Source organism: Danaus plexippus, chromosome 20 (genome assembly GCF_018135715.1).
Source record: "Danaus plexippus chromosome 20, MEX_DaPlex, whole genome shotgun sequence".
Classification (NCBI taxonomy): domain Eukaryota; kingdom Metazoa; phylum Arthropoda; class Insecta; order Lepidoptera; family Nymphalidae; genus Danaus; species Danaus plexippus.
This window is the reverse complement of record NC_083550.1, coordinates 3,084,104-3,156,192: the sequence shown is the minus strand read 5'-3', so window position 1 is coordinate 3,156,192 and position 72,089 is coordinate 3,084,104. Positions and strand designations below refer to the sequence as shown.

The window sequence follows — 72,089 nt, the reverse complement described above, 5'->3', positions numbered from 1 at the left end:
TCGGTTTGTGGTATTACATTCAACTCATCAAATGTGCATATATTTTATGCATTTTTTCAACATATTGAAAACATAATAAACATTTTAAATGATAGTAATTAAATTTTATTTCATTTTCTACTAGCAAGAAACGTTTTTTCGCCTTAATATATCGTTTAAGTCTAAATTTCGATGAGTAGCAGGTTGTCCTAACCTCAACTTTACAAATCAATCATTGATGTATCTGGCCGCTAGATTTTGTAGGAATGTGGATGAATTTCATTTATTTAGGATACTTATCTTAACACTTATCGTACAAGAAGTTTAAATACGACCAAATAAATATTGCCATGTTATGCAATATTCGTTGGAGGTGATATGTAAACAATATTATATATATATACATATATATATATATATATATATATATATATATATATATATATATATATATATATATATATATATATATATGTCGGAGCGTCAGAATTAATTATGATTTTATTTCCATTTTATTTTACAAATTATTACGAATTAGCTGGCAACGTCAAGCAGTTAGCTTGAGTGAGGTCACCCCGGTGTCGGTTTTGACGTTGGACAACTGACAGAGAAAAAAGGGAATGTCACCGACATTTTTGGAGTGGATGAACTCGCTGCGTTACCAACTAAATCTTGTTCCATCGTTCACTATGTCTGATAATGAGCTATCTTCTGATCCTCCGTTATCAGAAGTGGGATGTAACCGGAACGCCCCACGTGCTGGAAATACATCCGAAAGCGAAAAGTTATTGTTGTTACTGGAGCAGCAAAATAGAAACTTTCTGGCCATGCTAGAGGCCGTGAAGCATTCGCGATCTCCGAACGAACTTCGTCTTCCTGATTTTGATCCGGACCGACACAATGTGGACGGACGTGCTTAGATTGCAACAGCGGACACGTGCATTACTGACGGATGCCAACATGGCGCCCCGTTAATTATTGCGTTGAGTCGTGCAATGAAAGGAGACGAATCCACATGACTGTCGACTGTATCATTTCCAGGGATGACTGAGAAAATTTCAAGAAGCTTTTCAATGCAAGGTACGCAAGTCCTGAGACTGTGGCATCTTACCTTATTAATATGGCTGGAAGCAAAACAAAGAAAATGAATGTCTTGCTGCATATGGTGCTTCTTTGATGACCTTTATTATATCAAGGTGGAAAACTTGACGATAGAACAGATCGCGGTAGCCACAGTTCTGGCACATATTTCGCAGTTCGCGCCTCGTATTCAACGATTATCCTGCAACTGCAAAAATGACTGCAACAAGAGCTTACAGCGGAGTCGTTTTAAAGAGAAGAGCTCCACCTAACAGTGACGTGCCAGATTTTAAGAGGATTCGCCCAGCTACAAGCCATGCAAGCATCAAGTGCTTTCACTGTGGGAAACTGGGCCATAAGTCTACTCAGTCCTTCTCGAGGAGGAATTTGAAGCCAAATGGAGACAATAACCAAACTCGCTTCAACAACTATAAGAAGCCTGCTGCAGAATACCTCTCCATCACTTGTTACTCCTGTCAAGGGCAAGGCCACTACTCATTCAGCTGCCCGAAGTGGAGGAGCAAGGGCGGAGGCAACGGTAGCAGCTTAGCTTCAACTATAGAGAAGCGGGTGGACCTGAGCAATATAGATGCGCCTACTGGATATATGTACCATAATCTCTTTAATTAAAGAATCTGTGTCTAGCAAATTTAGTGGTAGAAGATTGACTAGTATTATTAATATGACAGGCATAGGGCAAACATCTGTTAAATCAATGTTACAGATTTTGACTATTATTAAGATTGACGACATTACTTTAGAAATCCTATTTCATGTTTTACCCGACTATTGCCTTCAATATGACATAATGGTAGGACTTGAAAAATTATCTCAAAGCCTAACTGTCCACATGACTCGTAACTGTTGAGTGTAGAGAAAACTTGTATTATCGAATCGTGTAGTGTTAGCGAGAATGAACAACTTTAATTTAATACTGATGTACCTTTAGAACATAGAGCAGAATTAATTGACATCTTGAAGTCTTTCGAAAAGTCGTTTATTACTGGTGTACCTATGACCCACGCCAACACCGACCCTATGACCATCAGGCTCATTGACCCCCACAAAACAGTAAGTTGTCGCCCTTATCGTTTAAGTCCTCAGGAGCGAAAAATTGTTAGGGAAAACGTTAACCAATTAATTTGTTTTAATTAATTAATTGTTAGGGAAAAAGTTAACCAAATATTATTCGTCCTAGTTTTTCACCTTTCACCAGTATCCTTGGTCTCCTATTTTAGGCAGCTTGTTGCGGGATTCTCACGGACAATGGCACCGTTATACGCGTTGACTTCGAGCTCTAATAGTAAACTAGATTGGAAGTCTGAGTATGAGGTGGTAAGGCAATAAATTATTTCCAAGCCACCACGGGAGCCGGTTTTTATGATCTACGATCCAGATCTACAGATCGAGTTGCATACTGATGCAAGTGCGGTTGGATACGTTTCGGTGCTTATGCAGAAAAAGCAGGTAAGCTGCATGCAGTTGCTTATTTTAGTAAGCGTACTACAGCAGCAGAGTCGAAATACCATTCATACGAGTTGGAGACTCTACCGGTTGTAAACGCGGTTAAGCATTTGCGCTACTATCTACATGGTCGCAAGTTTATCGTACTAACCGACTCCAACTCCCTTCAGTGAACTTGCAAAAGGCTGGATTTGACGCTTCGAGTTCAGAGATGGTGGACATTTCTCCAGGACTTTGACTTTGATGTAATTCACATTGATGGTAAGCGTATGGCACCTGCGGACTTCTTTTCACGAAACCCTCTTCCAGTCAAAGAAGCTCACATGCACCATTCACAGGTACAGTCAAAACAAATTACTATTACTGAGTTCACTAGTAATTGGCTGTTAGCAGAACAACAGCGTGGCGAAGAAATTAGTAAGTTGGTGAATGATCTTAAAGCTAAGAAGTTGCCTGACGATATTGCAAAGACTCACGAGTTCAGATCGGGTGTCTTGTATCGCAAAATACAGCGTCGGGGTAAGTCCCGTTTCTTACCTATGAGGTGGTCAGTCATTAATGGTGTGCATGAGGGATTGGTGCATTTGGGATGGGAGAAGACCTTAGAGAAAGTGTACGAACTTTACTGGTTCTATAAGATGACCAAGTACGTGAGAAAGTTCTGTGACAATTGCATCACATACAGAATTTCAAAGTCGCAATCTGGCAAAACACAGGCCAAGCTTCACTCCATCCCAAAGATAGCGATCCCTTGGCATACTTTACACATAGATGCCACTGGGAAGCTTAGCGAAAAAAGTGATAGTAAGGAGTAGGTTTTTTGTAGTTATCGATGCTTTCACTAAGTTTGTTTTGCTCCACCATACCTTACACATCGATGCGACTAGTAGTATAAAAGCAGTTAAAGCTAGAATCTCTTTCTTTGGTGCGCCTACACGAATCGTTGCAGACCAGGGCAGATGCTTTGCCAGCAAAGATTTTAAAGAGTACTGCGATTCTGCTAACATTAAACTACACCTTATTGCCGCTATTAGTTCTCGGGCAAACGGGCAGGTCGAACGTACAATGAGCACTCTTAAGGGGATGCTTACTGCCGCCGAGACTAGTAAACGGTCGTGGCAGGAAGCTTTGCCAGATGTACAACTAGCACTAAACTGTTCACAACACAGAGTCACGGGGTTAAGTCCTCTGGAATTGCTTATTGTCAAGGTTGTTAGGCCAGTAGACATTTTGTTAGCTAGTGATGTAGAGCCCGAAGTCGATCTGATTGTTGTACGAGATCAGACAATAGAGAACATAACTAGAAATGCCCAGTATGATAAGATACGGTTTGATGATAGACTCCGTAGGATGCCTGGACCAGACTATGACGACTATGACTCTGACGATGACTTTGCTGTGCTATCTACTAGTTCTTGTTAAAACTGTAAAATTAGTGATATGTTATAATGTCGGATGCCGGGATGGTTGTCCAGGGCATGTTCGGACACCAGCACGGTTATCCATGTGTTGTCGGATGCTGTAAGGTTGTCCATGGCTTGTTCGGACGCCGTTCAGTTATCCTGGTATAATAACTTTATGTGAGGTTGTCCATGGCTTGTTCGGACGCCGACCTGATTATCCTGATGTTGTCGGATGCTGTAAGGATGTCCATGGCTTGTTCGGACTCCGTTCAGTTATCCAGGTATAATAACTTTATATGAGGTTGTCCATGGCTTGTTCGGACGCCGACCTGATTATCCTGATGTTGTCGGATGCTGTAAGGATGTCCATGGCTTGTTCGGACTCCGTTCAGTTATCCAGGTATAATAACTTTATATGAGGTTGTCCATGGCTTGTTCGGACGCCGACCTGATTATCCTGATGTTGTCGGATGCTGTAAGGATGTCCATGGCTTGTTCGGACTCCGTTCAGTTATCCAGGTATAATAACTTTATATGAGGTTGTCCATGGCTTGTTCGGACGCCGAATTGAGTACCCGCGTATATTATAATCGAAAATGATGTTCCTTATTTGATTATTAGTATTCTGAATCATAGTTTACTTAAGTTAAATTTGATTGCTAATTTATGGTTGTACCTTGGTTGTTGTAATAATTTTGCTTTATAAAAGAGGATTAGTTGTTTTCTGTTTGCCATAAAATAATTAAGACTATTCCGAGTTCTTTATTTGTGCCAGGTTGGCCGAGTGGAAAATTTTATCTACTGCAGAACCTTTTCTATTTTCAAGTACATCACACGAGGACGTGTGAGATGTCACGATGGCCGTGTCGGAGCGTCAGAATTAATTATGATTTTATTTCCATTTTATTTTACAAATTATTACGAATTAGCTGGCAACGTCAAGCAGTTAGCTTGAGTGAGGTCACCCCGGTGTCGGTTTTGACGTTGGACAACTGACAGAGAAAAAAGGGAATGTCACCGACATTTTTGGAGTGGATGAACTCGCTGCGTTACCAACTAAATCTTGTTCCATCGTTCACTATGTCTGATAATGAGCTATCTTCTGATCCTCCGTTATATATATATATATACATAGTAGTTTTTGTGGTCACTTCGACCGCTTAAACATCAGTATGGGGTTCAGAGAGAAATGTATAAAGTGTATTAAAATAATACATACGGTGACCTACGTTGTAGCATTTTCATTTTAATTAACCTACATACCGACTGCAACGACAGATGTCGGGCTGATTTAGGAATCTGAATCATAAGGGGCGCCACAGCAAGGCATACCGAAAAATACATTCAATTCGGTCCAGCCGTTTAGGAGGCATTCAGTGACATACGCACGTGCAATAAAATTAAATATACAAAAAAAATCTTTTAAAAACAAAACACCTCATTATTCAAGATTTTCATTCTATCAATGTAAAATATAAATCTTAAACATCGTATGGATCACTAAAATAAATTTGGGGAACCTTCCAAAAAACATATTACAAACATATATCACTCTAAACCCGAATGCGGCTGTCGAAAACTTTTGTAGATAGAAACATTATTTTAATGGATAAAACGGAACTCGTTACACATATAACACTCTGTTTGTTTTTCTCTATAATGTTATCCGTAAACATGAAAGATTTTTCACAGCCCTAGCTATATCTAGCAAAGACTATTGGAAGTAAGAGGAAATTTGACGTAGGTGCTCCGGTATCAATACCAAACAAAGTACAGCTTAATGTATACTTATCGTTAATCTTCTTTCTGCTATGACTATACCAGAAAAATAGAAAAAGATGGCCTAGGAGATCTATAGATACAGTTTTGTGATTTGAAATAGAAACACATTTTATTATCACATAACCGTTTAAAATCACGTTTTCTAAAAGTGTAGCCATTACTAAAATATCATTGTCACACTTTAAAATTTAATTCATTATAAGGCAACAACTATTTGTTACAAACTAGAACTATAATAAATGCAAGAATGGATTGCATTACGAGAAAGTTTTACAACATGACATAGAATTAAAGTGGCAAGGGAACGCTTTCAAAACTAATTAGTGTTTGGAATTAATATAAGCTTTCTAAAGGTGTCATCGTTAAAGTTTTATTATCACTCCGTATTCAAGTATCATTTAAATTTAGAATAAAATTTCAGACGAAAGAGACAGATATACTGTTAACAGATTTGAAATAAGTTCTATTTCTATTAAAAAGGTTTTATAATAGGAGAACGCTGTAGCGAAATAAATTATGACAAACATTATATCTGTTATAAAATTAAGTACGAAGTGCGGAAATATATTTTTTTATTAAAGTAATTTCATAGGAAATTCTTTTTTATGATGTGGGTATTTATCCTACCAATATTTTATAGGGCCATATGGTTTTACGATGCGGGCCAGATTTCGCACTGAATGGTATTAAATATAACATATTAACTTTTACATTAGCCTCTTGGTTTTTAGTGCCGGAAGGTTATTGAAATTTCTACAGTAAGAATAATACGGTGATCTGTGTACTTTTAAATTTCACCTTTTGAATCACATCACGTTAACTGAAAAAGGCCTCGTTTTTTTCCATATATGAATATGTAAAAAACATTTATTATATTGAAAAATTTTATTTCGTTTTTGTTTCAATATACATTGTATGAAAGGCCGAGAGATAAAACAAATTATCTCCAACTGTCAACACTCTTGAAAAGTCACGTATCAACGTATGGCTGACGTTAAAAATTTTATCCAAAAATTTCGAGAATTAAATCCCCAGTGAATTTTAAATATAAAACTTATGTTGCGATCTTAGCCTAATTAGATTACACTCAAAAATTCAAAACTTGTCACTCGTATGCATTTTTAAAGAATTTTTCTCTTAATGAAAATGTCATTAAATGTTATATAAAATGTTTTTCAACCATTTGGAAATTTAAAACACAACGTAATTATGAGCCAAACGGAATATATTACGTGACTCATTCGGTGACAGAAGTCGTCGGAGCACGCTGTGTAGACTTGTAGGTGCGTCTGTAGGGAATGAATATTGATCCGAACACGGTTCCAAGCTAAAATAATAATGAACAAATAATATTACTTAGGTGTATTTAATAGAAAAGTACTAATTTATAAGGTTATATCAGAATAAAAATTGGATTTTGGATAGACTCGCAATTACTTTTCGAGTATTCAGATATCTATAACTAGAGAAAGTAAATTTTAATTTGAGTATTCATAATTCATTCATATCTCAATATCACATATCTAACCTTTTTTTTATATAATAAATTTAAAAAGAAACGAAGTTTTCAAAAAAGGTTTATTTAAGAAATAATAATAGCATCTTTTTTTTTTTTGTTATTCTTTATTTTTAAATCACAACAACACATCTGAAGACGTGTGACATTCGTAATAGGTACATTATAATAATTAATTGACGTCTACTGAATAAATTATTGAAATGTATAAATGTGCTTGATTGAAATAAAAATAGTGCTATCCATTTATTAATATTAACCTAATATTTATATGGAAAGAAAGAAAAAATGCTACCGAATTTACATATAGTTGGTAGACTAAAAGTTTTGTACATATTTTCATCGAACAATAATAAAACAATATTTTATTTATATTAAATAAGAGATAATTTATAGTAAAACTTCAATATACTACATCCAACACATGTATAGTATTTTTGAAAAAGTTTTTGTGTAATAAAAAAAAACTTTACCACTATGAATGTAGAATTATAATGAAACTTAAATTGTTTTCAATCTAAAGTCTAAATATTTCTCATATCTCGTGATCAATTGACAAATATCTAATTACATTTCTAAGACAATTAAATATTAAAACGGATGTCACTATCAAATATCTCGTAGACGTTAATATTTTTAATTTTTATATTGTATAGAAGTGTTGGCTTACTTGCTAATATTTTGGCAATGACGAGATTTAAATTGGAAATTTGTTCCCTTTATTTATATACACGCATTATATATCAATGTAAACACTATAATTATTTAATTCTTTAATGGTTTTATTATAATCTGTAGAGGAATTACATTTTTAGGTACCTACAGGTTTTGCAGATACATCAATGCGTATACCAAATATATATTTAATATTAATGGCGGCGCATTATTTTCTTGGGCTGGTAAAAATGAGCTCGGGGCAGCTGGCGCTGATACCGGAGTCTTGCTGTCTTCCAAGCCACTACCTTCGCCGTCGTCTTCATCATCAGGTGGAACGGTCGCTTGCTTTAGACTCTCAGCACGAGGTTTAATTTCCTCAACATCGATCGACTCTAAATCAATAGCAGTTGATTGGGACGACAAAAATGAAGGCTTAACAATCGCTTCGCCGGGAGAGGTTATCATATCATACAGTTTCGCTTTAGTCACGTTTGCAAACAGTGACGATTTTAGGAACGCTTCAGTGAGCTCATCGCTAGCGTTAGACTGAATATTCGTTGAAAAATTTAACAGCTCGTTCCGTAGTTGAGTGGAATACGGCAAATTGCAAAGGGGCTTAGTGCATGTACAGATCAACTCCAGGGCGGACTTCAAATTAAATCTTAATAAGCAAGGAGACTCGCTTGCCGCTGCACACGTTACAGTCGATATAAAATCTGTAAAACAATTTCATATTCTGTATAAGAAAGTACATAAAGTTAGCAGTGCAAGTATTGTGGCAGTATAGTAGGTTGTAAGAGAATTTTATTACTTGGGACAAAAGATAAAACGAAGTTCCTTACTCCGTAATCGCCGCGTCCCTAAAATAAAACCATCAGGACTGAGATTGGGCCATCTAAAAACCGGCGTCAAATCGATGACATATATATATTTTTTTATTTTCGATCTTCTATTTTATAAAGTGTTCAAGAACTCAAACGATTATTAAATGCCGTATTTTTCTAGCCTTCAGAACAATCGATTGAAATTTATTGGCTCTCATTTTGGCTTTCATTGGGAAAGTCTGCGGCTATTTCCACATTAATCTTAGCAGACGCAGACGTGCTCGACATAACTCTTAGCTTTTGTTATAATATCTTTTAAGAGATTAAATTTTGAAGACGTGCTTAAAATTCTACAACACATTTCATACTTAGCTATTATTTAATTAAAATTTATTATATTCCATATATGAAATTGATCTCCGAGGATGTGTATGTTACTATAAGAACAACTGTTTATAATTTCCGGGAGAAAAAAATATCTTTATATAAGAAATGATTGATAAATATCTATCAAAACATTCTAAGTAATGCATTGATGTCCGCCAGACATAACACTTACATAGATATCTCTACACTGAGAACCAACAGATTTGATGACCGATCAAAACAAATAATCAATAAACGGTCATAATCCATTACCAACAAGGAAATACGGCTTATAATAACATCACACAAATATAAATCTTATGTAGCACGAGTTAAGATTAATTTTTCATTGGCCCTGTTTGCGCTTTGTAGTGTGGATACAAGTTGTTGATTAATTGTCTACTAACTACATCATACTCACTGGGTGCTATAGCCACAGTCGCACAGTAAGGCTCTCCTATCGGACACAGAACAGTTATTTGATCTCCCGGCTCGCAGTTGTTCGTAGCATTCACAAAGCAGTGGTGACATCTTCGTGGAGATATACCTATAACATTACACAGTTTTAATCTAGGCGCCATGACGTAAATCATAACTTATAATACATAGAAAAGGACTGTTTATTAACAAAATATAAAGCATGATTAAGTCAAGTTATCAAAAAAAAACTGAAGCTTTTTCATATTTTTTAAATTAATTTATAAATATCATTTATCTCGATAAGAATTATTGGCTGCTTGATTTAATATAGAAATGTTTATAACAGGCGAAAATATATTTATTAAATAACAATATAGAAATAAAAATGTTAAAGAAATAAGATAATTTAATTTATTTAAAATAAGGGTACGTTGTAATGGATGTTATGAATACGGCTCCAATCTCAAGTTTACACAAACAATAAGTCTTAAATGTAGTATAATTCAAACGATAAAGTTTTGCTTGCTGTAGATATCTTCGACCGCAGAGTCATAACTCAACAAAGGCTTAACTGGAGCCAATCAACACAACAAACAACTTCTTGTTTATACACACCGCTCTACTTCCTGTCTGAGGCTTTAAACATGCCCCTGGTTCAATTTATGAATTTTCTATAATAGTTTTGTATTGAACGGAAACCGAAGCCATGTAATTTATTATCACTGAAATGCAGCCAAGTATAAAACGTTATAGTGATGTGTATGGTCGAAAAGAAGTTTACTGTATATTTGTTATTTGTATATGGAGGTATTAAAATACATATTTACAGAATGAAAAGGTTCGTTTTTGATGTATATTGTAAAAACATTATCAGGTCACTACCTTGAGATCAAAGAAAGGACTCCTGGGTATAAAATATTATCTTCATCCAAATTCGTATCCATGTTTTTTGGACGCCACTCCGGGACCAAAACCCGAACTTTTATACCAGAATCAACATACTCTACAAACGACCCTTCAACCTTCATTATACTAACATAAGGAACCACGAAATTAAATGCACACCCTACAATAAAACCCTTTAATAATGTCAAATAATAATGGCGCATATAATTTGTTAATTTTAATTTTTTTCATTGTTCTTATAGAAAGCATTCGAACAGTCCTCATTATCTGTATAGAATAATATTAAATTCTCATATTAAACTAACTTTCGCATTTTAATTAAGCCTTATTAACGGTTTAAGCCTTATTAAATTTCTAACAGTGAGAACAATCTTGCACAGAACGTACAAACTAAATTCTAATCTGAGATTATGCGAGTGTTAACCCACCATCTTCAATAATTCCTTTAAAAAAAACCATAATCCATTAGCATACTCTCTCATACCGTTAAATCAGAATCTAAATCCAAAAGTAATATTTGCTAACACATCCTTTTGCACCCTTAAGGGTGTAATTCAATATAAATTTACCACAAAAGGTCGTAGAAAAACCGCTTATAGGGCGATGCAGTATTTCCAATTTTAGAAAATCGATGTTTATGGTTGATTTGCTATTGATACGGTATAATATAATATTCTCATGAAACATAATTACTATTACACTATTTTATTACGAGATAACAGTTATGGAGGATCTATATTCATTAATTTTAATTATAAATCTAGTAATAGCGACTTTATCCGTATTAATAAAAATTAAATTCCTCTTTGTGATCACAAGAGAACTTTTAATTTTCTTGTTATATTTTTATATTAGTACGAAATTAATTACGTCTTATTTCAGTATCGTTCATCCGGGGAAATCATTACATTAGAATGCGTGTGTGTTTTTTTTTTAATTATACTTTAAATATGCGATAAAAGTTTATACCACAGCATACAGATAAAATAATGTCACAGATAAACTGAATGTCAAAACAATTGCTCTTAATATAAAATGTCACAAGTACTTTTATTCTGAAAAAATAATAATCACGACAAACAGTATGAGTTTAGAATAATTGATCTTCAAACGGAGTAAAGTTGGGAGAGAACATTAGTTCCATATTAACCAAAGACAAATAATAAACCGTCGTTACGAGTTTATCATGAAGCACAGACATTCGTAACATCACTTGAATTACTTTTCAGACATGTTTGATGATTATAAGTAAATTTCATAATGTTTTTATGTTACGCCATTGGTTTTGTTGTAAAGAGGCACAATCTTGAGTTTTGAAGAGTTCTCATTGAATAATATAAGAAGCTCTGTCCTCATTCGAATGAGGTCAATTGAGTCCCTTGTGATTTAAGTATACTATATCAATTTACAAACGCTATTTGATCAAATTCTGCTTGAATTAATATAAGATTCTGTGTATTAGATTTCAATATGAACATGTTATTTTATGTTCCACGTGTTCATGAATCGTGTCAACATCATTCGCATTAATTTCCTCATATAAAATTCCACTTAAATACTATCACATGTAAATTGTCTCACATAAACTATCGGTCGAATAATTGCTTTAAAACAAACGTTAATTTTTATTACAATTATATAACAGAGCAATCTTAGGTATTTCTTTAAAGATAATAAAGAATAATCAACAATTCTGTTCATATATGCATATGCATGCATATATATATACACTTCCATACCAGTATTGAAATCAAACGTCTTTACCACGACAGAAAATCTATCATCACTTCATTTCATTCATTGAACAATATCATTCCAAAAAGCTCCAATATAATTAAATATTCCTGTCAAATATTAGCTTCTTTGGCATAACAATATTAAGCCACCTCCATCCTTTATTATTCTTTTCTATCCTTTACAAAATTTTATACACGTCAAGAATATCAAATAACAAAATCATATAAAATGCAAAGCCCTTCATAGAATTCTACAATGGTGTTTCAATTTTAAAAATATTTATATTTTTGAATTTCGAATCTAAAACAAACATTTACAATAAACATTTCAAGCATCTGGAATTAACGAAGGATTATCTAGACGTATTTCTTTACGAAAATAGAAAAGTTTTCCATGACAATAATTACTATATAGTCATTTTGAAACAAATAATAACAGTGTTTCCACTTTTGTATACACGTGTAATTGTATTTTTTTTTTTAAATGAATATTTTAAAACAAAACTTTTGATATAACATAGCATATTATAGTTAAGAAATGGCAACATTATATTTCGTATTACCTTTCGTATATTAAAATATAGGTTTTATTTGTTTTATTTTCTACATAGTGTCAAAATATCTATTGTCCGATGGAGTGTTACCAGTTTCAATAAATAATAATTATCATTTTTAAAATACAAAAAAAAACATTCTATCAGAACGCGATTTTAATTTACGAAACATTTATCAGATTATTCAACCATAATTCAAATATATTAAAAAAATTTAATAATGATAAAATGTATATACCATAAACCATTAAAATTTTAATACATACAATAATAAAAAACATTAATTAAATTCAAGTCAATAATATATAAAAGAAATAGCTACGAGAAACAAAGAGGCTTTGAACCTTTACTTTGTGTGATTGTAATTTTTTTTAACTATGTATCAATTATTTAGTTGAATAAAACTTCAATGATGAAATTTTACTATAGAAAACAGGTTAATATTAAACTTACCCGTTGTTTGCAATGTGCCGGTGTGTACATCGGCCGCAAACAATGCTACCATGCACACAATCCACTTGAGAGCACACATCCCCGTTTTTCACACTGAACCTATTCTTAATTTCGTTACCAAGTTTTTATTTTGATATTCTCTTAAACAAACGTGAGTAATTTTCACATCGACGCGCTCTACGAAAACGCTAAGTGCCAACATTTACTTAATAGCTTCATTATTTAAAAAAATTGGAACATTATACCAAAAAGGTTTTACTTATATATTTATATATAAATATATGTATATTATTAACAATAATATAAATATATTTTTGTGATATTATTTTTTTTTAATTTTTACCTATACACTACCCAACGGTTTTATAATTTTAAATGTTATTCAATAATAAAATTAAAAATACATTTAAATATTATATGATGAAGACAAAAAAATTAATTTATTGTTTAATTATAACAATATATATGAATATGCTAATTTAATTATATTCGTCTTCTTTTGTAATGTTGCTCGTTTATTAAAACCGAAACAATTCATCCCTGAGCCGCGTTAAGTCGATACTCGTTATGAATTCTAACAATGGCACGTCATGAAATACGGGGCTTCCAAAAAAAATAATTACAGTACCTATTGTTATTAAATATGATTAATTAACAATAAAAAAAAATAAAACTCTTTTAACCGTTTAATTATTCACGAACAAAAACTCTGGTCTGTATTAATAGTTTACGTATCGTCAAATATGTACGAATTACGATACGCTACGACGTAACCGAGAGTAGCGCAGCTGCTACGATCCGTAGAGGACTGCCGTAGCCGACGGGATGCTGAACCCCGGGTACTGATTCAGTTAAGAATATCTTTTAACACAAACTCATTGCTACATTTACATTACCGTTTTTATTCGCGGTGAATATTTTATAATAGTATGAAACCATCCATGTATAACGTTATTAAAGTTTGTTTACTTAAATTCGATGTATCTTTTGTTTTCGATTTATATAACATTAATATCAACAAGATGCATTCGATTTACCAGTAATTTCATGGATTCATTAGTTATTATTGCATTAATCATACATATATTTTTTGTTCTAAATTTAAATTTCAATCAAATCAACCAATCACAGACATTTATAAAACATTAAGGGTTGGAACATAATTTTATCAGATATTTATTATAGAATTGGCCTTCAATATATATAATAAATTTAAAAATATTTCATAATTAGTTAGATGAACGTATAATACTAGAACGTCCGCAATGCGGGTAGAAGTAATAATTATGATATCAATAAATACATCTAATAGGAATAACTCAATTTAATATGAATAGATCTTTTAGAAAATGTTAGAAATGGAAGCGTGTTGCGGGGAGGGGCGAGAGGGGAGGACACATTAATTGGCAATTTCCGTATCCAAATGCCGATTCCCGCATTATTCATACTAGATATTTGATAATGACGTCCATTTGCTCCCCAGCCATTAATGATTTGCCGTTCGGTATCTCAGCGTTAACGATTTGCACACACGCCTCAGAGGATTCCATAGTTTTTATGTTGCTAGTTAGAAACGATCTAATGGAACATATATTTATTTGATGTATGTATGAGGATAAAGTATTTGATGTTAAATGGGTATAATTTATCGGGGTGGCTGAAGTCAGGAAAGTTTTGGCTGTTTTGCTATAAATATGTTGTTACATATATGATGCACGTGTTTTTATGTATAGTGCTGTACAATTCCGACAATCGTACGACTTAAGGAATAGTCCAATATAAAAAACAACATACTCCCGACGTTTCGGTTACTTTGCAGCAACCGTGATCAGGGGCAGACGAGGTGTCTTCTGTAGGTACATGTAGTTGATAAAAAAATAAAAAATAAAATATGCGTAGTATCCGAAAATTCGCTGGTGGGATGTAGGGTACTCTTGGATAGCGGACAATACTCGCCTCGTTATGATAGCGTTTTAGAAATCATACGTGAAGCGGTTAGTCTCTCGGTAGCAAAGGCGCAAAAAGAAATAACCACGAACCAGATCAATAGGTTTTGTGAGAGAAGGCACTAGGGCTACAAAATCAAACGTCAAGCCTTACTCTATCATTAAATCGCTATCGGCTTCGGATTGGGCTATAAAGATGGATACGTATGAGAAGCAATATAAAATCCCAGAGGATATTTGTGCGACGGCGTCCAGATCGGACATATTTTTATATTCGTGAATTTTAAAGCGCGTTGTGATAATAGAGCGCACGGTTCCTTGGGATACCAACATTCCCAAAGACCATGCCATCAAGGTCAACAAGTATTATGAACTCACTAAAAATAGGTTCGTTGTAAATCTGTAGGCGGTAAAAGTAGGAGCGAAAGGTATAACAGCCAAATCTCTCTACAACTTACTAAAAGACTTGGGCCTGTCAAGAACTAACATCAGTTCATTCTTGGAACGTGCATCGAAGGCAGCCCTAGTAGGTTCATTTCAAATTTGGTTAGGTAGAGAGAGGAGCTTAGAGAGTGGAGGTGAGCGTTTAACGCGCGTTAGATATGGGCCCCTTAAACCTACACCTGGGTGGCAAGACCCAGGTACTGTTAAAGAATTCACCCGCACGATAAATCCATTGAATGCTAAGAGGTTTCGTCTCTCTGAGAGGTTTCATTTCTTCATTTAAATGAATACTCGCGAAAGTCTTAGATCTCATTATTTTTACACTTATCCTACAAACTAGACTGGAAGTAAAATTTCTAAGAGTCGATCATTCGTATTAAAAAAATACATTTTTTTTTATGCTATGGCTTCATTCGCACTCGAATCGTATAATATTTTGTCAATGTCAAAAATCCTATTTAAATGTAACTTTCTTCGGTCGATATATGACATTAAAGGGTTTACCTTTAAAGATTATATCTGAGATCCTATGATAAATAGTTTACAATTTTACCATCAATAAAAATTAAAAAAATATATATTTTACATTCAGCTTAACTAATAATTTACATTTATATTGAACTTGACAAAAATTTAATATAATGTTATTTCCCAAAAACCTTTCAATAAAAATAAAGAAAGCAAATCATTTAAGAAATTATACGACTTCTATACAACACAATTCTACGAAATAAAGTTGAAAAGGGGACTTTCAATTCGAATTACAAAAGCCTGATTGTGAGAGCAATAGAAGGAAAATGAGGCGGTGAGTTTAAAATGTAATAGAGTAGTAATCAGAGAGGGAGCAGTTTAATCAGGCGACGTTTGGTAAAGAAATGAGATTACAAGATAAAGTCGTAATATATACCGTTTATAACCGGTTCTGGATTTTGATTCTCGCGTGTTTAATGAGTAATATACCTACTTTTTAACTTCTTAGTTAAATTTCAGAAGACATTTTCAATACTTGTGTGCTTTATCGTAAAATACAATCAGCGCATACCACAAGTTTGAAATGTCACACTAATTACATACAGTTACAAGTTTTTCATTCATATATCTACGTTACGTAAAACTCCTAACTGTACGTGTAAATTTTAACGATGCCAACTTGCGGTAAAAGTACCTACGGATTTCTATTGTTCTTCTTCTGTGTGTAGTATAGCTTCTGTACAAATTTTATTATGATCCGATTCTTATGTACACTACGTGAGATTAGTTCGACCAACGGAACCTTTTAAACTACATCAACATTATAATATATGACACAATACATTTTTATCATTATATATGTATTCAATTAATTTTATGTCTATAAAACTAATAACTTGACTTATTGTGATCAAAAATATTGTTTTTTATTTATCTTGAACTGTTGAGAAGTTGAGATTTTACTTACATACATCCACTTGAACGTATTATGAGAACCAGAGTACTATTAATTAGTATTTCCAGTTATTATTCAAATCATTAGTTCTTGGATGTTATTTTGATGTCAAGTTTCAGTGCTTCTAGGAAATTAAAAGAATACACTGTTTGGAATTACAAAATTATATAAAAAAATATTTCCGTACAAACATGGACCCAGGTCCTTTTCCATTAGATAAACAAGTAAACCTTTCAGCCCGTTCATTAGTAATTCTTCCTTTTTTTAGAAACTTATGAATTTTAATGAAAGCAAATCAACCCTTCCCTTTGTAAAATTCAGTCTTTATACAGTAGGTATGCTAAATGACGTAAATATTTTACTATTATTTTTTGTAAAAATGTTTAATATATATATATAGAAAATTGTATTAAGATAGTTGTAGCTAAATTTGCAGAAATTAATCACACTAACTGGTTTTGAGTGGTTAGAATATTAGGGTTGCCAATAGCTATATATAGGTATGCAAATATCAACAGATTAACACCAAGAGATTATTAAACCCATTGGTATCTAAATATATATATACCTGAATTGTGTTATGTGTAGATAAAGGTTGACAATTTCGCAAGACAGATTTTGCTTATCAGTATTTTAGCGAATAAGAGAAATAAATTAAGTGTAAGTAGGTAATATCATAAATAATAAACTTTCCAGCTAATAAAGTATATTTGTTTTTCAATCAGATAATTACAGGATTTTTTTACCTTATGTCATATATCTTAAAGCAAGACTCTAAAACACTAAATCTATAAATGAAACTTTAAATAATTAAGCGATTAAAGTGCTGAAAAAAAGCGATTAATATTTAAAGATTTTCTTCTCTGATACCCCCTTCCCTGCATTCATATAACCCTATTTTCAGACTGAACTCGCACTTAGAAAGTTTATATGCTTTTTATTGTTTGACTTAAATGTCTTTGTCAGAAAATCGTACTAAGGAAACATACCTAACTGAATCTAACACAATGCCGCTATAATATTGTCATCAAGTTGTATTTGTTACATTTTGATGTCACACACAATATAAACGTGTATTAGCATCCCTCCCATAAACCCGTTACACAAACATAATACAGATTATTAATGCTTACAATTAGTAATATTTGTTTTGTTTTATTGGTAAGTGTCAGTAATAATTTAACAATACAATAATGAATCCAAATATTTTTTGCGTGTTTATGATTTTAATATTTCAAATATATTATTATTATAATAATCTTTTTTGTAGATGCTTATTTAAATTTAAAATAATTTTATTTGGTTTATCGAATATTATTTTATATCAGATATTTTTTATTGAATTTTATAATACTTTTTATTGACTCTAAACTGTTTTTAGAAAAGAACAGACACAAAACATTATACCGAGCTGAAAATTTTACTGGCCGCTCATAGAAATCTCTTTATCCGATAGAAAATGGTTCTTTTTATGACGCCATAAAAGAGTTATTGCTTGGACGATAACAGGCAATTTATAACACTTGCCGCTATGAAGCTTCACAGCTAGGAGTACTTCTCTAACATATTTTTACACTTCAATATAAATAATGACCTTACTTATCTTGTTTAACTGTACAACAGGATCCTGCAATTTAAACGACTGACCTAATTCACAGTCTATAGAATATATAGTCTGTGACTATACCCTGCATTTTGTTGTAAATGATTTATTGTATTAGTATCATTAAGAAATATTATGTATTTCCTTCTACCGTTATGAGAACTGTACCCTGTTTTTTCTTCTATTCTATAATTTTTATAGAAAATTATTTAAAGGCAACTCCACTTATAATAATAATATTTTCTGATTAAATGTTTAAAATAATTTAAAAAATAATACAATTAGGTATTTACTTTTTTTGTCAACAATAATATTATAAATTGACCAAAATTTTGATAATTTTCAACATCTCATAAATGGATATAAAAAAATTAAATTATTTAACTGTTTGTTACATCCTATTACCTCAAGTTTTAACAAAACAAAACTAAAACTTTGACAAGATATCCTACAATTGATAAATTAATTTAATGTAGCAAACTTGATGGATATTCTCATCTCAATAATTTTTGATGATACATAGTTACATTGACACTAGCAGACCTGATATTAAGTGCACACAACATATTAATTTTATGATAAGCAAACAAAATTCCAATCCACTGTGAAGTAGTATGAAGCTGACGCCTTCATAAAAATAATTAAATTAGAGGTATTACAAATAAAATTCAAGTTTTAAAAATATATCATATATATTTAAGAAATCATTAATATATATCTGCTGGAGGCGGTCTTCCAAACAATAACTTCCAAGATACCGGTTGCTTTAACTGTGCAAAAAGATCTTTATCTTCTGGAAATATATCATGAACTTTATTCAAATACCCAATCATTTCATAGGCATCCGGTAAATTATCACCTTCCGAGCAGTATTTATACAATATTAAGCATGGTAATGACTTCTCTTGACAAATTTTGTGCAACAAACATGCGAATCCACCTCCAAATATCTTTATTTCATTATTCACAGAATCATGTTCTGTCAATTTTAATTCTGTTATTTTATTCCTATATGGAGAATTTTCAGTTGCAACATATCGAAACGAGGAGCTTGACACAAGTTTCTTCTCATGTGCAAAACTACTGGTTAAAATAATAACATCTCTTATGCCTTTTGATCTAAATGTATCAACAATATTTGAAAGGAAGCTTCTTGCGTATTTATATATAAGGGGAGATCTTATTTGTACAACAACCAATCTCTTGCTTTCTGATTTATACACTTCACAGGCCGATGATAGAATGTTGGATTTTAGGTCATAGGGATCATATCCAACGACCGGAATTTGAGCTAGACTGTGAACCGAGGCAATTTTTACCATTTTTAAAGATGATATCAACAGATCGCACGCAAGTTGGCCGACATTACCAACAGCGACACTTGGTATCACCAGTGTATAATCCTCTAAAGCTTCATCAACAAATAGCTTCCACAAATTATTAGCTTCCATTTTAATTAATCTTCTGAATACAAAATACAATATGCATTGCTAACCATTTGAATTTTTGCTGACTGTAAAAAACGTCAATGTCAAGTTTCAAAACATGTTTTCTAATAGTATATGTAAGTTCCTAGCTGATTTTTGTCTAAATGTTGTATGATGAAAAATCGTATCAGTATTTTTTATTTATTAGCACTTTTGTACTAAAGACTGTAGGAAAATGTTTCTTTAATTAATCAATAGTATTTGTTTAATTACTTGTCTTTTATGTAAATATATATTATTGATCATTGACAAAATATTTATTAGACCTAATAATTAACTTTTACTTAATAAACATAACAAATACAAAAAAGTTTCAATTTTAAAATTAACAATTCATTCACAAATGTACCTAAATGATCGATTTTTTGCCGGCAGATCGTGACATGACATTGACATAAAATCAAGAATATATATTTCTTTTGGTCGTATGTGATGGCGTTGTTAACTTTAGTTCAAAATTCTCATTTCTTTGCGAAGGATATGTCTTCTTAATATATTAAAATACAAAAAACTAGTTATTCGTATTTCTTAATTGATTATGAATGAGACTGAGAGGGTAGATCCGCAATTGGAAAATTTTATCCATAACGAGACACAGAAACAACGGTTTCAGGTAAAAAACTATGTATTTATTTCTAATTTCGTCTCTAGCTTCTAGATTTCTTGTGGTTTTCCTTGTCAGATAAATATGTGTACACATGTTTTACGTGCTGTCAGTATTTTCCAGAATATTTTTATTAAGCTCTCTTGACCTTTGGCCTACGACTTGACTTCATCGTTGAATGTGGTGTTTACTTTACTACTTAACATGAAATTATCTGTTTAAGGTCCTTGTACACTGTTTAACTGATACCTGCTGGGATTCATGTATGGGTTGGCCATCAAATCGCCTTGATTCAAAGACTGAAGTATGCATTACAAACTGTGTTGAGAGATTTCTAGACGCTACTACTTTCATAACAAGACGTCTTATGAATACAACGAAATATCGATCAGAGTCACCATTAGAATTTGAATAGTTAATTAAAATGTTCTCTACTATTAAACACTTTCTTTATCGTCATAGAAGGAAATTCGTAGTAACAGGTGCAGTGTTCGGTTCCTTATATTTATTACTCGGCTATGCACAAAAAAGACTGAGGGAATGGCAAGAGAAAGAAGCAAAAAAGTTCTTTGACATGACCCGTAAAAAACAGCATTTTGAAAGCACAGAGAGGACATGTAATCAAACTATACTTTCACTGTCTAAAATAGTTTCAGAAAGCATTGTTGGAATCATTGACACTGAAGATGTAGTTCAGAAACTACATAACAAACCTGAAAACAAAAAAACATTATGGGAGGAGCTCAAGATAATGATTTTCACAAGAATTTGTGTGCTTGTTTATGCTCTATCCATACTAAATGTCACTCTTAGAGTACAATTAAATGTTATAGGGGGATATCTTTATAAGGATTCTGTGCAGGAAGAGGAACCTCTTATAGATAGTGAATTACAAGCAAAATATCTGTCTTTATGCCACCATTTTGTTGGATCTGGAGTAGAAGACTTGGTCCGACAAATAGAAAAGGCTGTCAAGAAAGTTGTAGAATCCATTCCTTTGACCAAGAAAATAACCCTCCAAGAAGTAGAACAAGTGTTTTGGTCTGTGCAAACTATACTGTGCACGGATACTAACGGTGATCCTGTTAAAAAGATGGTTCATTACTTGGTCGACCACACAGTCATTAATGAAGCCAAGTTTGACACTATTGTTAAGGAAACAATGGATATTTTGGAAAGCGATGAAGTCATTTCAGTTGCTATGTCAACTGTCAGTAGGAGTTTCTCGTCTGTGGTAGACGAGGTCGCTAATATATTCTCCTCGAAATGGATCCCCACAAAGAAAAATCATTTGGAAGTCGTGGAGAATCATGTCGTAACTAATGGAGCGCTTAAATTGGACAGTTCAGAACCATTTGTGGATGTGAATAAAATTGAAATGAGTTTTGTGTTGTTATTGGCACATATGAATAAACTTATCACGGAAAATAATTGTAAAGGCAACATAAACATTCCAGATCTAATAACCCAGCAGCTGACATTGAATGAAAAGTTAAAACTGTTGGGCGCTAACATTTACGAAGTTTTTAGCAGCCCGTAGACGTGGCATGGAAATAATTCTCAAATAACATTTCTTTGTGATAATCTAAATTATTGCAGGCTATGACAATTATCAGTTGAAGACTATGTGGGTTGGTTACGTTTAAATATTTCATTATTTGTTTGGGTGATTAATAAATAGTTATTAAAATGTTTGTTTTATTACTATATGTTAAATCATAAAATAATTATATGTATTTCTCACTGATAATGTGAAAATTTAAATAATATACCCTTTCCACATGAATCTACTTTTTTATATAGGATCATTTTTCAAGGGAGTATTAAAAAAAAAATTTCATGTAGTTGTAAATACATTATGTTATATAAATGTTCACAGTTTATACGTACAATAGCTCAATATTTCTACCACCTAAATCCCATCTATTGAAGCATAGCAACACAATGCATAAATTATATCAACTTTCTCAAGAAAAACTCGCTTTCTCTTCCAAGGAAGAAGAAATTACTAAATAGTAATATAGCCTACAACACTTGCTTCACATCTACTTAATTGCATGAACATTATAAGTAGGAGCATTATATGTGAAAATGATTAACTACATATTTTTGTCTATACTTGAACTTCTCTATCTCTGAAAGAGACAAGAAACTAATTTGATATTCCAAATCTAACTCAACTTACACAGAGAATTATTCTACATGTTTAATATATACTTTTACAACAATAATGTAGATACTTAATAGCAAAATTGTACCTTTGTATAATATTAATTAATTTTGTTTATTATTATCATAGATTTGTAAAATTTGCTTAATACAGTTTTTACAAGAAAACAAAACCTTTTTTACTGTGTAAAATATTAAACACAAAACATCTTTAAGTATATTGATTCGGAAACTTCTTACATTTGAAAATACCTTTTGCGGAAATTACGATTGCATCACACATACATATTAAAAATAAATGAAACAGGAAATACTGATATGAAACGATTTTATTTCAACATTTCCTTAATCAATATTACATCTTTCTGATAGCATAGAAAACAAATAAATTTACATTTACAATTATGTATGTAAATAAATTAAATTTACATTTGTTTTACATAATAGTTATCGTTGCTTATTTAAATCTAAGCTCAGGGTACTTTTACTTCATTTATCTTTATTAAAATCAAAGGACAATCTTGTCACAAAAAAATTTAAATTAAAATTATAATAAGCAGACGAGGTGTACAGATGATGTATATATATGTATAATACACATATGTACTTAAAAATAAGTTTCAATAAGAATTAGAAATTACTAGGATATAATGAAGATATAGAAGAGAGGAAATATTAAAAAATAAACTTAGCGAAAAGGAACTGAATCTTAAGTTGGTTTAAAAAGTATTTATGGATAATATATGTTAACAATTCTACTATAAAAATAATCTTACATGACCAAAAATATAAAATATTATTTTGACAAGTATTTAATTTGGATTAAATAAAACTTTTTAAATCTTCAGTATTTATATATACTTTTTGTTTATTTGTTACTGTATCTGAATATATATTTGTACTCTTTAACATGTTATACTACATAACCGTACTCATCGTAACCGCAAATATCTTCCGAACAGTTAATTCTACTAGAGGTAATATAGATAATAAATAGCAAACTTCTAAAGGAGGCTGTTCAACTGCGGTTGGATTTTGTAATTCAATTATATTACTTTTACTTATGAACTGGAATAGCTATGCTCTTTTGACTGTTTCTAGGGTTATGGCGCTACTACTTGACTTGTTCCCTTAAATAAGGTCAAGAAATTCGATAGGTGAAGTATAGTGAAAGCTTTTGAGAAATAGGTATGTTTACCACGAATTTGCATCGTCAAGTTATAATACATTTTAAAACATGATATTTCCAACATAGGTTAAGATATAAATAAAAACGTTGAAATAGTCTGTAGGTATTTAGTTTAATAAAATAAATCTCATAATAAGGACACATTTTGTTACAAAATTCGTTTTCTACTCTGGTGGATTGAGTAAATTATGTTTTGAAAAGAGCAACTGCAGACAAGTTACTGTCGATATCTAAGGATAAAAATTCATCGTAAAAGAACCTAAAAGTTATTTGTGAACAGGATTCAAAGAAATCTTTTTAAGAACGGTGTGTACCGGATCTTTTTGACCTTACTGAAAATATAGATTTGAAAAAATATGTTTCGCATAAAAAAATCGTCACAATAGATGATTTTAAATATAATGTTTAATAAAAGCTCTTAAAGTTAATACACCTAGAGACTAAATCTCTTAAAGGTAAATATAGTTTATATTTACTTAGCATATAACCGAGTGTATCTGTGTGAACTTGATTGACTCTAGCTGCAAGAGCAGTTTTTTTGTAACACTCGTACAAGCCGCGTTCTGAATACGCCGGGTCCGAGCGTTTTCTGTATGTAAAAACTATCAACAATTTACAATGTATCAAGAAGCTTTCCCGGATCTTAGTGAATGACGCAAAATAATTTTTACTTGGGACAAAAGACTAAAAGGGGTATATATTTTAAAAAGGGTACAAGAGTTTTGTTATATTTTATCCAATTATTTATTATATAATTATAATATAAGAGATCATTAATTCTCGTACAGTACATATCTACTTAATATTATTAATATATTCTAGACAGGTCATTCGACAAAATTTTGCGTAACGAGTGTAAATATCTCAATTAGCAATCCAGTATCCTACTGCTTGGCTTTTTCAATCTATAGGTGAAGCCTTGTATTGTAATACATGTTTATTAAAAACCAATACACATAAAAAATAGTGTCAAACAAAAGACGGTCTTATCGCCTGGTGGCTTTTACGACCAGACAAATTCTGAACTAATGAAGAATTTTTGGATGAAGTAGATAACTATAGGTAGGAGGTAAAACATGAAAGAAATATATATACAATGTAATTATGATAAAAACTTGAGAAAAAGTAATTTATATTATTGAGTATAGCAATAAATACTTCTTTTGTGTTTTCAGATTGTACGATTTTTGTATTACAATAATATCTGATTCTAGTAAGTAATGACATCTGAACAATGTTTTTCTGTGTTAACTGAGCATAACTAACAAAGTTGTTTTAGATGGAACAGGTCATTCCCAATTTCCGTACACCTAACATCAGACACTTTTCTGACACAAAACCCCGCACAAGTGTGAACAGTACAGACATTATAGTTTATATATATGACATAGTCTATGCATACCATTACACATCAATGAGAAATGTGATTGCAGTTATTTACCTTCATAAATATGTCTGATTGCATCAGAAAGGTGATAAGAGTTGAACTAGAGATGGAGACTACTCATCACCCCGGCTATGAATCATGGTCAAAAATCTGAATTAAAAAAATATAACACGCAGACCGCAATTATACGTTATAGTAGGCACAGCAGACCGTTTCACGTCTGATGCGTTTATAAAATGGATGCATCATGTCAATATTTAAAAAAAAAAAAAAAAAAATTGTGTGTACGTTTACTTCATAACTATGCATTATCTATGACAAGAAATACATGTCCCTGCCAGGGAGGTAAAGATTTTTGATCCTGGAAGAGATAAAGCGATTGGGATTTTAAAAAGACCGAAATCTCGAGGTGATTCTATTTTTGGATTTGGATATTTGATCAAATAACATTTGAAACAAAAAATTATAATGAAGACAATATTGTCTTACATAGATACTATGGCAAGGTAAAGAAAATATTTTATAAATAAAAATTACTGCATTGAATCTTGTTATTTAATCTTGTTATCTAGCTTTATTACCGAACTGAACAAAAAGTACGTAAAACAGAAATTATACATTTTATTGAACAAACGATAGAATATTATACAAAACTAAATTTAATAAAGTCACCTATTTTAACCTGGTCAACGAATTCCTGATAGACAAAGTGTCATAGAATATATGTTGGCTTACCTTGGATGACATTCTGAGTTCTAGGTTGTCATGACTTAAGACACTGTGTGGGCCTTTACGCGGAATGTCTCCAGGGCACTTTTCATTAGGGCAGAAAAAAATAAGGACAATTGAAAAACGCGTTAAGGAAAAAGATTACTTATAACATTCAGCTCTTAAATTTAACAACTACAATAGTCTGTTATGACCGAAACTGTAACTTAATAAGATGTTTTGTTATTTTAATTTTTTTATAAAATAAATGAGTTCTTTTAAATACAAACATCCACATTTTAAATACTCTCATACTATTTGAAGTTAGTCATAGGTCGGGTTACACAATACCTTCATATTTTAAGGTATAGATATAACTCAGTGTATTTAGACTTGATGCTTTTATTAATTATTTAGTAATAAGAATTCTTATTTTAAAAGATTGATCTGACAGTATATTTTTATAGTAGACAAAGTTCTACATTGCTAGATATACTTATCCAAATGTTTTTTTTTATGTTATTTAAAAATATAAACAATCTCGCATTATTTCAAACCATAATTTGGCAAATGTTGTGTTGTCAAGTTTATTCGTTAATTTTTGTGATAACAAAGTTTAGTCTAGATATATTATTTTACTCAGTGATAACACCTACAACTTTTTATTTTTCCCTATTGTAAAATAATATATGATACCTGCATGTAGTTTCACACATTTAGATGTGATGATGGGCTTGTAAATTTATTTAAACTTTCGTAAACTAGCAATACTTCCTAGTAAGTGCGTTTGTATATTTAGATCTTTTAATTTATGAAACAGTTACCATCAACAGGTTAAGGTACGTCTTTTAGAATATACATTTAGTTTGTATAAACGCGTATCATTATTAAAACTACAAACTCCCAACGTTTTTGTTACATTTCAGCTACCGTGATCACGGGCAGACGAGATGTGAATGGAGACATTCACGTATCATTATGCTTGTACCACCTTCGACTAGTTTTGTTTTTGTCAATATAAGCACACATGACACAATAAAAATAATTGTTTATAGTATAACGCATTGTTTTACAAACTCCGTCTTAACAAAAAATGAATCAGAAACTCCACACAGTATGGAAGCCCAAGGGCAAAAGTTAAGACTCAGTGACAGTCAACTTGACGATCAAAGGATCTTCCTTTAAGGAGCACTTGTATACTTTTAATTCTCCCGAATTTCTACGACTTCGTTATTTTCAAAGAAATATTTACTACACCCGGAGGACGTAACCAGTTTGTAAAAAAACCTATTTAAATTTTACCTATTTATAGGACAAAGTAAAATCGACTTGCAAGATAGCAGTAGACTTTTAGTATTTTAGTGTTGTATGTCTTTAGTGGTATGTAAGATAAACTGACAAAAGAACTATAATATCTATTTATAGTTGCCAGTTGTTCTTAATTAATCCAAATAGGTACACATACTCGTATGTCACATTCCTTAACGATTCAACAGCACGATTAAATTGTTGCTTTATTAAAAATAGATATGTATTATGTAACTATGCAATTGATATAATAACGAACATAGAGTAAAAATTATTATTATTTAGGTATTTATTAACAAACTTTTTATGTGATGTTTTTGAACGGTATTATCGATTGAACTTAAATGACGCTCTAACCTTGCGCTCTCATCTCTATCTCCTCAACAAAGCAAGCTGTGATTTTTTTTAAATAAATGTTATAATTAATTAATCTTCTACAGTAGTTATTCATAATAACATTCATGAAAAAAGAAAGTCGCTTTGTGAATACTTCTTGTAAATTAAGAAAAGCTGAACTGTTGACCACGGTTTTTGATTTATTAGATTTGTCTTGAACCACTATAAAAATATATATTATAACAGAAATAATATGTTTTAATAAAAAATGTTCATGTCTTTGTTGACTATCAAACATATATTACTCATGTGGTCATACAGTGAACTCTCGCCTCGAATTAAAAAGCGTATTAAAAAAGGCAGTATTAGGTTAAGTATTGGATTATTTAAAAATTTAGATTAGGTAAATAAGTATAAGTATCTATATTGGAACAGTCAACATTAAAAAGGCATTGATGCAATCTAAATTTGACCGGTGACGTCACTGCATTGCTAAGTAAGGACTTAATCAAGTTTTCTATGTATTATAACTTAAAGGAACGTAACATAATTTATACTTCAAATGCTTTTTTATGTTAATTATTACACAGTATAACGAGTAGCACTAGAAAGCTAAATAATATGCAATAACCCAATCCTAAATTAAGATGCATTGTTAAAAACGTTCCTACCTAATACATAACGCTAAACGTCAACGAACAGTCAAAACAATCTCATTACTTATCATCGTATTATATATTTTGATCTCACCGACGATTGTCAATCACTGAGTAAAATGTAAGCATTGTATTGACGTAACAAACATGTGGATTGTGGTTCAGGGGTATTCCGAACAGCGCCAACTACCGGACATGCGTTACTTCACGTCAATGCAGAGATATAGCGCAGCCGAAATGCGCGCGCAGCCAACCGTGCGCCGCCAATAACTCGCAGTCGCAAAACGCGGCTAGCGCGCGCCCATTATCGACGCGCGGCAATACATGCATACGCCCGATTGAAATTTTGTGTAAAATTGTGATCAAAATTCTGTATAACTATATTATATATATAAAAGTGATATAAATATCCACTTGTGTCCACTTCAATATTACGGGATTAACAAGTAAGTCCAAACTATATACAGTATTCCAATTCAAATATTTATTAATATACGTCAATAAGTTAGGTGTTTTAATTATTGACTTGTATTGTTTTATAGACTGTATAAAGAGACTGTAATCTTGTATTACTGTAATAATTTTCATGGTTAGGAATTGATTACAAACTATGTAAAAACAAAAAATAATAATGCTTAAATCATTTTTACATTTATGCTAACAATTTCACCACTAAAATATAAATAATATTAATTTTACTTAATATTGAGTTGTAAAAGCTCACGATCCAATAACATTCTGTTTACAAAATTGAAATAACTCATTGGATCGCTGTCCATAACTCATGAGCTATGAAAGTGTTTAAGATAATTGTGGATCAAAGTTGAATGTAGGTATTCGAGCCGCGAATACGAATACCTACATACCTACAGCAGACAACAACATTCACATGCTATACATTGCGCTAAGGTAGTGCTTGATCGGCTCGTGAAACAACAGCCACGGCGGATATGTTACTATTTTAATGTAAACATTTCGATCAAAATTTATTCTGTTAAAGCGTTAACATCACACCGAATAATAAACACAGGTTTTAACGAATTCATTAAAATGGTTACGGTTTGATAATATTGTATTACTTGCTCTCCAATTCTAAAAGTGAAAGCTCTTGGCCTATAGTTATAAAACGACATTATTATAAAAGATGTGTTTATTGTAAAAATATTCTTAATAATGAAAAAGTCCGTTTCGCCTAATTTTTGACACATCCAGGGCAACACCTCAAATATTGTTAAAATACTTTTTACAACATATTATTTTTCGGTATGTTACATTTTTTCTAAAACATTAATTTTCAGATAATAAACCTGTAAGAATTCGCTGACTACTACATAGAATAGTTGAAGACTACTACCTGTTAAATAAATCAAATATGTTATGTGTAGTCTATAAAAAAAAATCAAAAATGGAATCAAATAAAAAAAAATCACCACGATTTATAAAAAAAAAATATATAAGTATCACCAGTACGAGTTAGAGAAATATCTGGTCAAATAAAACCAATGTTAGAGACGAATCTCTGCACAAATCCATCATTCAATTAAATATTGTATAAAATTCGGATTGATAATGTTTACGTAAAATTCAATTGCGCAAATCCAAATTAATTTAATCTATTAATAATATTTCAAAACGACATACAGGTGTCAGGTGTTAAAATTTTATCACTGTCATAAAGACGGTAAAACAGATAAAATCAATTCATCGTAAAATAAACTAATCAAGATTATTTTCAGCCAGTTGATAAAAAAAAAAAATTAAGTAACATTTTCAAAAGAACGTAGTAAGTCCTGTAAGCATATTTATACCTAAAGATGTATAGTAAAATAAAAATCAATAATAATATGTACTTATAATATTTATACCTCAAGCTACTGTATACAGCATAACATAACATGCACTACATAAATCCCGCGAGTGAAATATTATAAATGTTTAGAGGAGATAAGTGTAATAAAAGCATTTATTATAGGTAGTACACCTTGTTGTTATGAAACCTCTCGTGAGTTCAGGCCCTTATATCGATCTCAAAGTACGCGATTCTATATAAGTTTGACCTTAGATGTATTTCTATGGAGCTGAAATTACCATAACAATAAGTACATGTTACAACTATTATTATGTATTATATATCAATTATATATGAAGGATGCAAGTTGCAAATATTTGCACTATACGATTTCTATACTACCTATGTTTAAAATAAGAACGAGTCCAAAAATAAGCTTGGCAATAATAACTGGCAATAAAGATTATTATTTGAAGTATTTTATTTACGCTTTGTTTCAGATATTCGTAATTTCTAAAACATGAGGAGTATTTAAGTAAAATATTGTTACCAGCTCATTAAAATGTGGCTCATTGCCAGTACATAATTGATTCATACTAAAGCGCATCGAATCGCGTACCAAAGAAAATTGTCGTTCTCTGTGCATTGATTTTATTTTTCAATGTTGCGCCATTAAAACAATGTGTTACATATTTCTTTTATTTTAATGTTTACATTTTTTTATTTTTTTATGGCAAATTTCTCGCTTAATTGCCAGGTTCATATATTTTTATAATTATTTGAAGAAGGTTTTATTGTATTCTTATAAATATTGCATTATTTTTATTTCGATTTAAAAAATACATATTTTTCCTACTATAATAAAATCTATTACTATTTTTAATACACAACGGAATAATATTATATTAATCGCAATTCTACTACCGATTTTACTTCCGATAATTACAAATACAAGCTTGAACCCAGTTTATCTGGATCTTGTGAGAAGAAATACAAACAAAAAAGGGTTTGTTAGAAACCACCTCCCTCCTGGATTAAATCCCAAAAGGATTTAGTGAGAATTATTTAAACAAAAATATTATATGTATTCCGTGGATAATTAAAATTTAAAAAGGAAGCATAGTAGATGAACTAAGGATTATCTAGAGTCAGAATAATTATACTATATTAATAATATATGTAAATGTTAAATATCCTCACATTTTTTCTTCAAAAAATTATCAATTTTATTTATTCATGTGTAGGTATATGAATGGTAAAAATCCTTGAACAGTTAGTACATTATAATTCCTAATATATAAACAAACTATATCGTTTAATTTTCTGTTATTCTATATTTATTATTGAAGTTTCAAACAATGAATAATCACTTGCATAGTATAACACTAAATGCCAACGAGTCTTGATATCCGAGATATTGATCGTAACGTACGTACGTTCTAAGGCCTTAAGACTTATATATTATATTATAAGTTATAAGAAACTATATCAAGGCGATTTATAATAAAAGCACATAGAAAATAATCTCGTTTAATAAGTATTTATTACACCTAATGGGAAAATAAAACTTTTAATCTGAACAAAATTCTGACACATAATTAGATTCTCAATTGATTGTTTCGTTTCTGTCATTTAATATTCGTAAATAGTCCCTGTATAAGTAAATATAACATAACGGAAAGGGCTCATTTTATATAAGTCTACATTGTCTGGCTTTCACAACAATCGCTTTAGCGCTGCCACCGTTTCGCTCAGCGCTCACATGTATAAACAATCACGTATTTAGGTCGCTAATGAGTATCAAACTGATACAAGCCTCAAAACTACATCAAATAGAGCTGATTCAAATCAAAAAAATCAACTTCAAAAACAATAGTAATTTAATGAGGCAACAGTTTGTATTAAACGCCTAATTTACAGTATTGTGACACAGTAAAATCGTTTTTGAAGTAGCGTTTTGTTAGGTATTACAGAAATAGCTTTTTTCTATTTGGATGTCCTTGTTTTTAATGAATTCGAGATAAAAAAATGTATTATAGTTGGGAACAAAAAATTTGCATAATGTATGTGACTTCGTCTTAATGTTGTCAGATGTAGTTAAACACATACACATGTATATTATTACTGTGGCACACCCTAAAAGTTTTCTACAAGGCTACTTACTCATAAGTAATTCTAGATGCAAATATTCCATTTAACGGGGTACTTAACAACCCCCACAACAACATAGGGTCTTCAATGACACCTGTTTGGACATGGGGTCGTTAGTAACCCCTGCTCAAAAAAATTCACGAGTCCATTTATGTTTACTTAAATGACGAGAATTACATCTTTTAACATTACTTTAGCGTTATTCGTATAACATGAGTCTAAATAAAACTAATATTTTCGTATTTACTACACTTTTTTTATTATACAAACTGCATTTTCACGAAAAAAAATTTCATCTCGTCTGCCCGTTATCACGGTTGCTGCAAGGTAATCGAAACGTCAGGAGTATGTAGTTAAAATAATAGAAAAGTTATCCGAAAATATTTTATTTTAATGAATGCCCTCGAAAGTCATACATCATTTAAAATAAGTCCGTATTTGTATACCTTGTTCCCTTAACCTTACTTCGTTCTTATATTAGCTAAAAATTTATATATTTCATAACTATTAGGTATTTATATTAGTTTTGTCTTAGGGATACGATTATACCGGGATAGCGGGCTGAGAACTATAGCTACGTTTTCATTAGGCATCAAAAGAAATAAGTAATACTAACGCACTATCTAGAATTTGTAATTTTAAAGATGATTAGGATTTAAGTATTGTGTGAAACAATAACCACACATACCCACAAACTAACTAACATTCAAATCTATATATAAAGTCAAATAATATTTCGTAAATAAAATATATATTTTTTATATAATGAATATATTATATTATTATAATTAACTTATCTTGTTTGAGTTAAAAGTTGGTAATTTTATTAGTAACAATCTGAAAATATATTTTAACAATATTTCGTTTATACAGCAATATTAGAAACCTTTGATATATGTACATGAGGAAAACTAATAGATTGCACCTCCATTCTGATATTATTGTTAAATATATAGAATGCTTAACTTACAGTCATAGAAGGACACGATAGCTCATTGGTAAAGCAGGTGGCACGCGATACTACGGTTGTAGCAGGTTCCGACCCTGCTCAAGTCGATGAATCATATAATACATATTTTTTTATTAAACTAATTTCAACTCTACATATATGTATACTGCAATAGACACTTTTCCCATTTTAAATAACGATCCATTCATATATTAATGCAACATAAAACCTAGTTTCATTTTGATACACATCCGGTTTATATAAATCAAAACGCAACCGTTCATTTTGACCACACAATTGAACGTGCGGATCGTATTTGAAAAACGTAAACACTATGCGGACAATTCTTTATACAAAAACATGCTATTTTTGTATGTGTTACTGCTTTATAAAATAACTCGGTGATATCAATATGACATTAATGATTATGGCTGACGATCTAAATAAGAATTTGGTGAAGGCCTTTTGACATATATAATTTTTACGATCCGCTACAGATAAAGTAATTAAAAAATTTTGACAGTTTTCTTCAAATGTACAACTAGTATTGAGTGGAGACCTCATAAACGTTTTGGACGGAGCGATTAAGGAAGGCTGTAAAAAGTATTATTTGATGATAAAATAATAACCGTAGATTAAGTTGAATTACCAGTACGGGTTAGTATATAAGATATGGTTGTTGATAAAATGTATTATACTATAAGACATTTCAAAACCAATAGTTTAGACGTCGAACTACAAATTTCCTAACTAGTGACACAAAAATGGTAATGCGATAATTCTTAGATAGTACTATCACACTTGATAAAAAAACCCTACTTAAACTTTTAGTTATCTAACGCCAATGGAAATTCACGTATTTCAATCGTTACAAAATTAATTCAATACAAAGTACAGTGAAATAAAGTCTTAAAGACGATTAATTTTATTAACGTCTCATTTTAATTACGAGGAAAATTTTAAAGCTAAAATCTATTACTTAAAAAATTATACGGATAATGGGAATATTTTTTTGAATGGAGGTATACATTTAAAACTAACTTAGGCATCAAAGATAAATGTAGAATTTGTCATGAGCATTTTATAAATTTTGAATTTATTTGAAGAAAACAACATTTAAAATAATTGATGGAAGTGGAAAATTATTTAAAAAATATTTAACTATAAAAAACAAAAAAAAAAATATTGGGAAAAATTATATATATACTTTAATATCTTAAGAACTTTACCCAAGTAGGTTGGGAGAAGCGAGTTATAGATAATAAGAAATATTTATCTCAATCATGATCTGTGTTGTCGAAATAAAAATACTTTTCTTATTCTAAACAAGATCAGAATGCAAAAAAAGTATGCTCAGTACGAGTTTGTATCGTCACGATACTTCGAGTTTCTGGTATTTCATATATAACCTGCTTTAATACTGTGGGAAGATATATCATTAAAAAACTGGCAATTTTCCGAAACAAACTAAGCGTATGGGTACGGGATGTTCGATTGCGAAAAACGATAGACATTAAAGAATTCGCTTTCTGTTTTCGAGAAAACGCTCCCCCTAACGAAAGCCTTATCAACGTACAGCAATTAATCATGTATGGATTCGCTTATCATCCCATTTCCTTTAATATAGATATCTGTTAATCATAACATTAATAACAAAAATACATTTACTTATATAAAAAATTTAAGAATAACTATTTTAAGTATATACAAGCAATTAATTGAACATAATTATTTACATAGAAACAAAGTATAGCGAAGGTCTATCAGACAGAAGAGACTTTCTATGTACATGTATTATTATCTTTATATGTATCATTATCGTATTATTTGATTACTAAACTAGCCTTTGCGTGATAGAATCATCTATTGGCGTAAGCCTCATATAGTTTTTATTTTCGTAAATTTCTTTTTTATTATATTCTGTTGTAAACATCTATGTCATTCTATTTGATATATAGTTAAAGAAAATAATATAAAGGGCCTTTGAATACACGTATTACTTTTTAACCATTATGTGTATGTAATATTTTGAATCAAAGAGCGATTCTAACAGTCTTCGATACTACAAAACATTAAACATAGTTATTAAGAGACCATTTTTCTTATCTGTAATTATTTAACTAAAAACTTGAGTTACATTGAATATTAAATGGAAAATAGAAGATTATTTTAATGATTTATTTCTTTTCAATAATTAGTTACTTCAGAACAAATCTATCCCAACTGTCTCCAGAGCAATGTTCGGAACCACCTATAGAGTAATGTAATTACATATACTGTATAATTTTTTCATTAATAATTCTTATTGATAATAAAACACGGTTCACAAAAAATAATTAATGTTGACAGTTATTAATGGTTGTATGCATAAGAATGGTAAATAATAGTCTTCATCGATCTATTTTCTTCGTCCCTTCATATCAATAACATTGTAAGTTTTAATGAAACTAAGTTTTCAGAATACTACTCGTTTTTATTATTCAATTTCTGCACCTTCCCATAGTTACGTTTACTTTCCAGCAACCGCTACCACGGGCAGACAAGATGAAACACACTTTGATACAAATAGCGTAGTCTTAATTTTCATAATTTTGTTAAATCTCTGCAACATCTCAGTAGTTTTTTTAGAAATATTTTTTCTATTTAATTACACAGTATTAAGATAACGTCATTTGACGATCCCTGTAAGGCCCTCACGTGTTGACGGTAAAGAACGAGGTGAAAACTATTGGACCAGGGTGCTTATCTTAAAGAAATATATTATAGATATAGCTGATGCTTACTCTTTCGCCGCATTTAAACCCCCTTCGAGATTCGAGAACACGCTATCATCCTTATTAGTTTTCAATCGATTTCCCGAAGATCCCTTAACCAGGTCCTGATTTGATCACAATGGTTTTATGTAATGATAAATTAAAAATTGTTTTCCCTTTCGATAAAAAAATATCTCAACATCAGCCAACTCAAGAGGTAACGGTGTAACAAACATTTAGTCGAAATGAAAACTTCTTCCTTTTTCAAGTCGGTTAAAAGTAACCTGAGTTACTCCTAAATACATTAATTCTACTTAACAATGTTATCGACAAAATCGGTCCAGCCGTTCCATAGATTAGCTGCAACAAACAGACACACAGTCAAAAATTAAAAAAACTCTTTCGATGTACGTATCATATAAATATTCATATGCGTTAATTAAGAACCTGGTAATTTAAAACTACAAACAGACACTTCAATTTTATTTATTTGTGTAGTTCACAAAAAAAAAAAAATACTGCCAATAAAGTAAATAAAGTAACCGGGACTAATAAAATTTACGCGTAATTTCGGTGAGACTTAAAAAAAATCGACATCTCTTACGTTAATATTTACGTTGAGTGAGTTATAAACGAAGTATTTACGTAGGCTGCAATAAATTTTACAGCTAACTAAAAGCATAAATATATTAATATTCACACCATGCGTTCACGTCAATAGGTACTCAATGTTATCATCACATTGTCTGAAGTGTTTGTGAAGACGTAAAAGGAGACGTAACAAAACAAAACAGAATGTCGAATGTCGCCATACTGGATTGTGGTGCTTAGTAGGAGCACGAACGTTTACTTACACACCGACTGTGTCAAGGTTTGTCATTCATAAAACATAATATGGAATCGTATCGTTCGTTTATATTACGTGGCGAATCCTTTTTCTTTACCTTATACATATATGATAAAATTGCTGTTTTAACGATAACAAAAAGATTTAATGGCTACGACTAAGCCAGTGTATAAAATACTATTATCTGCATTCCGGGATTTTGGCGATAATTCAAAAAATAAGTTCGTATTTTATCTAAGAAACACTTATTGAATACTTAGGTACTTTGTATTATCAAAGTTTTGATGTTACCGACATATTATTAATTATTTGTATATATACATACTAGCGACCGGTCCCGGCTTCGCATGGGTGCAGTGCTGATACTGAATACTCTAAAGAAAAACTGTGAACGTTGTACATAAAACCATAGCGGCCCGCTCCGTTTTCGCACGGGTATAAAATTTTAATCATATGCTGTAAAGGACCGTATAGATAAATATTAAATCAACAATATATTTAAGGTATTTAATTGGATAAGAATTAATGCTGTTTTGGTTAAAATCGCGTGAATATTATGTATTATTTTTCGTTAAAAGTAAATGACAAAAACTGTAATTGTGGGATATCCGTAAGAGAAAGACATATACCATTGCTGATTTTTCTGTAGAACTTTTCAATGTGTGAAACACTTGGTACATTATTATGATTAATCTCTTGTGGTTCAGCCAGCGTTTGCCATGTAAGCGGAAAAAAATTAATTATTTACGACATCACAATTGAAACCTAAAAAAAGCAGTATTTCTCCACTATTTTATGGATATTACAATACATATAAACCTTCCTCTTCAATCACTCTATCTATAAAAAAAACGCATCATAATCCGTTGCGTAGTTTTAAAGATTTAAGAATACGTAGGGATATACGGAGACAGAATGCGACTTTGTTTTATACAATATAATAATAATATATTATATATAGTCTGCATAGCCATAATCAGTTTTAAGGCCATCCCCGTTGTTAACTACATACATATACCACCATATGTTACCCAAAAATTATTATTCGTCTAAGCGAACTCATGAACAAAACCTTGTTATAAATAAAACACTCTAAAACAATAGCCTTTATTAGAACTAAAAACCCTCCCCTCCCCTAGTGAATCTGTCAAAGCGACGGACTAACAGAATTTGTTATAACAAAAAAAAAAAGATATTTAATCATGTAACGTATCAATGAAATCTCAAGATTTTATCAAAACTCATCAGAATTACCATTACCTTTGAAGTCAAAACAAAAAAAAAACAATTTTTTTTCTCGTTAAATCATATGTTATGAAACTGAGGTCCGTATGTAATAATTTTGATAACATTATATTACATTCGTTCTGATAAAACATGAACATGTGTTTTTTCATATTGTTGATATAATGCACATTGCTTCGATTCGTCACACCTAATATACTTCTATTTGCCGTGTCTCCGATCGCTTATACCATAAAAAAAAAAATTAATGATTACACTTATAGTAGCGATTAGTGCAATGCAATTTTATACTCAGTTCCAGTCTTAAACTAAATACGTATTTGTAAGCAAATTGTTTGACTAGATACAAGGAACTTTCTCATTAACATACATATGCTACTTGTAAGAAGACAATATTTAAATCAAATTCTTTATGACGCTTATGTTTTAATAGTACGTCATATTAAACGAAGTTTTAAACTGACAGATACTTTGAAAATTTTTGGTATTATTTTTTTATATTTTAACTTATAGAGCCACAAGGATGATAATCTTACAAATTGGGAAGAAGTTTAATCGTTGCTCAATAAAATTACTGCGATTTATACAACACAACACGGACGAAGTCGCAAACAGAAAGTAGTATTTAGCATTATGAAAAAATAATAATTCCCACCATAGTATAGCGTATTTCAGAGAACACAAACAGACGACAAAACGGTATCGAATTAGCATCGTGAGTCGAAAGCTGTTAAATAACAATGTCAAGTTCATGTACCTTATTGCTAGTTGAAAAGTAACGGTTACACTTACTTTACTATGTGATTTATTATCAAAGCATATTTGATATATAAACATCATGAGAGATGTACTGTAATTGTACATGTAGTTAGTATTACTATGCACAGTAAAAACTTCGATTTAGTGATTTTACTTCACTATAGAATTAATAACTACAAACCCGGACGGGAAACTGGCTGGGAGATGATATTGCAAGCCTAAGACTCTAAATAGCCACATAAAGTGCTGGTGCAGAAGGCAAGGGGAAACCGGTTCAACTATCTTCCAAAGAAAGCCATCATGTATACGGATCACTGATACGTGATGACCACGACGAGTCTGCAAAGATTCCTGCGACGATGATGATAAAAGAATTAATATTTTTTTTTTTATTTTGCAATACTATTAGACGTGTTATTAGATGATAGTGACTGGAACTGAAACATATTTCTTTTAATTCTAATATCTACATAAGATATATTTAAACTAAATAGTCAATATGTCTCCTCTTTGCATAGACGCTGCGAGTTACGTAAATTATGAAAGATGCTTAACGTTTCTGTCATATTTTTTTTAATATTTTAGATATGTTTTAAACAATCACGAAATTAAGGGGAACAATTTATTTGGATATATATTTTAATGCGTAATGATTATATAAAAATAAAATAGATGTAGTGTGAAAGATAGATCCAGATCGTGTAATGTCTACATTGGTTGGAGCCATGCTGTCTAATTCTGTGAAATGAAATAAAATATGGTTTTTCCACGTACAATATATGATTATATCGGTAAGTCTCTTCGAACCTTATTTATTTGTAACTTATATGAAGACATAATTATTTTTGGTTTAACATACCTAGAGATATAAAAATGAAAGTCATAGATTGTATTTGAAATAAATTTTTAATGTATGCTATAGCATAGAATATATTTCTGATATGAAGTATTTAAAAAGAAATATTTCATACAATAATTCTGAATTATTTTAGTTTGTTACTTCAAATCTTTTTAAAAAATAATTATAAATACAGTTTATTTTTTTTGACATAATTATTACGTAAAAACACACGTATCTATCGTAAATGTATAGAAGTGATATATTTTTTTGTTATTTTTTTAACGTATGTTATTTAACATCATAATTTTTAAATCAAAACTGTTCCTACGCAATAAATAAACAGTCACTTTCCAAGTTACAGAAATTTCTTTCAAGTTAATAAATTGTTTGCTTAATGTGTATATGGCTTTAAAAATCTTTACAGATATCGTTCTTGAATCTAAGTTTCTCATAAAATATAAAAACAAATCTCACTATATAAAACGAAACTATTTTTTAAGTAACAAAATAAACAAAAACAGGAGTATATTAATAATCAGCCATTGCTATCATATCATGCTTTGGTCTTCCCAAATGTAAAAGATATTGTCAACATTTCCTTCCTTGTTTTATAAATTTTATTTCTAGAACTCTTATTCCAGTAAGTCAGCAACCGACATCTTTATTACATAACCGTCATTTAGTTTTTCCAGTCGACTCATAACACAGCATAAAAGGAATGCATATATTTTTTTAAATAACAATTAGCAATAACATTGATGTTGCAAATTTTTCTTCATGTAAGAATATTTTTCTTATCAATATTATATATATTTTATATCTTCTTCTTCTTCTTCCTGGCAATTATCCCAGCATTAGCCAGGGTCTGCCTTCCTGCTCAAACTCCTCCACTTTGCACGGTCTTTAGCATCCGCGGTGGTAAGTCCATTGGCTCTCATATCCTGCTTCACGGTGTCCAGCCATCGCTTTCTTGGGCGTCCTGGGGGTCTTGCTCCAGGGACCGACATGTCAAGGCAGATTTTTCCGACGTAATTCTCAGGCCGGCGTGCAACGTGGCCATACCATCTCAGGCGACTCTCTTGAAGCTTATCCGCTACGTCACGAACTCCAAGACTACCTCGGATAAATGTGTTACGTATACGGTCAGCCCGCGTTACGCCACACATCCACCTCAGCATCTTCATCTCCGTGACGTGAAGCTCCTGAGTGTGCCTGGACAGTGTTGGCCAACATTCGCTTCCATATAAGAGAACCGGTCGGATTATGCTCTTGTATATTATTCCCTTGAGCTTGGTAGGTATTCTGCGATCGCAGACCACACCTGTGACCTCACGCCATTTCGCCCAAGCAGCGCTGATCCGGGCTTGGACATCGTGATCGATGCCTCCGGACTCATGCAGAATAGATCCAAGGTACCTGAACTTTTCCGACTTAACGGCTGGTTCAGGACCTATATGGATAGTGCAAGAGTCCGGGCTTCCGCAAGCCATGTACTCGGTCTTCGTCACATTTAGTTTAAGACCACCGTTCTCAAGCGTACCCTTCCAGAGGTTCACTCTTCGCTCTAGCGTCAACCTGCTCTCATCAATGAGCGCTATGTCATCGGCATACATCATCAGCCATGGAGGCTGGTCCTGGATGTTAGCCGAGACAGTGTCCAGCACTATATTGAACAAGAAGGGGCTAAGAGCCGAGCCTTGGTGAACCCCTACTGAGATCGGAAAGGGTTTTGTATCGCCAACAGCAGTCCTAACCATTGAAACGGAATCGCGGTACATGTCTCTGATGATGTCAATATAGGCCTCAGGGATCCCTTTGAATCGCAATGCCCACCAGATACATTGACGAGGCACGCAGTCAAAGGCCTTCTGCAGATCTAGGAATGCGACATGCAGAGCTCTCCTTTTTTCCCTGTATGCCTCCATCAGAGTTCTGATGGCAAAGATGGCGTCCAAGGTGCCCGATCCTGGCTGAAATCCATATTGACATTCCGAGACAGTACACTCTCGGCGGAGCCTGAGGTCGATCATACGCTCAAAGAGCTTCATGGTGTGACTCATGATCTTAACGCCCCTATAACTACCACAATCTTGAACACTGCCCCTGCCTTTGTATATAGGGGTAATGTAACTATAACGCCACTGATGTGGCATAGTCCCAGTGTTCAAGACGCGGTTAAAAAGGTCCGTCAGTATGAGCACGCCAAGAGAGCCCAATGATTTCCACGCTTCGATCGGAATATCGTCAGGTCCCACCGCTTTCCGATTCTTCATGCGTCGAAGACAATTCCGAGTTTCGTCAGGTGTTATCGGGGCAATAAGTCCAAGATTAGGAGGTATTTCGGTTGGAAGACTGCACGGGTGCTGAGTATTTAGCAACTCCTTGAAGTAGCATCTCCATCTCTCCTTCACAGAGGCATGATTACACAGCAACGTGCCTTGGGAATCTTTGACGCTAAGACATTTTGCGATATCTTGCGTCGCCTTATCCCGAGCTCGTGCCAATTTGTAAATGAGCTTCTGCCCCTCCGCAGTTTCAAGTGTATCATATAATGGTGATAACCTATCACTGCGGGCTCTGGCAACAGCCCTTTTACTGGCACGTTTCGCTGCTATGTACTCTAGTCTGTCTTCAGGAGAATTTGATTGCTGCCACTTCTTAAAGGCAGTCTTCTTTTCACGAATCACCTCCTGCACTTCGTCATTCCACCACCATGTCTCCTTGTCAATGACCCGTCCTCCCTTAGAAAGGCCTAGAACTCGTTTACCTGCTGTGATAATTGCTGACTGGGCTCGATCCCAAACTTCCTGAGCAGTTTCGGTATTAGTCGACAGATTATGACTCTCAACCTCTGCCCGAAAGCTGGTCTGCATCGTTCCATTCAGCAACCACCACCTGATGCGAGGCTTACGTTTCTCGGCCACTTTCTTTTTCGGGGTAACGACATAGTCCATGACAAGAAGTCGATGTTGGGCCGTCAGGCTTTCACCAGGAATGACTTTACAGTTAGTCACCTTGCCGATATGACACCGTCTGGTCAGCAGATAATCTATTTGGGTTGAGTGGGACCCGCTCTTATACGTGATAAGGTGCTGTGGAGTCTTTTGGAAGAACGTGTTCACGACGGCTAAGTCAGACGCAATACAGGTTCTGAGAATATTTTCTCCCTCTGCATTGCGGCGACCATAACCAAAACCACCGTGTACACGGTCAAACGTTTCCGCAGCCCTACCTACGTGGCCATTTAAGTCCCCCCCAACTATGATTACTTCAGCAGCTGGTATAGCACGTAGAACCTCTTCAAATTGCTCCCAGAATGACTCTTTTTCGGACCCGCTACATCCAGCCTGAGGAGTATAAGCACTGATCAAGTTAGTAATCACTCCCTCGATCAGTACCCGCACCCGCATCAGGCGGTCGCAGCGACGATCAACTTCAAGAAGACCATTCCGAAGCTCTTCAGATAGCACTACCGCTACACCAGCTTTACCTGAAGGCGACCCAGTGTATATCAGCCGGTAACCCTGTCCGATGTTCCGAGACTTATTGCCCTTCCAGCGAGTTTCCTGGAGGAACGCACACTGGACCCGGCGTCTCATGAGTACATCTGCGAGTTCTCTGCATCGTCCGGTTAGAGAGCCAATATTCCACGTTGCAAAGCGGAGTTTCCTTCGGGGTACTAACGTCTTTAGCCGTGCCCGTACTTGACACGGTAGCCCTTGCCCACTTATCGCAGGTGTAGGGCGATGTGCCTGCGCGTCGTTTATCGGCGACGCCCTAGCCGTACCCAGTCCATAAACTTTTGCAACCATAAGAGTGGCGGGAGTGGTTTTAACGGAGCGACTGCCGTCTGACCTCCAAAACCCCGTTTTACGGGTAAAACCAGGAAAGGAAAAGATAGAGAAGGGGGGAAAGAGGCTAGGAAGGGGAATGAGGGGAGGTACAGGACACCACCTTCATGGACTGAGGATAAAGGTATGAAAGTGGTGGCTCGAGGATCCGGGGTCGCGTACCCGTATGCCCAAAGCTAAATATCGGAAAAATACTTAGTAGGACACCCTCTGGATCAATATATTTTATATCTAGATTCAATAAAATAAATCCCCATTGAGTATTAATAACAACTTCCCTTCATTATCATTTACTAGCAAATATTATAATTTAAACATTAGACCATGGGTCTTCAAAGTTAGTTTGTTTACTGCCAATTTTGAGATTAAATTATTTCTTAACACCTCCATTTTTTCAGCTACTGAAAAACCACTATAACTTATCCTAGCTAAATTAAATTACAAATCACCCCCCAGGCCTCTACACAACGCTTCAATTTTTTTTTTGGGTCTCTTACCCCTTAGGCCTGCAGTGCCCATATGCGAGCGTTATCGGCCACTGTGGGAAAGGCTGCTTTTGACAAACAGACCGTACTTATATAAATCTTACTTTATGTTAATCTTTTATGTAAGTTTTAAACAGGGTTTCACAAAATTTTGTTCATCAAGCTTATCCCTAATTTGCATATTCATATTATATAAGAGTAACCAGTTTCATTAATAAATCTACGCACATTAAATTATTACGACCTCACTAACTACCTCACTTGGAATAGGTAACTTGTACGCGGTAGAAGTGGGAGCGAGAGGTATAACAGACAAATCTCTCTACTAGCTACTAAAAAACTTGGGCCTGTCCAGAACTAACATCAATTCATTCTTAGAACTTACTTAAAGGCAGCCCTAGTAGGTTTGTTTCAAATTTGGTTAGGTAGAGAGAGGAGCTTGGACGGTGAAGACGAGGCTTAACGCGCGTTAGATAGGGGCACCTTAAACCTACACCTGGGGCGCGAGTACCAGGCACTGTTGAAGCTCCTCTCTCTGCAACGCCACGGACCTGGCACCCGCACGTTGGATCCATAGAATGCTGAGAAGTTTCGTCTCGTCTCTTAACGTATATTATAAAACGAGAATCAGGAAACGCTTCGAATGCAATGTGACGGTGAAAACTTGTGATAAGCATAAAGCAGTTTGGTCTGAAGTAGTAACTGACGTGCATACTAATGGTTAAATAATTTAAGTTTTAATTAAATTTGTACAAAAGTCTAATGTAAACTTAATAAAATTTTTTTTTTTTTGTTGATTAAATTAATTATCTGTTATCAAACCTATATTTTTAATTGAGTGTTATCAATTTATGAAAGTTGTGTTCGGCGTTATTATTCACGCTATTATAACAAATTCGATTTTAATAATAATAATAATCATGATTATATACATATTTTTGAGATATTTTCAACGAAAAATAACTTGCTACATTTAAATGAAACCGAGTTCTTTAGATACTACGCGGTTTGTTTTTTATTTCTTCATAATCAAGACGTTTCGATTACTTTTCAGCGACCGTGATCACGGGCAGACGAGATGAAAGTGTCTTAGAATTAAAATGTATACTCTAAAAAATCTCAAACATCATTACTTGTAAGAGTTTGAAATAAAAATCATAGTATCTTTTTTACAAACACCTGAGTTCGAGGTGTCTCAGTAGTAACTTAATTTATTGCCTTCAAAGACAAACCTTTGAAGAATACGATAAATAAATATTATCTTTAAGATGTTATTTCCATATCAGAATAAAAAAAAGTGACAGTGTATTTTTTTTAATTGTTGAACAATGATTAATTTAGAAGTATTTTATATTATAACTAGTTAATAATGGAATATGTTTTATTTTATTAATAACATGTGATTTATCGTATATGTAATATTGTACTCTATTTTTAAGCCCCGACACAAAAAAAGGGTGTCATAAGTTTGACGTCGTGTGCGTGTGTGTGTAAGTTTTGTGTGTGTGTGTGTGCGTGCATGCGTGTTGTGTGTGTATATATAAATATATATGAATCTGTGTACTCGTAACTCTCAAATTGATTTCATTTGATTGTCAATTTATCTGCTGTGGTTAGTAATTGTGTTTGGTTAATATCGGTCCAGCATTGCACGAGTATTAGGCTCGTGTCCAAAATGATGTAAAGAATATAACCGTTAAATGACAATTATAAAAGGGAAGAGAGTTTTTAAAATTAAATAAAATTCAGTTTGTAAGCTATATACTTAAAAATGTAGAACATTGTATAATTGAAAGTAAACAATGCCTTTGCATATAAAAAAAAATACATTTAATTGTAAGCATAAAATTTTTATTAAAGAAGAGCTACAGAACAGAAACTATTAAATCATATCCAATTAATTACCTATACGTATTATAAAATAAAGTACCCCGCCGCGTCTGTCTGTCTGTCTGTTCGCAATAAACATAAAAACTACTGCACCAACTGTCAGGCGGTTTTCACCACTCAATAGCGTGATTCTCGAGAAAGGTTTTAATATATAATTTATTAAGGTTTTGTATTGGTTTGTGTGTATATTAACGATATTTGTTGAAGATATCGGGAAAAAATGATCCGTCTGTCAGTTTTTAAGGAAAACGCTGCCAAAACCCTTTGAGATATAACAAAACAATATGTGGTGGAATTGTGTATTTTATATAGGTCTACAGAAAAGTCCGCAATGGCATATGTCTATCTCTTAAGGATAACATACTATATCCATATTACTACTTTTAAAAATTGGCATTCATGAAGCGTTTATAGGAGAGCTATTTACATAATTACGGTATAAAATCATATCAAATTAAATTACTTCGTGTTCAAGCCTACATCAGTATCCGTAAATTACTTTTTAAATCATTTAAATCGTGCGTACCATTTGAAAGTTATCCTAATATAAGTTTAATAATTCTCACAATTTAAAAGGCTATTTTATATTTTTTGTAAAGAGCACGTGCGAAGCTGGGGCTGGTTCCTAGTTTATTATATATTTTGTATTAGTAATGTTTATAACAACTGACGACATGCACATGGCACATTTAACAGAGCTAGGAGTGCTTGTTATCACTCGTCAATCTCTGAAATGATTTGAAAATCTAACACCACATACACTTCAATAAAATTTATTAATTTAACTGTTCATATCAATAAAGTAATGAAATAACCGTATTAAGACCGCGAATGTTTTTAAAATTAAATGTGCAATGAAATTTTTAACAGGAAATGCAATCAATAAAAATTTTAATCACAGTTTTCCCACCATAAACTCATACGTGGAGATGAAATAATAGTATTAATTTATACTCTCAAACTTAATAACCTCGAGTGCATTTTTTTATGTACGAACAAAAAACCGTTCTAATTTTTCTGCCCCTATCGGAGTAATCCTTAAAAGATGACCCGTTTATAAATATATCTGTTGACATAAGATTTGTTAGGGCAACATAGGGATTATGTTCTCCCACTAATATTACGTTTCGATTGTAATAATAATAATAAAAAACAAGACATTTAACCAAGCATTAAAGCATTTTTGGATGAACTGAGGAGCAACGAACAGTATAGTATTTAACAAATAAACTATTATCATTAAAGATAATAATGTTTTAGTTTATTCAAACTATGTTATGGTAAAATGTTGGTCATATCTAAATCGGTGAACTAAATAACATAGGTACAGAACTTTCTCAAACCTACAATATTGAAAGTGAATCTTACAAATTCAACCGATAGTAGATCTCTAATTGGAATTTCAATACAAACTTTAATGTTATCTATTACAATAAAGTATAACTATGAGAAAATTATATAATATGAAAATTAGAAAAAAAATGTATAGGTAGTTATAGTATATACGTTTTCGAATATAATTGACCAACTATAGCTTTTAGATCTAAAGATTTTCCATGGGAGGAGAGAAGGAAGTGACGTATATTAAAAATAGTCTCGTAACTTTATGCCATTATTGTTTTTATAAACTAGATCGTGAATCCGGGTGGCTTAACAGGAAGCATCTTTTTATATAAACAAAAATAAACATTCGACCACAGCCCCGACAGTTGTCACATCTGACCGATATAAATATAAATGCCATCACACAAACTAGAGGAAGATAAATAAACTGTCTCATCAAACGAAATTGTACCTCCATCCTACTCTCTGCTTTACCTATTATACATATTTTACTCTGATTCTCATGCCAGGTGTTAATTTAATGTTATTTAAAAATTTAAATTAATGCTCTTAATATGGGGTTTTCCAATAGGGACGCTTGAACTTTGACAGCTGATTGCGGCCATGTTGTTTGAGTGACAGCTGTCAAATGCAGTGTGTTATATTCATTCCGTCCTCCCAAACCACCATGGCAGGTTACAGTGTCGAGCAGCACGTGCAAATCATAAAATTGTTTTATGAAAATGGGTCTTCAGTTCGAGCAACGTTCCGCGCACTTCGCCCGTTTTACGGTCGCGATGATCGTCCTGCCGAGTCGACTATCCGTCGATTGGTGGACAAATTCGAGTCAACCGGGTCAGTTAACAATCAGCCGGTTCCCGTGCGTCAACGTAACGCGAGATCTGCCGAGAATATCGCCGCTGTGCGCGACAGTGTCCTCGAAAACCCGCGGCAGTCAATTCCGCGTCGCGCACAGGAACTCGGCCTTTCGCAGACGACAACTTGGCGAATTTTGCGTTGTGACTTGAGCCTGCACCCGTACAAGATCCAGCTGACCCAAGAGCTCAAGGTTAATGACCATAGACAGCGCCGTGTGTTCGCTGACTGGGCATTAGAGCAGTTGGAAGTTGACGCCGATTTTGGCAAAAAAATCATCTTCAGCGACGAGGCGCATTTTTGGATGAATGGCTATGTCAACAAGCAAAATTGCCGTATTTGGGACGAGACCAATCCACACGAGGTTCACCAAGTGGCAATGCACCCGCAGAAAGTGACTGTTTGGTGCGGATTTTGGGCCGGAGGCGTGATTGGTCCGTATTTTTTCGAAAACGATAATGGTGTGGCCGTCACCGTCAATGGTGAGCGATACCGGTCGATGATAACCAACTTCTTTTGGCCTGAAATCTAGAATATGGATCTGGACAACATGTGGTTTCAACAGGACGGCGCTACGTGCCACACAGCACACGCTACGATGGAAGTTCTGCACGAGCAATTTCTGGACATGGTCATCTCGCGCGGACGCGACGTGAACTGGCCACCGAGATCGTGCGATTTGACCCCGCTGGACTTTTTCTTGTGGGGTTTTCTTAAGTCGCAGGTCTATGCCAACAAGCCGCAAACCACCGATGCCCTCAAAGTCAACATACGCCACGCCATCGATCAAATACAGCCCGATTTGTGCGCCAGAGTCATCGAAAATTGGACCTTTCGTGTGCGCGCCACCAACCGAAGCCGTGGCGGTCATTTGAATGATGTCATATTCCATACATAATGGGGTCGATAGACCTTCCAAATAAAAAAAAATTTCGCAAATATCTTTCCTACATGTATTTTTTTTGCATTTCAAAGATCAAGCGCCCTTAATGGAAAACCCTATATAATAATCACTTACTAACTATTTTCTTTTTGTATTGACCACTCACATATCCTGAAATTTGTGATATGTGGTTGCCTTATATACATACATAAGTGTGTGCGTGTTCGTGTATGTGTGTGTGTGTGTATTAGTTTATAGTCATGGTAAAATAAAATATATTGAAAGTAGATAAATTCAATATAATATATACCAATGGTTTAAATATAAAAATTTTCTTTTATAACATTTTAAACAGCACAAATTTCACAATTGCATTTATGCGAGGCGTTTCTATACTAACAATATAACTTTAAAACAATGTAACATAAGGCAATAAAACTTGGTATTTCTAATAAATAATTATTGACTTTTTCTTTAAATAAACAAACATATGTATAAACATAACATATGTATGAAGTATAGTATTTGCATTACTCTTAAAAGTATTAAAGTTAGGTCGTCCAACCAACCAGAAATGAATAATAAATCCTTACAAATGACTAGTCATAAAATAAAATATAGTCATTGAACTGTAAAGTCTCATGATCTATATACATCAAAATATGCACGTTTATTATTATATACTATGAAAAACCTAGGTAACATTTATACATCGATAATTATATGAAGTAATGCATCTCATTATCGTTACTGTGACACACATCACCTATTGTCTTTATCGATCTGTTTTCATCTCAACGAAATTTATGTTCACAGTCTAAACCACATTATATTTATATAAAGATTTTAAATTAACAATAATGAAACGTGAATAATAGAAAAAAAATTTTTTTTTTGATGTGATTAAATGTTGTTTATTTAGAAATGCGGGCTTGAAGTGACAAATAACTTAAATAATTAAAAAATTAATCTTTTAAAAACATTCCGGTTAACATATAATACGTAACATTTGTGTACTGCTATTGTATATTTGTATTACAGTGAGACACTCAAAAGAAGTAATTATGTTTAGTGTGCAGTAAGTAGTTGCTTGTTTATCTCGGAATATGCAAAACAAGGTTTTCTTACTGTAAAGAAATAAATTAACTTTATTACTATGTTACTTTATTAAAACTACATTTCATTACACCAGGAAACGCAATTATATCTACTATTAATATGTAAATATTCATTAATATAGACGAGAAACAAAAAGGGTTCCAAACTTTTCTCCCATGGGACCCTCATTTTAACGAGACGTCTTGTTAAACCGGCTGCGATTTTTCCCAAGCGTCAGACATATTTGGTATTAATTTGCCACCGTCATCAGTTGTCCAACGGAACTTCTTAAAACAGAATCGTTACGAAATTAATGTATTGGTTTATCGGAAGTAATTGATTTTACATTATCTTTTGAATATTCCATAGCATACCTATTGTTCATTTATTCCTCGATATTAAGTAATTTTACAGTTAGAACTGTGTGTATGTATATATATAGAACAATATTGTTTTTATCGATCATATATATATATATATATACAAAAATGATTATAAATATTGTATGATATCAAGTACGTTTCATTTAATTTTTATAAGTCATTTATCAATGTTCATAGCTATACCGAATAGGAATTTTTTCTTTAACATTAGAAGATTTATCTACTATAATTTATTTTTTTATAGAACAGATCTATTATATAACAGTGGTAATTGATTCAGTGAATAATCCATTTTCACGTTGTTCCGATATTCACAATATTATTCTGATGTATATTTCACAATATCTAGTTTATTTATATAATAAAATGTATCGAAATTTGGTAAATAATGTCAAATTAAGAGTTTAATATACGATAAATACACTACTTTATTTCCTTACCCAGTCAGTGTTGCCCGTTGTCTATTATTTACATTTCACAAAACAATAATTATATATACTGATATGGCTCAGAATAGATTTATTACGTAGCAGGTAAAATATAACAATTAAATTGCTTTGAAGTTTAACTATTTTGCATTCATAAACAGAACATTCGCAATTATGTTAACCATTACAAGTGTCTGTTATTAACTAAACTAGTTTATGAAATCTTTTTTTTTCTCCACATTTTTGACAACGAAGTTATTTCTTATCGTATCAATGACCTTATCAGTATATATTAACTTAATTTCAATAAATCAAAAACATAGTTTATGATTATAGTAGGGCAACATGAAACAATGCCTCGTAACAAATGTAGGAAAGATAATTTGTCCTCATTCAAAAACTGTCTTCATATTCAAGCACATATTTAAATATGTACACTATGCCGAGACACATGGTACAGCCTTCAAATAACGGACTGCACACACTCGTGCAGACCATTACAAAGAATAAAAAAATAATTTCGCTACATGACGGAAGAAAAAAGCTTTGTGGAATAATCACAGCTAGTATTCATGTTTTATTTTGCATATATTTTCCTTAACCATTGAAATTTTCCATAGCAGAGGTGAAGGCGCATCATGGACGAATGTATAGTCTGCTGTGGGCGGTGAGGCGGCATGTGGGCGCGAGCGGCGCGGTTTCTGAGGCGAGTGGCGCTCCTAGTGCCGCTGGCGTTGACGGCACTAGCGCTACTGCTGCTGCCGCGCCCGCAACCATTCAGCGCACCGAGACTGCCCTCGCCGCCGCCGCCGAAAGAAGACTTGCGTCAGGTATACCTTCAACTATTTCTTTACCCTTCACGCATCATGGACATAGACTTGTATTAACATAAATCAATAATTGACCTTCTATGTCTTGGCGTTTCGAGGTACACAAGGTCGGAATGGCCGTACCATGAGGTAGATTATTGCATTAAAACTTATTTATGTACTGATAATACAGCCGTATCGCCATAGTCATAGTCCAAAACAAGAACCTTTTTTCCATTTGCTGATTCGAAAACATTCAGTTTCCCTAGGTACTTGGTCCATAAATATGTTTTATGTGCTTGTTTACTTAAACTTCACTTACTCCATATCGAAACAGATATGCTTCGTCGTAATTGCCAAATTATGTTCAGTGTAGATTAGATTGTAAGGTAATATCTACGCGTTTAAAAACTAGAGCATCTAATGGTGATAATTCTTTCAGAACTTGATAACAGAAAATGAAATCAATTTAAATCAAGACGTGGATGACGGTTCTCAGAAGCAATGGTTTATGAGCGGCGGCGAACACCGACCTTGGAAACACGACCCACATGCCAAACTCTTCCCCGAAGATGCACCTGATAATGACAGGTATCAAAACCGACGAATGTTTTCAATACATTTATCTAATAGCAACCAACATTCAATTATCGATAATAGTTTTGAGAGAGCCGGTTGCCCTTTTCCTGTTCCCACCCTTTCCTGCCATCTCCTTATTCTCTACCCTCCCTCTTCCTCAACAACCAAGGTCGGCAAAGCACCCGCAACATCTCTTATGTCGCAGATGTCCATGGGCGACGGTGACTACTGCCCATCAATTACCGTCTGCTCGTTTGCCATCTTCCTCATAAAACAAAATAGTACAGAAATTTCAATGGAATAATTATATCTGAAATAAAAGATGATAATTCAGAATTGTTTAATAAATGCGGGTAAAACTACGTTAAATACAGTATACTTAGTGAGTGTCTCCTATCCTAACACAAGCACCTAACGTTTTAAGGTATTTGATAAAAAAAACAATACAAAAGTGAAATTCAGTAAGAAATGCAGTAAGAAATAATACCGTTTCCGGTTCCATTACAACACAATCCTAGTTATACATTATCGATATCACAGAATCGTCGAGCAGTTGATGTATGCATTGCCAAATGAAGAAGATATACCCTTGAAGAAGATTCTGCTAGCTAATGGTTTAGGTACGTGGGGGGTGACTGGGGGTCGCACTGAGTTCAAACGTAATAAATGTCCGGTCGATCGATGTACGCTGACAGCTGACACCAGAGAAGCTGAAACAGCAGATGCCATACTCTTCAAAGACCATCACACGCCATTCAATGTGAAACGACCTCACAGTCAGGTATGCCCCGTTCATAGACTAATGTTTCATACCCTTTGATGTAAAACTTCCTTAAGCCTTTAAAATATATTATGTGTTCGTTAAACTATACTTCACTATTACGGGTCGTGAGGAAAGCTTTTACTTATTCATAGACAACCCGATGGAGTTTGACTGAATTGAGTTTGATTGATGTCAAATACATTTCTTCTTTAAGCGGATTGCGTAAAAAAAACATGCACTGTAATCGAAAACCTGTTCCCATTTGACGTGGGCTAAATAATAAAGACTAGCATTCTTTTCCTTTATTACAACGGTTTAAGTCCAAAAATGCTAAGCATTCATAAATTTTTATTTATTAATCAACATATCATCTCATTCAATATATATCTTTTTATTCTCTGGTCTCTTATTGTTCATCGTATTTGCCTCATATAGTATATATAATTGCGTGTCGCATCATACAATTAACGGCATATTGGCAGGATGTTTTTGTTATCAGATATGGATCCTCTATTACTTGGAGTGTCCTTACCACACGGCATCGTTACGACCTACGTCGCTCGATGTGTTCAACTGGACAGCGACCTACAGACGCGACTCTGACATAGTGGCGCCGTACGAGAGATGGGTCTATTACGACCCACTGGTCACCGAGAGAGAACTTGATAGAAACTATGCAGCCAATAAGACCAAAAAGGTTTGTTGGGATTTTTTAATGCTAATACAACCATTTAGATATTAAAAATATGTTACGTCACACTAAGGAAAAGGGACTCACAATTCACAAATGTGACAAGGACGAGGGTTTGGGGCTAAAAATTATGAAATTAATGTGACGTAATTTAAAACATCAAGTCTGCATAGTTACCCGTTATATTACATATGAAATTTAAATGAAACTAATATATATCGGATATACTACGCAGATTTTTTTATTTTAGAACTACATACTCCCGACGATTCGGTTACTTTTCAGCAACCGTGATCACGGACAGACGAGAAAAATAAAGCACGCGTAGTATATCCGAAAAATATTAATTTCATTTAAATGAATAAAACTCGCGGAAGTCTCAGATCTCATTACATATGAAAGGTTGAAGTTTTTCAATCAGAATTTCGATTATACCATGTGCGAAGATCCTTGAAAGAGTAACTGGTGTCATGAGTAACTGGTGTCATGGCTTATTTGGTTGGACTATTCAAATACTGAGATCTGAGACTTCCGCGAGTTTTATTCATTTAAATGAAACTAATATTGTTCGGATATACTACGCGTGCTTCATTTTTCTCGTCTGCCCGTGATCACGGTTGCAGCAAAGTAACCGAAACGTCCTGAGTATTTAGGTTGTAAAATAATAAAATACGCGTAGTAATCCGAAAACCATTACTTACAATTTTCGAGTATTGAAACTTGATTAATACTTTTTGGGGTATAATTTTCACCAGTACCTACCATCATCATCACACAAACATTATCCATCGATGTTTCTAAACTAATTCTCCTAATGTAATAGAGTATAGGAATATGTAGTGACTGCAGGAATATATACAATAAAATGTATGTCCTATCTAGGTAGCGTGGTTTGTATCCAACTGCCACGCTCGTAACAGTAGGCTTCAGTACGCTAGGCAGCTAGCTAAGTTCATCCCTGTAGACATATACGGTGCTTGCGGCTCTCACCACTGTCCGCGAGCTGACCCCAACTGTTTGGAGATGCTCGATAAAGAGTACAAATTCTATTTGGCGTTCGAGAACTCAAATTGCAGGGATTACGTCACCGAGAAGTTTTTCGTCAACGGATTACAGTGAGTATTTATTATTATTTGACGATTTCAATGAGAATAAAAATCTTACTTATATAGTGCCATGTTGTTAGGTACACTTTTCTGTGTAAAACTGGATAATTCTATAGAAATCACACAACAATCGGACCTTTACAAAGACGTCATAGTTTCTCTTTTCACGTCACATTTTGATCAATACCAGATACAGTTGTCACCTTTACTTTTTTTTATAAACAATAACTTTTACGGCGAAACTTGCTTTGGTATTAGCTTAAATACTTAAGGTACCCATCAAAGGCCACAATAGCTCAAGTCATAAGTAATTATCAAGCATGTACCTAATTACAATATAAAATACTCGCCCATAAGGTAGAGAATATTGACGTCCATACAAATCTTTCCCATAAAAATACCTTTGGCTACCAAGACACTAAGTATTTGAAACACAGTTATATCGATTTCAAAGACTTACAAACACTTAGTTTATTTTAAACTTTATAAAACGTATTGTTATCAATATATAATCCACGTGACTGAGCGTACCTCAAGGCCGTCACGATAAGTCCTTAGCTAGTAAAAGTTGATTGATATAATTAAAAGTGTGCAAAAAGAATTCGTCATTACATTTACATATTAACATTTTTATTTGACGATAAATATATATTAACATATGCATATCAATGTATATAGCATTGCTCATAAAATTATAATCGCTAATTAGTTTCATGTCATGCCAATCGCCAAAGGAATAAGTGGCCTGAAGCCAAGAGGCTGTCAATTTATTATAATAATCTATCCATAAAAAAAAAGATAAGCAAACAATGGTAAAAATAATTATAGTATATACAGAATCGAAAACTATATAACAAAACTTACACCAAAACTAACGACCGTGTCGCAGTGACAAGTTATACGTCAGTTTCTTGAAAAAGTTTTAATTTTGAACCAACAAAGCCACGTATCTCTTCATGTTCACCACTGCTTTGTAAGCTATAGTTGAAAGGTATACAACTTTAAGAAATTTTACTGTCCAAGTCTTACTACCAGGCAAAACACTCTACAGACAAAAAACTTATTTTATATACACAATAGTTTAAGCAATTTCATATACAAACAGCAAACATTATATTAGGACTCTTAAATGTTAGTTAAACTACTTAACGAAATTTTCATAATAACGGTTATTAGATGACCTTTCTAATCACGAACGAATCAAAACCTAAGGAGACTAAGGTTTCGTTTGTAATCATACAAAATATATATCTGCTATCAGACACGACGTGTTACCGATAGTGATGGGCGCGAGACCGTCTGAATACGCTGCAGTAGCTCCTCACAACTCCTACTTACACGTAGAAGAGTTCGCTGGGCCCGAGGAGCTCGCGAACTACTTGCGGAGATTGGACGAGGACGACAATATGTACAATTCGTACTTCAAATGGAAGGTAGGTTTGGTAAAGATGATTTTTTTTTGTGATGCTAACATCAAAAAAGATGTTTTTTTTTTTTTGGCATGGTAACACCAAAAACAAGCCACTTAAAGATATATTGCTATTTGTTTGTTTAGGAACAAAGAAAAATTCTAAGGTTCGCTAGGAATGGTAATTACCGCTTAGCGCACTCTTATATATCATATGACACGATATTTTGAGCAATTTTCTATGAGATAGTGCTGTCCCTGAACTGCAAAAAATACTGCTAACTACACCTAGAGTATTGAATCTTAAAGCAAAATATCAGATAATGCAAGCAATATTTATATTAAACAAGCAATAATAATGTTACGTTGCAGGGTACTGGAGAATTCATTAATACCTATTTTTTCTGCCGAGTGTGTGCTATGGTTCATGCAAATGCTCGCAGACAGCGCAATGCACATTATACCGATGTGCAAGCTTGGTGGCGAGAAGGCGCTTGCACGCGCACCGACTGGCGGCCACGCGACCCACCATAGACAATATAACAGATTATATGTAGAAAAAAAAAATACGATATGGAAGTTAAAATGAGGCTCTATATCACCACATATTAAGGCCAGTGCTGAAAAACATTTGTAACATTAATTAAGACATCACAAGCTTGATAGTCCATTAATTATCCAATGTTATACAAATTTTCGTTTCCATGCGACCAAGGGGGACATTCAGAGTTAAATTTAGATATTTTATTTTTATACTATCTATATATTTATGAGAATTAAAATAACATTCCATTATTTCATATTAATTTTTTCTTGTTATAACAAACCTTTTTAGAGCATTCCATTGATCGGATATAAGGGAATTCCTGTCCGCGTCCATATTATATCCTAAACACCAAACTAGTATTCTTTGTGTAGTTAAAACATCGCTGTATGTAAAATATTTAATAAGTTACCGCGACGAGTATTCGTAAATTATGCATATGAGAAGTTCTATGTTGAATAGAAAGAAAAAAAAATACAATCAATTTATTAGTCAGTCGATGGCTTAACAAAGCACAAAATAGTTGTGAACGAGACCTCATTATGAAAAAAAAAAACACAAATTTTAGATACGTATGTATGTCATGTTATTTTTTATGTTATATTTTCGTCCTAGGATAAATATTTTATAGTGAAGTATTTAAATGAAGTTGTTTATAGTCTGTTAAATCGCGTTACTAATAAGTATTAATTATTAATTATTTTTTTTTTGTTGTAAAATATTTACTTTTAAGATGTAATTTTTAGAATCGATAACGTTATTACGTATTTGATATATTATAATTTATAATCATATGTTTAGATTTTTTCACAGGGAATACGTTTTTCAATCCTCATATAGATGGTATATGGTAAGAAATATATTACTTTTCTTTTTTCTTCAGTCTGTTCTTAAACGTTATGTTGATTATTGTATGAGAATTGGGATAATTTTTTTTGAAGTATTATCAAGAAATATGTTAGGAAAGTTTTCTTGAAAAAAAAATTACAATAAATTAATATTTATTATTGCTCACTACAGTAAACCTGCTACATTCATCTCAATATTTTATGAATCCTAAATCATTATTATTTGTTTATTATTTTACTATTCAAGTATAAGTTTTTGAACGTTTTATTAAAAAAATGAGGGAAACGTGCAATTTTTTCAAGGATATTCATCACAAGTAAGTAAAATTTAATGAAATACCATTTTTTACGCTGACTTTTTTCAATAACGAGCAATAAAATGATATAAAACTAAAAAAAAAATAATACCAATAAAATGATATAGAAAATTATCTAACTTCTGTATGCATATTCCTTACTTTATATATACATTTTTCAATACTTTAAATTAACATTTATTTACTATATGCTTGTATATTAATACTTTTTTCTATTGTATTCTTATTGTATTAAGGCGCACATTAATTCTTATATGTTACCTGTGCTGTGAATTCCGATAACTTAATAATAAATTTTACATTTTACTACACTTTCTCATTAACGTTTTTAAGCTTTTTAAGTTAATTTCAGTAATTAAAATTTTATTATAATTTGAAGAAATTTATAAGTGCTTAAAAAAATTTAAACTAACGTTTTCATTATTATGTTACGTTCAGAAATCATCGAATATATTGATATCGCTGGCGAATAATACGTATTTTTTTATGAAGAATTTGACTCAAAACGCCTTAATTTTCAAAACTGTGACATATTGTAATCTATATGTTCGAAGAACTGTCTATGCAAACAAAAAAGTTTTTACAAAGAACAAAACGGTTTCTATATTTGAAAACTGATTAAGGAAATATCTCTGGTCCTTTGGGGCGAAATAAAAAATAGTTGTTTATTGTATAGCTTATTATTTTTTATTTTTGTCGAAACAACATTATTCATAGCTAAATGAAAATATTTTCGCCCAAAACAAAGACACTAATAATATTATTTTTAACAAAGAAAAATCTCTCAAATTATCATGAAAGTGTTTTAGAGAACTTCATTAGAATAACAGCTTTAGTTGCTTAGTTTTTATATGTAACTTTTTTTATCAAATAGTATAATTAGAGATGGATGATTCTTTCTTATTTATTAGTAAAAAAAAATATATATCTTTCGATAACTGCGATAATCTTGATATTTGTTGCTCTTGATTCTGTTTGTCAATAATAAGTGATAAGGAAATCTCCTAAAAGGACGTTAAAAGATTTGTTCATAGATCTCTGGCTCTATTTCGGAAATAATAAGACAATTCCAACCAGGAACTCAGTTCAGTTTCTTACCAAAATCTCATGAAAGTGAGCTATAGACCTGGCAATAATCGTCACCCTATCTCACGTGTGTATTTCATCTACGATTCCTAATGTCACCAATCTGTAACTGCAACCTATTTCTCGTGGAATGTAAAGCCAGAGACTTAAGTCACAATTGAAGTAACTCATTTTTCATATATCCAATCGCGTATAACATGTGGCAGAGCAAATTTTACAGCTGTCATTTCGAAAATTACCCAAAAAAAGTAATTGTCATTTTGATTTCGAATATTATCAATTAAAAATTAAAAGACCCGGTAGTTATGACGGTACATTTGAAATAAAAAAATAAATGATATGGGCAAATTTCATTAGAATTCCACTTAAATTAAATCGTTTTCACTCTTAAATCGTGAGCGATACAATTATAATCTATGATTAATCATTAAAAACTTCTTTTTGACTGAAGCTCTGTACGGTCTGACACATACATAGTTAATACTCGATAATTCAAAGAATAAACATGTAGTGTAAACATCGGACGTTTATTAATATTCATGCCAATTAAAAGCGACAAAAACGTTAATGTGAAAAAAGAACTTAACTCAAAACAGACTGCTTAAATTGTAAATGAAATGTACTTAAAATTATTTTTACAAGTAAAGACAATGTGAAAAGAAGTTAATTCTCTATGGATTTGACTGTCGTGGAAGATTATTTTTAATTTTTTCAAAATAGGTATAGTTTTTAGATATTTAAGTCGTATAATTTTTTTTTTTAATCAAATTTTTAATTGTTTCTTAATATAAATATTGCCAATTAGCTCATGTGTCTAGTCATTGAGCCAATATTTATGGGCACAAATATTATTTATGTGCACTTGTATTGTTATTATTTAAAAAATATAGCACAAAGTGTTGGGTATAATTTGATTTTTTACCATTTTGCATTTTTAAATTTATTTTTAAGCTTCTATAAGAAGGTTTTATGTTAATTACTGTATTATTATTATAGGTAATTCTTTATTGTCTAATCATTTAGCGTTTTAAGTGACAAAACATTAATTAATGAAATGAAAATAAAAACTTCTAGGATACCTGTTTGAAATAAAAGTATTTTTTTTTTTAATTATTATCAATTGTTTTTAATATATTAACTTTTTATTTCACTGACATATTAAAAATGTGGCCTTTATTATTTTCGTCACATAACATGGTTATGTACTGTATTATATGTTAAAATAAAAAGAAATTTGTTTTCAAATGTATTTATTTAAATTTAACTGGGATTCAGAAATAAATTAAACAGAATTATATGCCTTAAATGTTAACACCATTACACATAAAGATATATAAAGATCTACAACTTATTCAAGTACATCTATACTGTTAATTTATTAAAATATAAATTAAAAAAAAATATTTTTTTATGTTTCCCAATAAATAGATGTGTAGTTCTCGCAACTGATCATTATGCTTGTACAGTATTACGGACGATGTAATTACATAGCAGTTGTCACTGTTCAAAATAAATTATTGAAAACATACATTTCATTTTAATTCTTCCTTTTTGTGTTTAAGTAAATTATTTTTATGCTTCAATAATATATTATAACTGTCGAGGTTCTCTAACAATTGTATGTTGATATTAACACATTCAACAACAAAATTGATTGCGTTTTGGAATATACCTTTCGCTTTGTGGAGGTTCTGAGGCACTAAAACCCCGAACCAATGTATGGGGTTAATGCCGCCTTGGGTTTCAACGACTTTAACTTGTTTAATGTAATCTTCTTCGACGGTATTGCATGCTACTGATGCTGTGAATTCAGGACTGCTCTCCGTTGGTAACCTCTCTTTGCTGACTGAACTCTGTCCCATAATATATCTAGACTTAGCCAAATGAATACTACCATTATTTATACTACTTTCGATTCCCAGTTCACATCTCATCTTATCCTCCATCAAATGCAACTGTGTTAAAGCTAGTTTATCTAGTAAGTCGCACACATCCTCCAAACTGCAATCTGGAATTATGTTTTACATTTAAAAAATTTAGAAAAATTAATGATATTATACCTTTTTTTTAATTTTACCATTCTTATCTGAGGACATTCTTAAGTTCTTAGTCACAAGCCTCTTTTGATACTAATAATATTACAAATCACGTAATAATAAATCTCAGATATTTAAATTAAACTTCATTTACATTGAATTGCTCCATTTACACTAAATATTAATTCGAATAATAAAATACACTCTAAATATATTTGTCAAGTGTCATACGAAAACACTTTTGACTTTTGCCAAAAACACTTAATAGAAAATTCATAAACAATATAGATAAAAATCCTATGACTTCTTACTAAATGTATTTTTGATTAAATATAAAGTAAAAACACATTTTTGTTATATAAAACATTTGTGGCCTATAAAATATATAAAAAATTTATAAAACAAATGAAAGGGCAAAAAATAGTAATTGTCCATTATTGCTTTCTATTCGATTTGCCAAGATTCAAAACGAGGTCCTAAAATTTCAAGAGAAAAAAGTCATGAAGTATATAATAATTATCATTTTAAAGAGTTAGCCATAATGGTATAAGTTAAAAACTTAATATAGACAAAAATTTATTAACTCTTTTGGACGTTGAATATTTGATTTACTGGACCTGGGTAAGATTTAAGTTTACAAAGAAGATCGTTATCCAAGGATTACAATTTACTCTTTTTTATAAATTGCCTATGGTTACGACTATAGATAATATATTCTTATTTGTTCACTGGCCGGTAGATCACTTTAAAAAAAAAAATAAGACGCCATTTTGTTTAACATTTGCATCGTCTGTGGATTCATGCAAGTGTTTAGGACCGTACTGAAATTAAAACTGTAATCTCAAGGCTATTATTAGATTTTGTTCAAAATAACATCGGGCGATGTCGGACCGAAAACGTTTAATATCTGATCTTCGTGTAATAGATCTACGCGCTGAGTTAGAAAAGCGCAATCTAGATAAAAGCGGTGTACGCGGTGTGCTCGTACAACGTTTGTCTAAGGTATTTCTAGATACCAATTTAATCAATGCACGTCATATCCTGCTAAGATAATAAAATATTTAATATTTGTAGTATTTAGAAGAGAACGGGGAAGATCCGGCTACTTTTACTTTCGAATTAGCTACAAATGAAGTAAAGACACCATCAAAGAAGACCAGACGCACTGAAAGTGCTGTAGAAACTGTTGAAGAAGAAACCCCAATTATGGAAGATATGATAGTCCAAGATACAGCTGGTGAGGAAGAGGATACGGAACAATCGGAAAATAATCAGAAAAAAAAGGCGGCGAAAGAATCTCCGAAAAAAACAGATGAAATGGAGGTTGACGATGATGAGAAGGTTAACCGCAAACGTGAAAGTAAAGACGAGGCTGAAGCTAGTCAAGCAAAGAAACCCTGCTTAGAAAAGGATGTTAGAAATGAGGAAGAACATAAGGCAGAAAATAATACAGACGCTGAAGACAGTATCAACTTAGATTTGGGTGAAGACGAACTTTTGAATGAAGAGGTATGTTTCTATGTCTTCACAGTTAATGTCACCTTGCCCTCACCCAAAGTGAACCTATCTAATGGAATTAATGGCTTCATGATGGATATAGATTAGATAGATCAAGCGTAATATTTATAGATTATGTAAATAATGTAATAAATAATATCTATTTATTATACACTTCTCTATTTTTTTAATAGTCAAACAATTAACAACTTGTGTCTCTAACTAATTTTCTATAATAATAAACTAAACTGTTAAATTTAATTTCAGACTGACATCTCAGCTAAAAACAAGAAAGGTAAGTTATGGTTGATATCATTAAATACAATTAATCTAACACAGATCTTAAATGTATGCGTAAAAAGTAAAAGATCAGTATATTGATGGCTTTTCTTACATTTCATGTGTATTTGTGTTCCATAAGTTCTGGAAATTATTCACACAACAAATACTTATAACAAATGTGTTGTGAAGTTTCACTGTTAACGGAGCGGAGAAACATTATAAAGGAAGGAAGCTGATAGCGACAGTGACTATAGAATCTGATTACAAGCTTCTCGGAAAACATGAAGAAACTTAACGAGGAAGACAGAATCTTTGCCAAATTGAAGAGCATTTAACACCATCTAAATATTGCTAATTGAATTCACCTATATTCCAAAACCAATTTTCAAGTGGCTCTTCAATAATTGTCATTTTAGGCTCAGTCATCATCACTATTGTTGTTAGGCATGGAGATAATGCCTCAGATTTTGTATCACAGGTCACAGGCCACCGGTGTTAATGTCAAATCAAGTTTTCAGGTGGAACAAGACTAAATATCCATAGATATAGCTCAGAAGCATCAATATCCTGTTGCAATTCAACAAGAAGAAAATGAGACAGACCGGGCTGCTCGTGCGAGCGACCCGTGCTGGTCTTAAAGTTTACATTGACGTAGATGACGCCGCGCACGTGGATCCTGCAGCGGCCGCGAGCGTCGAGCCGTCGCAGACTTCGGAGCCAGCTGACTCCTCAGAATGTCAAGTAATCACCGAAGCGGCTGCCACTAGGTTGGTGATCACCGAACGTCGCGACGCCGTCTTGCAGCTACATACCACGATAACCAAGTTCTCATAATTGTAACTGTTTACCACTACAAAGTTTTGCACCATTGTAAGTCGGATCGCATGCAACGGGCATCGTTGGAGCTCCGGATCACCATGGACATCTTGAACTGATAGACTTCACGAAGAATATCACATGTTCTGATCGGCGCTGCTCACGTGAGATATCTGAACGTGAAGAAGATATGTATATTAAAGAAGAGCTTTGGACTACAGGCGACAGTCATCGCACAAGCAACACACAACGGTGGAGTAGCGGTGCAAAACTTTGTAGTTTACGTGTGTGCTGCTATTACAAAATGAACTTTATATATAATGATAAATAACCCGAAAGATCGAAAACGTTTATACGAAAAAACTAACCTAGTATTGTTTATTTCAGCAATGAGTCTGATAAGGTTGATAGAGAAGACAAGGGTGAGTACATGTTATGTGCGCGGAAATATAATCACGACTATTGAACATTAATAAATTCCCTCACTTCATAGATGACAAAGAGAAAGATGGGGATGTTGACAAAAAGGAAAAGAGAGACGAAAACAAAGAGGGTGGCGCAAGGAATTTATGGGTTAGTGGATTGTCTGGGGACACGAGAGCCAAGGATCTGAAGCAGCTATGTAGCAAGCACGGCAAGGTAGCAAAAATACTTCCTATGAATCTCACGTGTAGATAAAAGACTATATTATGATTTTATTTGTCTATATAATATATTGATATTTCACATATTATATTCTATTATAAACAAATCTCATTATAACATATTAATACAAGAAAAAATTACTAAATGTACCTGCCTCGCTACCATTACCATAAATGGTAAATATTATGTCCAAGTATACTAAAATAATATTCATTTTCCAGGTGATTGGAGCCAAAGTGGTAACCAACGCTCGTACCCCAGGATCTCGTTGCTATGGTTACGTTACTATGGCCAGCTCTCAGGATGCCGAAAACTGTATTAAAAATCTACATAGAACTGGTATGACTGTTACTGATCATCTCTGAAACATTTTTGTTTATTTAAATTTAATGTGTGTTTGGCTGAATTATTAAAAGTTCTCTACCATGATATAATATTTAAACAAAAAATACTTAATTTTTAAGTTTTTTTTTTATATGTATATGAATTGTCCTTAGTCACAAAAAAAATATGCATTTAAATTATAAAATTCTCTTGTTTAGAGACAATATTATTAAAAAATAATATAAAATATATGTAATCAGTATCTTGGAGAATAATTAATAATTTTCTCTTGAAAGACTAACAATTTCTTCTGTGCCAAATAGAATTATATGCAGGCCTTTTACCACAAGTGAGATCGAGCAATCATTTAAATCAAACCAATATTTTCGGATTACTACTTGTTATTTTGTTATGTTTAAAAAATACACATCCGACGTTTCGGTTACTTTTCACCAGCCGTGATCACGGACAGACGAGATGAGAGTGGAAAAAATTACGCGTGGTAATCCGAAAATATTAGTTCCATTTGTAACCACGAGTGCCTATGTTTCAGAATTACACGGTCGCATGATATCTGTGGAGAAGGCTAAATCTGAATCCGAGTCCGCAGCTCGCCGCCAGCCGTCCCTCAGACCCGACAGGCGGAACAGCAAGGAACGGAAAGACGACGCCAAGGAAAACCAGGTATAACTAATACTATGAATGATAAAGTTAAATACTATGTCTAGATGTCTGTTGCTCTTTCGAGCAGAATCGGCTTGACAGTTTTTGATGAAACTTCGCGGAAATGTATCTTAGACGAAAGAATAAGACAGGCTATAATTTATCTCGCAATACCGTGTAGTTTCCGCGAGGTGCGACCTGACAATTGCGTGTATTAAGCTTCTCGACGCAGTGTGAGTTGCAGACTGTTGGTTACCATACATAAGGTTTTCACGTATTTTATACGTTTTCTCTGAGCAGAATTTTGAAGTCGCGGGAAAAGTCTAGTTCTCTCCTATATTATTACCACAACAACAGCGGACAATTGACATATGTTATATTTAAACCTTATATACTATGATGTATTGTCAATAGGATACAAAAGACGGTACTGAGAAATCTGAATCTAAACCTAAAAAGGAAGGCGAGATCTCCGGCGCTGAGAGCACCAGATCTACGTCACGTACTCGTGAAAAGTCGCACCGTTCCGATAAGGTTTGTAATAATAACTGTTGTTACGTTTAAACGTAAGTTTCTCGAATACTACGCGAGATGAAAGTGTTTCATGTGTCCGTGGTCACAGTCACTGTAAACTGTAAGGGCCGCGTGACATCGAGATCATGTAGTTATAAGATAATGAAAAAGGCGTAGTTTACGAAAAGCTTCGGTAGAATTAAATGAGTACACATCAAAAACTTACATATCATGTTTTTACAAATCATTTATATGTATAATATTTTACATTTTATTTGTTTGTTCAGGACAGAGTAAGGCGTAGCTCAAGAAGCCGAGAACGGAGGCGGTCACCACGGGAGGTGCTCTCGTTTTCAAAGATATGGGTTAGTTCAGTATATATATTATTATTATTATATTGCTTGTAATACTATTGAGTTACCTCACCTGAAATAAATGAGAATCCATGTGAATTTTCCTATGGTACTTCATACGACTGAACAGATACTATTATTTTTTTACTTTTCCAGCCTTTCAAACATTTAATATATACTTCCATACAACAGTTAACTATATTTAATAAACTGTGCAACAAAAACTTTGCACTCCAGCCCCTGTTAATATAAATATTTATATATTATAAGGGTATAATCTATATTTCCATATAATAACAGAAGGAGCGTGATGTAGCCCGCGCTCGTGAGCGTTCGAGGGCGGCTCGTGAAGAAGAACGGAGAAGGCGGGCGGCGGAAGACGCGCTCAGAGAAAGAGAAAGGAGACAAAGACAAGAGAAACATAGACTCACCATAGAGAGGGAGAAGTTACGAGCTGAGAGGTACACCTCCATAGTACAACTTTCATTATATTTTTGTGTAAATTTATGATTGAAATAAGTTTCAAACATTGTCATCAACTTATATGTACTGTGTTCAATGATGATTGTTCTAACTAGGTATTAAAGATAACATTTTATCTTTAAGGCAGAGAGAAACTAATACTACAAAAGTAAAATAACACAACATAATACTAAATAACATTTACTGATAACGATGATATTTTTCTTATAGTCATAAAGTAACAATCGAGGCTTGATCACAACATGTTCAGTGATAAATGTCTATACTTTGGCAGAGATGTCGTTACCGACCAAAGCTGACAATAATGCCAGAGACTTTATTAGGCATTAACCATTATATTGCATAAGATTTATTTATACAAATTAGTAGATAAATAGTAAAGTTTACGGCTTTTCATTAAACCAATGTTTGTTAAAAAATCTCTCAACCTAAGGATTTATTATATAACCTAAGGTTGCGAATTTTGATATTAAAAAGAAACATTCACATAGATTGAAAACTGTATTTCTACTTTAATAATATAAATTTACCTATTTTTTGTCTCATTTGCAGGGAAAAGATAGAACGAGAGAAGAATGAACTTTTGAGGTTAGAGAGGGAGAGACATAGATTAGAAAGAGAAAAACTGGAATTGGAGAGATTGGAATTGAAAAGGGCTCAACTAAGGTTGGTGCAACAGATACATAATTTCTATCATATTATATATAGATATAGTAAATTATACCAATTTGTCATTCTGTTCATCTCAAGTAAATAATGTACTGTTGTTGTTGTTGTTAAATTTCTCATTGAAAGAGTATGCTCCGCTACTAACTCAATTTGTTGTAAACTTTGCCTAATATTTCAACTGTTTCATATTTACATAGGACTATTTGGTAATTGACTATCGTCTTTCCTCGAAGTACATAAAGAAAAAAAATTATATAAGTCAATCATTATTACACGTTAACCAGGTTAGAAGAGGAGCGTCGCAAGCGGGGCTATGAGAGTGCGGCCTATCGCAAGGCGGCCAGTCCACCCGAACCCTCCTACGACAGAGACGCAAGACACAAAAGGCCGCCGCCGCCTACTTTGGTACGAACAATGAGGCATAACTAGTGTTACAAATGACGTCATCCGTGCCATAAATATCTTAATCCCTAGAATTATTTTTATGACTGATTATAATTAATTGAAATACTGAATGGTTGTAATTTTGTAATGGCAACATTAAAGTATCAACCTGTATTTGAAAATTATAAATACTGGCTGAACATTTTGTCAGACATTACTAGAAGTAAATGAAACTAGTATTATTCGGATTTACTACGCGGATTTTATTATTTAAAAACTACATAATCCCGACGTTTCGGTTACTTTGCAGCAGCCGTGATCACGGGCAGACCTCGTCTGCCCGTGATCACGGTTGTTATGGGATGTTATGGGATTATGTAGTTTTTAAATAATAAAATCCGCGTAGTAAATCCGAATAATACTAGTTTCATTTAAATGAATACTCGCGAAAATCTTAGATCTCATTATTACTAGAAGTAACGCTGAACATTAAGAATCAAGACTGAAACTGTACCTCTAACACTAGTTACCGCTCGTATTAAACGTCGGCAGGATGTAGATATAAGATAATGAAAAAAACACGTAGTGACCGAAACGCTTAGTTCCATTACAATGAGTACACGCGATAATCCCATATATCAGTTTAACATTAATAAATGTTAGCACGAGGTGAATAACGACGTAGCTCTTAATTAAAAACTAACTGGCAACGCTTCGATTGTGACGTCACTAACTTTGAGTAAGCGTACTCGCTGGTATTAAAGCAAGGTATATATGAATATGAGCGAGCTTTTAAACATTGTTTATGTTAAAAAATAATGTTTGTTACAGCAGGCGTCGAGCCGCGGTCAGTTCGAAGCGCCGCCGCCGCCGAGGTTCGAATTGGCCGGAGGATACGACCGCACCGACAAACGGGATAGGGATTACAAGAGAGACTATCCCAGACACGTAGCATGTGAGTCTGATACAGATATTAAGAAGGGTTTTCAACCCAAAATAAAAGATAAATTTGTTCCTATCTTATAAGCAATAATGTTAAATTATCATTACAATTACACATTACTACTATCGTTATATTATGATAAACAAAATTACTTTTATTAATTATCTTTATATGAGTATATGTAATTCTACTGTACTGGCGCAGGACACTAAACTCCTAAACTGTTGGACCGATTTGAATGAATATTTTCCTATACATACGCGTCACGCACCAGTTGGGGTAGATTCGAAATCGGCCCGACAGATGGCGCTGTAGTCAGTATCTAGATAATTTAAAACCTTACAGCTCATGTTACTATATGTAGTGTTTTAACGCACTTATTCATTTCTACCGGAGCGCCACTCCGATGTTTAAGCTAATGGAGTCGCGGGCCAAAACTAGTTTACGTATAAAATTTCCATTTTCAGTAAAAAAAAAATATTTTATTTACATGTACAGTAACGAGTTTACGTGAGTATAGTAGAGTATATAGAGTATAGTAGAGGGAAATGTAGTAGTTATATGACATTGTGTTATTATTTCAGCTAACAATATGAAATATCCACCAAACGGCAGCGCTAGCGAGGACACGAGACAGCAGCTGCCCCCTGGCACTAGACCCAAAGAGCCAAGGTAACGTTACTAAAATTAATGAGAAGCCTCAGTGCTGGGGGCTATAATCAATGTTGATAATATGATAATAAGTTTCTATTAGTTTTATTTGATATTTTGTAACAAATTCTAGAGAAGCTGTATACAATGATGTTACCACACTAAAACTGTTGAATGATGTAAAATAAAAAAAATATGCAAATAAATAAAATTTGCCCATAGTCACAGTAAAATCAATACATATAATTATTTTTTTTTTATACCCATGTTGATTCTGTAATGGAATGATATAAGCAATCAACTTGTACTAGTCATTGTATTTTAAAGTTACAAACACCGGCTTCGGTCATTTATTATGGGGCTATAAAAACATATGTCAAGCCTTACTCCATCCTTTAAGCGGCTTCGGATTGGACTATAATGATGGATACGTGTAAAAAACAATACAGAATCCCCGAGGATATTTGTGCGTCGGCCTCCAGACTAGACATATTTATGTATTCCTTGGGTAACCAACATCCCCAAAGACCATACCATCAAGGTCAACAAATATTACGAGCTCACAAACTCACTCGAAATAGGTTCGTCGTGGATTTTATACGCGATAGAAGTGGGAGCGAGAGGTATAACGGCTAAATCTCACCACAACCTACTAAAACACCTGGGCCGGTCCAGAACTGATATCAATTCATTCTTGGAACGTACTTCGAAGGCAGCCCTAGTAGGTGTTTTTAAAATTTGGTTAGGTAGGGAGAGGAGCTTGGACGGTGGAGGTGAGCGTTTTAACGCGCGTTATATAGGGGCCCCTTAAACCTACACCTGGGTCGCAAGTCCCAGGCACTGTTGAAGCTCCTCTGCCTGCAACGCGATGGACCCGGCGCCCGCACGGTGAATCCATGGAATGCTGAGAGGTTTTGTCTTGATAAAATGTTTGCAGTGCAAACATCGTCAGCATCTTCAAACTGTGATAATTTCACATTATATACTTGTCTCTATTGTAATGTCTTAATAATTAATTTCAGTCGATCGTACGACTCTAGAGAAGGTCGTTCGTACCGTCCCTCTCCTCCGGGGAAACCTGAACCGCGCAGTTGGAACGCCTCCAGTCGATACCCAGAAGCCGCAGCGCCCACTAAAGGTTGTATTCCAATAATAAAAAAAGGTAACTATATAGTTTTCTACTAAAAAATTGTTACATACATATATTTAAAATCCCTTTATACATATGTTTAAAAGTAATATTTTGAAATAATCAGTATTCGCTGAACTTTAATCTTATACCAGAATATCGGAACCCATTGCTCCCTACTTCTTTTTCTAGCTGATATATATTGGATAGTAAAAAATTAACTCTCTTGTAAAAAAAATTATATATAATAAAGTGCTCCAATCTCATAACATAACTCCATTATAATTTTGGGTGAGCTGTCTCTCAACATGGGTTATATTTTCCAAATTCATACCAGTCAGTTGGTTATAATCAACTATCAATGGTCACAGCCATGGCGGGCAGCGGTAGCGGCAGCAGTAGCGAGCCGTGGTCGGGCGAGGCTCGGTATGGCGGGTCATACGAGACGCGCTATTCTCCCGCTTACCAACCTCAGCCCCCCGGCGCCGCTTACCCGGACCGGTACGTCCCCGCCGCAAGGGACTACGCCAGGAAATACTGACACGGTGACCTTCGAATTATATACTATATTCATGTAATATAGATGTCAAGTGCTAACAAGTTGGGCGGGAAAATTCTCAGTTTATAAATGTGGTGTTCCTAATTTGAAAACTACCATTTTTTTAAGGTTTAGTGTTGCAAGGAATAAAATTTGTACTGAATATGTAAATGTCAACGATGTTAATATAAAATATATAGCAATAGTCACAGGGACTAGTAATGATATAACTTTATTTAAGACATGAAGTAGAAAAAGGAGTAACAAAAGTTGATTATTATAAAAAAAAAAACAGTGTGTTTCCTTCCTTACAATTGTGTGTTTCCTTCGCAGGGTCTTTGCCATAGATGACGTCTTCGTTCTTCTGTAAAATATAAGCCATTTAAGTTTTTTCAAGTGTTGGTATTAATATGATTTATGATATATTGACTTAGTTTATAAACAATGTTCCATTCCTGCATGTGGTTCTTGCAATGGCTATTGTAATTCTGAAATATTCTCCGATATAGAGAAAAAATGTATGTTTGCATATATAAGAGTTACGTATATTTCGTAGGTTAAGGTCAACGTATATTTATGGGATGCAACTTTTATAGACAATAGTTCACTACAAAGAGATATTATGCTGACTTTGTAATTATATGTTAATATAAAAATCATAACAAACGTCTATTATTTTAAAACCAACCTTGTAGTGATTTAATACAACAATAAGAAGAAACTTCACTGTAACTTTAACACTATAAAGTTACTGCTTAGACTGAATTGAAACCTATTTTTTTAGTCTAAAACAATCGATAATTTTTAACCTCAAATTATTTTTCTATCACAAAAATGCATCGATCACATACATGGGGTAAAATTTACATTTATTAATTTCGGATGTAACAAATTTGACTGAAATTATCCAAATAATCAACGGACTATAGTAAGTATTATACTACTAACGAGCAGGCAGAGAACCGCACCATATCCTTGTTAAAGAAGAAGACTTGAATACATATTTTTTATGAGCTATTCTAGATAAAGTATTTATTAGTCATACGTTCATTCGTTCA

General features: G+C 32.9%; 6 protein-coding genes across 11 annotated transcripts; 3 read left to right on the top strand and 3 right to left on the bottom strand.

The window, feature by feature from the left end:
• Positions 1-7,701: 7,701 nt before the first annotated feature.
• Positions 7,702-13,306, bottom strand: LOC116774076 (uncharacterized). The gene is made up of 3 exons (XM_032666710.2): positions 13,141-13,306; positions 9,493-9,618; positions 7,702-8,597 (listed from the first exon to the last, which is right to left on the bottom strand). The coding sequence occupies exons 1-3, from the start codon at positions 13,217-13,219 to the stop codon at positions 8,044-8,046; spliced, it is 759 nt and encodes a 252-aa protein (XP_032522601.1). The 5' UTR covers positions 13,220-13,306; the 3' UTR covers positions 7,702-8,043.
• A 5,926-nt stretch (positions 13,307-19,232) lies between these two features.
• LOC116773848 (proteasome assembly chaperone 2) lies at positions 19,233-20,104 on the bottom strand. Its single transcript, XM_032666375.2, has one exon. It carries the CDS (start codon positions 20,008-20,010, stop codon positions 19,267-19,269), a length of 744 nt encoding a protein of 247 aa, XP_032522266.2. The 5' UTR covers positions 20,011-20,104; the 3' UTR covers positions 19,233-19,266.
• Positions 20,105-20,450: 346 nt separating this feature from the next.
• Positions 20,451-22,340, top strand: LOC116773923 (peroxisomal biogenesis factor 3). Its single transcript, XM_032666503.2, has 2 exons — positions 20,451-20,659; positions 20,874-22,340. The coding sequence occupies exon 2, from the start codon at positions 21,075-21,077 to the stop codon at positions 22,188-22,190; it is 1,116 nt and encodes a 371-aa protein (XP_032522394.1). The 5' UTR covers positions 20,451-20,659; positions 20,874-21,074; the 3' UTR covers positions 22,191-22,340.
• Positions 22,341-28,624: 6,284 nt separating this feature from the next.
• Positions 28,625-60,633, top strand: LOC116773891 (glycoprotein 3-alpha-L-fucosyltransferase A). 4 transcript variants are annotated; one of them, XM_032666453.2, is made up of 8 exons: positions 28,625-28,849; positions 51,578-51,784; positions 52,206-52,354; positions 52,883-53,123; positions 53,605-53,802; positions 54,679-54,911; positions 56,164-56,335; positions 56,683-60,633. In XM_032666453.2, the coding sequence occupies exons 2-8, from the start codon at positions 51,632-51,634 to the stop codon at positions 56,842-56,844; spliced, it is 1,308 nt and encodes a 435-aa protein (XP_032522344.1). In that variant the 5' UTR covers positions 28,625-28,849; positions 51,578-51,631; the 3' UTR covers positions 56,845-60,633. The 4 variants fall into 4 exon arrangements, with proteins under 4 accessions (XP_032522344.1, XP_032522343.1, XP_032522345.1 ...); XM_032666452.2 differs by having other exon boundaries at positions 51,575-51,784; XM_032666454.2 differs by lacking the exon at positions 28,625-28,849 and adding an exon at positions 39,486-39,687.
• LOC116774084 (coiled-coil domain-containing protein 115-like) lies at positions 60,339-61,389 on the bottom strand. Its single transcript, XM_032666726.2, has 2 exons — positions 61,183-61,389; positions 60,339-61,113 (listed from the first exon to the last, which is right to left on the bottom strand). The coding sequence occupies exons 1-2, from the start codon at positions 61,199-61,201 to the stop codon at positions 60,638-60,640; spliced, it is 495 nt and encodes a 164-aa protein (XP_032522617.2). The 5' UTR covers positions 61,202-61,389; the 3' UTR covers positions 60,339-60,637.
• Positions 61,390-61,894: 505 nt separating this feature from the next.
• Positions 61,895-71,697, top strand: LOC116773811 (scaffold attachment factor B2). 3 transcript variants are annotated; one of them, XM_032666294.2, is made up of 18 exons: positions 61,895-62,143; positions 62,216-62,650; positions 62,906-62,933; positions 63,576-63,687; positions 64,124-64,158; positions 64,230-64,375; positions 64,603-64,720; positions 65,259-65,389; positions 65,783-65,902; positions 66,169-66,246; positions 66,535-66,695; positions 67,270-67,383; positions 67,671-67,791; positions 68,605-68,725; positions 69,298-69,385; positions 70,387-70,526; positions 70,865-71,038; positions 71,365-71,697. In XM_032666294.2, the coding sequence occupies exons 1-17, from the start codon at positions 62,024-62,026 to the stop codon at positions 71,032-71,034; spliced, it is 2,238 nt and encodes a 745-aa protein (XP_032522185.2). In that variant the 5' UTR covers positions 61,895-62,023; the 3' UTR covers positions 71,035-71,038; positions 71,365-71,697. The 3 variants fall into 3 exon arrangements, with proteins under 3 accessions (XP_032522185.2, XP_032522184.2, XP_061379933.1); XM_032666293.2 differs by having other exon boundaries at positions 68,602-68,725; XM_061523949.1 differs by having other exon boundaries at positions 61,896-62,143; positions 68,602-68,725; positions 70,387-70,502.
• Positions 71,698-72,089: the final 392 nt, after the last annotated feature.

Excerpts from the sequence above, each read along its gene's own strand:
- LOC116774076 (XM_032666710.2), bottom strand. The coding sequence starts at position 13,219 with ATGTGTGCTCTCAAGTGGATTGTGTGCATGGTAGCATTGTTTGCGGCC. Across the intron at positions 9,619-13,140 it reads CGGCACATTGCAAACAACGG|GTATATCTCCACGAAGATGT; the intron begins GTAAGTTTAATA and ends GTAATGTTATAG. Across the intron at positions 8,598-9,492 it reads GACTGTGGCTATAGCACCCA|ATTTTATATCGACTGTAACG; the intron begins GTGAGTATGATG and ends ATTGTTTTACAG.
- LOC116773848 (XM_032666375.2), bottom strand. The coding sequence starts at position 20,010 with ATGGAAGCTAATAATTTGTGGAAGCTATTTGTTGATGAAGCTTTAGAG.
- LOC116773923 (XM_032666503.2), top strand. The coding sequence starts at position 21,075 with ATGTTCTCTACTATTAAACACTTTCTTTATCGTCATAGAAGGAAATTC.
- LOC116773891 (XM_032666453.2), top strand. The coding sequence starts at position 51,632 with ATGTGGGCGCGAGCGGCGCGGTTTCTGAGGCGAGTGGCGCTCCTAGTG. Across the intron at positions 53,124-53,604 it reads TGAAACGACCTCACAGTCAG|ATATGGATCCTCTATTACTT; the intron begins GTATGCCCCGTT and ends TTTTGTTATCAG. Across the intron at positions 56,336-56,682 it reads ATTCGTACTTCAAATGGAAG|GGTACTGGAGAATTCATTAA; the intron begins GTAGGTTTGGTA and ends GTTACGTTGCAG.
- LOC116773811 (XM_032666293.2), top strand. The coding sequence starts at position 62,024 with ATGTCGGACCGAAAACGTTTAATATCTGATCTTCGTGTAATAGATCTA. Across the intron at positions 62,144-62,215 it reads TCGTACAACGTTTGTCTAAG|TATTTAGAAGAGAACGGGGA; the intron begins GTATTTCTAGAT and ends TAATATTTGTAG. Across the intron at positions 70,527-70,864 it reads TATTCCAATAATAAAAAAAG|CCATGGCGGGCAGCGGTAGC; the intron begins GTAACTATATAG and ends CAATGGTCACAG.